This window comes from Loxodonta africana, chromosome 18 (assembly GCF_030014295.1).
Source record: "Loxodonta africana isolate mLoxAfr1 chromosome 18, mLoxAfr1.hap2, whole genome shotgun sequence".
In the NCBI taxonomy this organism is placed as follows: domain Eukaryota; kingdom Metazoa; phylum Chordata; class Mammalia; order Proboscidea; family Elephantidae; genus Loxodonta; species Loxodonta africana.
The window spans coordinates 38,454,717-38,524,470 of NC_087359.1; the positions used below are offsets into that span (position 1 = coordinate 38,454,717).

General features: G+C 41.4%; 1 protein-coding gene across 2 annotated transcripts; it reads left to right on the top strand.

The window, feature by feature from the left end:
- The first annotated feature begins 19,259 nt into the window (after window positions 1-19,259).
- CALCOCO2 (calcium binding and coiled-coil domain 2) lies at window positions 19,260-42,319 on the top strand. Of its 2 annotated transcripts, none has more exons than XM_010594358.3 (13): window positions 19,260-19,390; window positions 27,530-27,719; window positions 31,450-31,552; window positions 31,713-31,846; window positions 32,881-33,006; window positions 33,206-33,303; window positions 34,338-34,407; window positions 35,033-35,155; window positions 35,435-35,521; window positions 37,951-38,046; window positions 39,638-39,773; window positions 40,737-40,765; window positions 41,310-42,319. In XM_010594358.3, exons 1-13 carry the CDS (start codon window positions 19,281-19,283, stop codon window positions 41,487-41,489), a joined length of 1,482 nt encoding a protein of 493 aa, XP_010592660.2. In that variant the 5' UTR covers window positions 19,260-19,280; the 3' UTR covers window positions 41,490-42,319. The 2 variants fall into 2 exon arrangements, with proteins under 2 accessions (XP_010592660.2, XP_023409385.1); XM_023553617.2 differs by lacking the exon at window positions 19,260-19,390 and adding an exon at window positions 21,333-21,446.
- Window positions 42,320-69,754: the final 27,435 nt, after the last annotated feature.

Here is a 69,754-nt window from a genome sequence, read left to right on the forward strand (position 1 = left end):
GCATGCCCTTTGCCCGCTAAAGAGATGTTCCAGCCTGTGTCTCTTCAATCCAACAGAGTCCCCTGCCGCTATTCTGCAATGAAAAACTCCTCCGGCCATCTGCAGGCTACAAAGATACTTCTAACCCCTATAATACCTCACATAAGCTCTAATGCAAAATCGCTCCCTGGGATTCCACAGAGACAGCCTGTGCCATTGCCAGGTCCCAGGTGATATACATATCCCCTAAAAAAACCTTTTCAGTCCTTCCAACTTGGAGTATATTTCATTGGCTCGACTGCTCCAGGGCATGGACCCGAATCCGGTAGCAGGAGGAAAACGGTTTCTTATATCTAGAAAGTAGGACTTTAAAGCATTTCTTATTTTTGGAAAGAAAGACTTTAAAACATCAGCAATATTCTCACATAAAACCCATAGTATCTTTTCGTTTACTCAGTCTTGCGTAATTAATTTCTGTTCCAAGTGATTCTGGATCAACTGCAGTCTAAGAACCCATCAACTTTTGCATAAGAGTTCTGGAAATCTTGATTCTGTCTAGTCACAATCCTTTTCATGAGTCCAACATAGTTCTTCTTTTTTGTTGAGATATTCTGGTCAAATGCTTTCAGAAAACCAGCAAAGATGGCAAAACTTAATACGGCCATGATTAATTTATAAGCATAACTGTTAATAGTGAAAGACCTGATAGAAACTAATTACAAACATAAAGTAAAGGCCAAATAAAATCAGTTAAAAAAAAGTTAGGTAAAAGTATTTCTAAGTATAACTATTTATCATATTTTTTAAGAATAATTTTTATTGTGCTTTAAGTGAAAGTTTACAAATCAAGTCAGTCTCTCACATGTAAACTTATATACACCTTACTACATACTCCCACTTACTCTCCCCCTAATGAGTCAGCCTACTCCCTCCTTCCAGTCTTTCCTTTCGTGACCATTTTGCCAGTTTCTAACCCCCTCTACCTTCCCATCTCCTCTCTAGACAGGAGATGCCAACATAGTCTCAAGTGTCCACCTGATCCAAGAGGCTCACTCCTCATCAGCATCTCTCTCCAACCCATTGTCCAGTCCAATCCATGTCTGATGAGTTGGCTTCAGGAATGGCTCCTGTCCTGGGTCAAGAGAAGGTTTGGGGACCATGACCGCTGGGATTGTTCTAGTCTTAGTCAGACCATTAAGTCCGGTCTTTTTACAGTGGGTCTGCATCCCACTGTTCTCTTGCTCCCTCAGGGGTTCTCTGTTGTGCTCCCTGTCAGGGCAGTCATCGGTTGTGGCCAGGCACGATCTAGTTCTTCTGGTCTCAGGATGATGTAAGTCTCTAGTTCACGTGGCCCTTTCTGTCCCTTGGGCTCATAATTACCTTGTGAGCTTGGCGTTCTTCATTATCCTTTGATCCAGGTCGGTAGAGACTCACTGATGCACCTTAGATGGCCGCTTGCATTAACCGTATTTTTAAAACAGCTTCAGATATAATACATAATAATCTTGAGACATAATACCATATGTTGCGTTGTTGTTGTTAGGTGCCATTGAGTCGGTTCCGGCTCATAGCGACCCTAGGCACAACGGAACGAAACACTGCCCAGTCCTGCGCCATCCTTACAATCGTTGTTATTTATGCTTGAGCTCATTGTTGCAGCCACTGTGTCAATCCACCTCATTGAGGGTCTTCCTCTTTTCCACTGACCCTGTACTTTGCCAAGCATGATGTCCTTCTCCAGGGACTGATCCCTCCTGACAACAAGTCCAAAGTATGTAAGATGCAGTCTTGCCATCCTTGCTTCTAAGGAGCATTCTGGTTGTACTTTTTCTGAGACAGATTTGTTCGTTCTTTTGGCAGTCCATGGTATATTCAATATTCTTCACCAACACCACAATTCAAAGGCATCAACTCTTCTTCGATCTTCCTTATTCATTGTCCAGCTTTCACATGCGTATGATGCGATTGAAAATACCATGGCTTGGGTAAGGCACACCTTAGTCTTCAGGGTGACATCTTTCTCTTCAACACTTTGAAGAGGTCCTTTGCAGCAGATTTACCCAATGCAATGCGTCTTTTGATTTCTTGACTGCTGCTTCCATAGCTGTTGATCGTGGATCCAAATAAAATGAAATCCTTGACAACCTCAATCTTTTCTCCGTTTATCATGGTGTTGCTCATTGGTCCAGTTGTGAGGATTTTTGTTTTCTTTATGTTGAGGTGTAATCCATACTGAAGGCTGTGGACTTTGATCTTCATTAGTAAGTGCTTCAAGTCCTCTTCACTTTCAGCAAGCAAGGTTGTGTCATCTGCATAACGCAGGTTGTTAATGAGTCTTCCTCCAATCTTGAGGCCCCGTTCTTCTTCATATAGTCCAGCTTCTTGTATTATTTGTTCAGTATTATTTGTTCAGCATACAAATTAAATAGATATGGTGAAAGAATACAACCCTGACGCACACCTTTCCTGACTTTAAACCAATCAGTATCCCCTTGTTCTGTCTGAACAACTGCCTCTTGATCTATGTAAAGATTCCTCAAGAGCACGATTAAGTGTTCTGGAATTCCCGTTCTTTGCTATGTTATCCATAGTTTGTTATGATCCTTTACCTGTGTTTTATTGATTGTGCAAAGGCACTTGACCGTGTGGAAATGTCAAATGCCTTTGCATAATTAATAAAACACAGGTAAACATCCTTCCGGTATTCTCTGCTTTCAGCCAGGGTCCATCTGACATCAGCAATGATATCCCTGGTTCCATGTCCTCTTCTAAAACCAGCCTGAATTTCTGGCAGTTCCCTGTTGATATACCGCTGCAGCCGTTTTTGAATGATCTTCAGCAGAATTTTGCTTTTGTGTGATATTAATGATATTGTTCTATAATTTCCACATTCGGTTGGATCACCTTTCTTGGGAATAGACACAAATATGGATCTCTTCCAATCAGTTGGCCAGGAAGCTGTCTTCCATATTTCTTGGCATAGACGAGTGAGCACCTCCAGCGCTGCATCTGTTTGTTGAAACATCTCAACTGATATTTCATCAATTCCTGGAGCCTTGTTTTTTGCCGATGCCTTCAGAGCAGCTTGGACTTCTTCCTTCAGTACCATCGGTTCCTGATCATATGCCACCTCTTGAAATAGTTGAATATCGACTAATTCTTTTTGGTATAATGACTCTGTATTCCTTCCATCTTCTTTTGATGCTTCCTGCACCATTTAATATTTTCCCCATGGAATCCTTTACTATCGCAACTCGAGGCTTGAATTTTTTCTTCAGTTCCTTTCAGCTTGAGAAACGCCGAGCGTGTTCTTCCCTTTTGGTTTTCCATCTCCAGCGCTTTGCACGTGTCATTATAATAATTTATTTTGTCTTCTCAAGAGGCCCTTTGAAATCTTCTGTTCAGTTCTTTTACTTCATCAATTCTTCCTTTTGCTTTAGCTGCTCGACGCTCAAGAGCAAGCTTCAAAGTCTCCTCTGACATCCATCTTGGTCTTTTCTTTCTTTCCTGTCTTTTCAGTGACCTCTTGCTTTCTTCATGGATGATGTCCTTGATGTCATTCCACAACTCGTCTGGGTTTTGGTCACTAGTGTTCAATGCATCAAATCTGTTCTCGAGATGGTCTCTAAATTCAGGTGGGTTATACTCGAGGTTGTATTTTGTTTCTCGTGGACTTGCTCTGATTTTCTTCAGTTTCAGCTTGAACTTGCATATGAGCAATTGATGGTCTGTTCCACAGTTGGCCCCTGGCCTTGTTCTGACTGATGATATTGAGCTTTTCCGACGTCTCTTTCCACAGATGTAGTCAATTTGATTTCTGTGTGTTCCATCTGGTGAGGTCCATGTGTATAGTCGCCGTTTATGTTGGTGAAAGAAGGTATTTGCAATGAAGAAGCCTTTGGTCTTGCAAAATTCTATCATTCGATCTCCAGCATTGTTTCTATCACCAAGGCCATATTTTCCAACTACTGATCCTTCTTCTTGGTTTCCAATTTTCACATTCCGATCGCCAGTAATTATCAATGCATCTTGATTGCACGTTTGATCAATTTCAGACTGCAGCAGCTGATAAAAATCTTCTATTTCTTCATCTTTGGCCCTAGTGGTTGGTGTGTAAATTTGAATAATAGTTGTATTAACTGGTCTTCCTTGTAGGCGTATGGATATTATCCTATCACTGACAGCGTTGTACTTCAGGATAGATCTTAAAACGTTCTTTTTGAAGATGAATGCAACACCATTGCTCTTCAAGTTGTCATTCCCAGCATAGTAGACTATATGATTGTCTGATTCAAAATGGCCAATACCAGTCCATTTCAGCTCACTAATGCCTAGGATATCGATGCTTATGCATTCCATTTCGGTTTTGATGATTTCCTATTTTCCTAGATTCATACTTCGTACATTCCAGGTTCTGATTATTAATGGATGTTTGCAGCTGTTTCTTCTCATTTTGAGTCGTGCCACATCAGCATATGAAGCTCCAGAAAGCTTTACTCCACCCACGTCATTAAGGTCAACTCTACTTTGAGGAGGCAGCTCTTCCCCAGTCATCTTTTGAGTGCCTTCCACCCTGGGGGGCTCATCTTCCAGCACTATACCAGACAATGTTCTGCTGCTATTCATAAGGTTTTCACTGGCTAATGCTTTTCAGAAGTAGACTGCCGGGTCCTTCTTCCCAGTCTGTCTTAGTCTGGAAGCTCAGCTGAAACCCGTCCTTCTTGGGTGACCCTGCTGGTATCTGAATACTGGTGACATAGCTTCCAGCATCACAACAACACACAAGCCCCCACAGTATGACAAACTGACAGACACGTGGGGGATAATACCATATAGTCAGGGTTGTATTAAGAATATACCAAGAGAGGTCGGGGCCAAGGTGGCTGACTAGGTAGATGCTACCTCAGATCCCTCTTGCAACAAAGACTCGGAAAAACAAGTGAATCGATCACATACGTGACAATCTATGAACCCTGAACAACAAACACAGATTTAAAGAGTTGACCTGAGTGACAGAGACGGAGAACGAACAACTATGGGGAAGCAGCGACTGTTTTCGGAGCCTGGAGCCAGCGTCCCAGTCAGGTAACCTTGGCACCTGGCTTAGGACTGGGCGCAGGGGAGCTGAACATGACATCTGCGACGGCACAAACACGGGGCACAGCCCTAGCCCTCTGAACTGACCCCGGGAGGGGGCCCAGCTGATCCACGCGGGCAACACGGCCACGTGGCTGGTGGGAGGAGAAGTCCCCGGGAGGCAGTGACTGGTTTTGGAGCTGGGAGTGCAACGTCCCAGCAGGGGAACCTTGACGCTGGGCTTTGGACTGGCAGCGGAGGATCTGACCACGGCTTCAGCGGCGAAGACCCTCGGGGACAGTCTCCACACAGCCAGCACACGTAGGCGACACGCCCCTCGGGAATCTCAGATAAAATAGTCATCCCAAGCAAGATAAGCAACTTTGGCTATATTCCGGGGTGCTACTCTCTGCTGTTTTTCTGAACCCTCCCCTTCCCTTCCCAGGCGGCTTCATTAACATGGGAATTTCCTGAGCCAGAGGGAGAACGGCTCCGGCTCCGCAGCTTTGCTTTTCCCTTTTTTTTTTTGGTCTTTTCCTACCCCATTCTTCCGGCCTGAGAGAAGCAACCACAAAAAACTCAGGGACCAAAAATCCCTCCCTGATTGGACTAAAAACACAGAACCAGCTCCAGCCAAGCATATACGATCCAAATCTCGGGCTTTCATCCTTACAGGGAACAAGGTGGCTGTTATAACGCAAAGGCGGTTCTGATAGGGATCTGACTGCATTTTTTTTAGCGGATTTACTGGAAAAACAAGTTCCCCAGGTCTGATATCTCTGCTTATTCAACAGAGCCCTAACTGACCCACAACAGGGAACTGAGGGCTGAAGCTCCCCCCAGACCACCTAGCCTCTTGCCTTAGGGGTCTAAGGAGGGTGACACCTACCAATCAGTAGAGGTACTTGCATTGGGGGCCTAAGGTACAGCTGCAGAGCCCTCCCACCAAGGTGCTATAGGAATAGAGACACATCTACCTCACTGACTCTTGGGGGAAGCCTGTCAGAATCCTGCCCCCCTGGAGTGTGAACCCCAGCTGCTAATAGAATCTGGTGCGCACAACTATCACCACTACTTCTCGAGGTGGATAGGTGTTAGGGTGCAGCACACACTTGATGACCCAAAATCAGATTCTACTCAAGAATAGTGAACAGACTCAGGCATATATACCTGGCAACAGCCCAAACCAGCTGGTAATAGGTCATAAGTAAGTCAAGGGCTACAACAAACAAGACAGCATAATCTAGTAGCCCATTCACGTATATTGAAAAAAAACAAAACAAGATAAGACTCAGTGAGCAAATATAGAATAAATCACTACTATTTATATCTTAGTGATGGCTCGGAGACAACAGTCGATATCAAACCACATAAAGAAGCAGACCATGACAGCTTCTACAACCCCCCAAACAAAAGAATCAAAATCTTTCCCAAATGAAGATACAATCCTGGAATTATCAGATACAGAATATAAAAAACTAATTTACAGAATGCTTCAAGACATCAGGGATGACCTCAGAAATGAAATAAGGCAAACTGCAGAAAAAGCCAAGGAACACACTGATAAAACTGTTGAAGAACTCAAAAAGATTATTCAAGAACATAGTGGAAAAATTAATAAGTTGCAAGAATCCATAGAGAGACAGCATGCAGAAATCCAAAAGATTAACAATAAAATTACAGAATTAGACAACGCAATAGGAAGTCAGAGGAGCAGACTTGAGCAATTAGAATGCAGACTGGGAAATCTGGAGGACCAGGGAATTAACACCAACATAGCTGAAAAAAAATCAGATAAAAGAATTAAAAAAAATGAAGAAACCCTAAGAATCATGTGGGACTCTATCAAGAAGGATAACTTGCGGGTGATTGGAGTCCCAGAACAGGGAGGGAGGACAGAAAACACAGAGAAAATAGTTGAAGATGTGCTGACAGGAAACTTCCCTGACATCATGAGAGACGAAAGGATATCTATCCAAGATGCTCATCGAACCCCATTTAAGATTGATCCAAAAAGAAAATCACCAAGACATATTATCATCAAACTTGCCAAAACCAAAGATAAAGAGAAAATTTTAAAAGCAGCCAGGGATAAAAGAAAGGTCTCCTTCAAGGGAGAATCAATAAGTTCAGACTACTCAGCAGAAACCATGCAGGCAAGAAGGCAATGGGATGACATATATAGAGCAATGAAGGAGAAAAACTGCCAGCCAAGGATCATATATCCAGCAAAACTCTCTCTGAAATATGAAGGCGAAATTAAGAAATTTACAGATAAACACAAGCTTAGAGAATTTGCAAAAACCAAACCAAAGCTACAAGAAATACTAAAGGAAATTGTTTGGTCAGAAAACCAATAATATCAGATACCAGCACAACACAAGGTCACAGAACAGAACATCCTGATATCAACTGAAATAGGGAAATCACAAAAACAAATTAAGATTAATTAAAAAAAAAAAAAAGCTCAAAACAGGGAATCATTGAAGTCAATATGTAAAAGATCACAATAATCAAAAAGAGGGACTAAGTACAGGTGGCACAGAACTGCCATATGGAGAGGGATACAAGGCGATAAAGGACATTACAAGTTAGGTTTTTACTTAGAAAAATAGGGGTAAATATTAAAAAAAAAAAATATTAAGGTAACCACAAAGAGGTAAAACAACTCCATAACTCAAAATAAAAGCCAAGAAAAACGTAACGACTCAACAAACATAAAGTCAAATACTATGAAAATAAGGAACACACAATTTACAAAGAAAAAGTCTCAGCACAAAAAAGTAAGTGGAAAAATGACATTGTCAACAACACGCATAAAAAGGCATCAAAATGACAACACTAAACACTTACTTATCTATAATTACGCTGAATGTAAATGGACTAAATGCACCAATAAAGAGACAGTCTCGGACTGGATAAAGAAACACGATCCGTCTATATGCTGCCTACAAGAGACACACCTTAGACTTAGAGACACAAACAAACTAAAACTCAAAGGATGGAAAAAAATATATCAAGCAAACAATAAGCAAAAAAGAAGAGGAGTAGCAATATTAATTTCTGATAAAATAGACTTTAAACTTAAATCCACCACAAAGGATAAAGAAGGACACTCCATAATGATAGAAGGGACAATTGATCAGGAAGATATAACCATATTAAATATTTATGCACCCAATGACAAGGCTGCAAGATACATAAATCAAATTTTAACAGAACTGAAAAGTGAGATAGACACCTCCACAATTATAGTAGGAGATTTCAATACACCACTTTCGGAGAAGGACAGGACATCCAGTAAGAAGCTCAATAGAGACATGGAAGACCTGATTACAACAATCAACCAACTTGACGTCATTGACTTATACAGAACTCTCCACCCAACTGCTGCAAAGTATACTTTTTTTTCTAGCACACATAGAACATTCTCTAGAATAGACCACATATTAGGTCATAAAACAAACCTTTGCAGAATCCAAAACATCGAAATATTACAAAGCATCTTCTCAGACCACAAGGCAATAAAAGTAGAAATCAATAACAGAAAAACTAGAGAAAAGAAATCAAATACTTGGAAACTGAATAATACCCTCTTGAAAAAAGACTGGGTTATAGAAGACATTAAGGAGGGAATAAGGAAATTCATAGAATGCAACGAGAACGAAAATACTTCCTATCAAAACCTCTGGGACACAGCAAAAGCAGTGCTCAGAGGCCAATTTATATTGATAAATGCACACATACAAAAAGAAGAAAGAGCCAAAGTCAGAGAACTGTCCCTACAACTTGAACAAATAGAAAGTGAGCAACAAAAGAATCCATCAGGCACCAGAAGAAAACAAATAATAAAAATTAGAGCTGAACTAAATGAATTAGAGAACAGAAAAACAATTGAAAGAATTAACAAAGCCAAAAGCTGGTTCTTTGAAAAAAATTAACGAAATCGATAAACCATTGGCTAGACTGACTAAAGAAATACAGGAAAGGAAACAAATAACCCAAATAAGAAACGAGAAGGGCCACATCACAACAGACCCAACTGAAATTAAAAGAATCATATCAGATTATTATGAAAAATTGTACTCTAACAAATTTGAAAACCGAGAAGAAATGGATGAATTCCTAGAAAAACACTACCTACCTAAACTACCACAATCAGAAGTAGAACAACTAAATAGACCCATAATAAAAAAAGAGATTGAAACGGTAATCAAAAAACTCCCAACAAAAAAAAGCCCTGGCCCGGATGGCTATACTGCAGAGTTCTACCAAACTTTCAGAGAAGAGATAACACCACTACTACTAAAGGTATTTCAAAGCATAGAAAATTACGGAATACTACCCAACTCATTCTATGAAGCCACCATCTCCCTGATACCAAAACCAGGTAAAGACAACACAAAAAAAGAAAATTACAGACCTATATCCCTCATGAACATAGATACAAAAATCCTCAACAAAATTCTAGCCAATAGAATTCAACAACATATCAAAAAAATAATTCACCACGACCAAGTGGGATTTATTCCAGGTATGCAAGGCTGGTTTAATATTAGAAAAACCATTAATGTAATCCACCATATAAATAAAACAAAAGACAAAAACCACATGATCTTATCAATTGATGCAGAAAAGGCATTTGACAAAGTCCAACACTCATTTATGATAAAAACTCTCACCAAAATAGGAATTGAAGGAAAATTCCTCAACATAATAAAGGGCAGTCAACAGCCAACATCACTCTAAATGGAGAGAACCTGAAAGCATTTCCCTTGAGAACGGGAACCAGACAAGGATGCCCTTTATCACCGCTCTTATTCAACATTGTGCTAGAAGTCCTAGCCAGAGCAATTAGGCTAGACAAAGAAATAAAGAGCATCCGGATTGGCAAGGAGGAAGTAAAATTATCTCTATTTGCAGATGACATGATCTTATACACAGAAAACCCCAAGGAATCCTCCAGAAAACTACTGAAACTAATAGAAGAGTTTGGCAGAGTCTCAGGTTATAAGATAAACATACAAAAATCACTTGGATTCCTCTACACCAACAAAAGAAAATTGAAGAGGAAATAAGCAAATCAATACCATTCACAGTAGCCCCCAAGAAGATAAAATACTTAGGAATAAATCTTACCAAAGATGTAAAAGACCTATACAAAGAAAACTACAAAGCTCTACTACAAGAAATTAAAAAGGACATACTTAAGTGGAAAAGCATACCTTGCTCATGGATAGGAAGACTTAACATAGTAAAAATGTCTATTCTACCAAAAGCCATCTATACATACAATGCACTTCCGATCCAAATTCCAATGTCATTTTTTAAGGTGATAGAGAAACAAATCACCAACTTCATATGGAAGGGAAAGAAGCCTCGGATAAGCAAAGCATTACTGAAAAAGAAGAAGAAAGTGGGAGGTCTCACTCTACCTGATTTCAGAACCTATTATACAGCCACAGTAGTCAAAACAGCCTGGTACTGGTACAACAACAGACACATAGACCAGTGGAACAGAATTGAGAACCCAGATATAAATCCATCCACATATGAGCAGCTGATATTTGACAAAGGACCAGTGTCAGTTAATTGGGGAAAAGACAGTCTTTTTAACAAATGGTGCTGGCATAACTGGATATCCATTTGCAAAAAAATGAAACAGGACCCATACCTCACACCATGCACAAAAACTAACTCCAAGTGGATCAAAGACCTAAACATAAAGACTAAAACGATAAAGATCATGGAAGAAAAAATAGGGACAACCTTAGGAGCCTTAATACAAGGCATAAACAGAACACAAAACATTACCAAAAATGATGAAGAGAAACCAGATAACTGGGAGCTCCTAAAAATCAAAACACCTATGCTCATCTAAAAAAAAAAAAAAAAGACTTCACCAAAATAGTAAAAAGACCACCTACAGATTGGGAAAGAATTTTCAGCTATGACATCTCCGACCAGCGCCTGATCTCTAAAATCTATATGATTCTGTCAAAACTCAACCACACAAAAGACAAACAAGCCAATCAAGAAGTGGGCAAAGGATATGAACACACACTTCACTAAAGAAGATATTCAGGCAGCTAACAGATACATGAGAAAATGCTCTCAATCATTAGCCATTAGAGAAATGCAAATTAAAACTACGAGGAGATTCCATCTCACCCCAACAAGGCTGGCATTAATCCAAAAAACACAAAATAATAAATGTTGGAGAGGCTGCGGAGAGATTGGAACTCTTATACACTGCTGGTGGGAATGTAAAATGGTACAACCACTTTGGAAATCTATCTGGCGTTATCTTAAACAGTTAGAAATAGAACTACCATACAACCCAGAAATCCCACTCCTTGGAATATACCCTGGAGAAACAAGAGCCTTCACACAAACAGATATATGCACACCCATGTTTACTGCAGCTTTGTTTACAATAGCAAAAAGCTGGAAGCAACCAAGGTGTCCATCAACGGATGAATGGGTAAATAAATTGTGGTATATTCACACAATGGAATACTACGCATCGATAAAGAACAGTGACGAATCTGTGAAACATTTCATAACATGGAGGAACCTGGAAGGCATTATGCTGAGCGAAATTAGTCAGAGGCAAAAGGACAAATATTGTATAAGACCACTATTATAAGATCTTGAGAAATAGTATAAACTGAGAAGAACACATACTTTTGTGGTTACGAGGTGGGGAGGGAGGGAGGGAGGGAAAGGGTTTTTTACTGATTAATTAGTAGCTAAGAACTGCTTTAGGTGAAAGGAACGACAATAGTCAATACATGGAAGGTCAGCTCAACTGGACTGGACCAAAAGCAAAGAAGTTTCCAGGATAAACTGAATGCTTCAAAGGTCAGCAGAGCAATGGCGGGGGTTTGGGGACCATGGTTTTAGGGGACTTCTAAGTCAATTGGCAAAATAATTCTATTATGAAAACATTCTGCATCCCACTTTGAAATGGGGCATCTGGGGTCTTAAATGCTAACAAGTGGCCAACTAAGATGCATCAATTGGTCTCAACCCACCTGGAGCAAAGGAGAATGAAGAACACCAAGGTCACACGATAACTATGAGCCCAAGAGACAGAAAGGGCCACATGAACCAGAGACCTACATCATCCTGAGACCAGAAGAACTAGTTGGTGCCCGGCCACAATCGATGACCGCCCTGACAGGGAGCACAACAGAGAACCCCTGAGGGAGCAGGAGATCAGTGGGATGCAGACCCCAAATTCTCATAAAAAGACCATACATAAGGGTCTGACTGAGACTAGAGGAGTCCCGGCGGTCATGGTCCCCAAACCTTCTGTTGGCACAGGACAGGAACCATTCCAGAAGACAACTCATCAGACATGAATGGGACTGGACAGTGGGTAGGAGAGAGATGCTAATGAAGAGTGAGCTAATTATATCAGGTGGACACTTGAGACTGTGTTGGCATCTCCTGTCTGGAGCGGGGATGGGAGGATAGAGATAGTTGGAAGCTGGCAAAACTGTCACGAAAAGGAGAGACTGAAGGGCTGACTCATTAGGGGGAGAGCAAGTGGGAGTACAGAGTAAGGTGTATATAAACTTATATGGGACAGTCTGACTTGATTTGTAAACATTCACTTGAACCTCAATAAAAGTTAATAATAATAAAAAAGAATATATCAAGATCATCAAGTGTCTAAATACTTGAATAGTAATTAAATTAACTTCATAGGTAAATGATGTGAAGTCTCCTACCAAACCATTGGCTTTAATGATGCTAGATTCAAAATAAATAAATTTGTAATGAAGTTAGAAATAAATAATAATAAAATTATGACATAATATTATGTTTTTGCTGTCTAATATTAGGCAAAAACACAAGAGGAAGTACTTAACGTATAAAATTTAACCCAAAGAGAAAGAATCTGGCACTGGATTTTAACAATACGTTCCATGTAATTTATAACATGTTAAATAAACCTTTTTAGCACTTTTCCTTTATAAAAATTTTGTGGCTTCCCAACTTGTCAGGAGTTTATCATAAGTTACCAAGAAACAATAGTTATTTAACAAAAAAATTGAAAGTAAAAACCTTAGTTTTTTTTTTTTTTTTTTCCCCTAAAGCCATGTGGTTTGGTTTCTGACTCAGGAATCTTATTCTAATGACAGATCGAACTTTTCTCTTTGAAGTAGATTACACAAAAGAGAGATTAACTCTTTAACTCAGTAATCAAAGAAAATTTTGTTATTTTAACAGCGAGGAACAGAATTCTTTGTTTTATATGCTGTTTAATATTAAAGCCTTAAAATCTCATAAATTAAACCGTTAATCTTTAGTCAGACATATAAAACTTTTGACTATTATCAGTAAATTTATTTTTTCAATAAACCTCTTAAATGTTCTTTGTTGTATATCTCTTATAGTAAAAAAAAAAAAAAAAAGTACATCCCTTTAAATGGCAAAAATGAACTCATTAGCACACCCAAATACACACATATATATTTTTCTGGCTTTTTGAAGTTCTCTTACTTGTTTACAGTTGAAGATTGGGATTCACCCAATTTCTGATAACTATAGTAAAACTTTATAGTAAAACAGCAATTTTCCTTATCTTTTGTCTTAAAAGGGTCTCCACCTAGTTGGAAAAAGTCTTTTAAACACTTCCCTGGAGCTGTACGACCCTGGAGAGTAGGGACTGGGGGCTGAGAAGGCCTGATCTTGCCCTGCCCTGCCCTACCTACCTTTTAATTCTTGGTAGAAGACAAGATTAGGTCATTCTAACTCATTTACATATGTTTAAGTCAACCTAGATGTTTTTGAAAGGCAAAAGATAGCTAATTTCTTTCCCTTTTACTGTTCCGGAACTTTTACTTTTACTTTAAAACAAAATTATCCTTTTTTGTTGTTGTTGTTGGTATTTTGTACACTCTCACTTTTAATGTCCTTTTTCTTTACTCCAGCTGCACTGGTCTCTTTTTAAAGGGGTGTGGAGCCTTCTTGGCTTCTGTGGCCTTGGTCTCCCTTCTTTTCTTTGTTTTCTTGGCGGATGGCCTTTAGCCCGCAAGGCAGCAGTTAGGAAAACTGCCTGGCATTTTTCTCTGTAAATTTTTTTTTTTTCTTTTCCTTATCTCAGAGTAAACTTTGACAGGCCAATTCTATGAAAAAAAAATACTTCCTTCTTTTTCTGAAGCTTTTTCTTTAATTGATCATAAGAAAAGAATTGCCAGTGTTTAAGAATGCACCTTAGGGGTGAATCTCCTGGTATGTTCTCTTGATTTCTCATTCTGTCCAATTAACTGTTCCCAAGAACCTAGGTTTTTATTTTTATAGGTAGTTGATACCACCAGCACTTTTTTTTTTAGTCCAATGGGAATTTATCTGTCTCTCGCACTGCAGCCAAGAGTTTTCTCAGCTCCAGGAGAGAACTTCTTTTTAAAATCTTAACACTGCCGGAAGTGTTCTCTGTATTGTGATTCAAATCCCAGTCTAGACTGAAAATCTGTTCTCCCCTTACATCCCTTTTCTTCAGCGCAATCAATAAATTCTCAGGAGTCTCTATATGTTCTAGTTAAACCTGAATTTCTTTTCACCAATCAATTTTCATGAATCACACATAAATTACACATAAGATGAACAGACAGAGGGGAAGGAGACAATCTTGCAGTCTCAACCTCCCAGACAGCCAGCCAGGTTATGGAGGTGATCTTGGCAGCCTCAACCTAACAGACAGCCCCGGTCACACATAAGATTCACCCATAAGACAGAGAGTGCTTGGACCAGACAAGGCAGAAAAGAAAGGGGGAACAAGGATGATCTTAGTGAGGTCTAACACATTTTTAAGGAATGTCTGAATCTCCACTTCAATCCTCCAGATACCTCCTATCCCCAATACCAGACAGAGGGGCTTCAATCTCCCGATCTAAACAGAGATGTCTACATCCACGCCCCAGAACCAGGGTGCACCAACCAGAGACAGACAACATCCAGACACACAAAAATGATGGCCGCCACACACTCATACATCTGCCCAAACTCTAGAGTCACCAAGAGTCCCTCCTTGTGATCCTACTCAGAGGTATGGTCATCTAAGATGTCACTGGCCTTAGAAACCAAGGGCCTGGATCCAGATCCAGAAGCCAAGCTGGCCAGCCCTATCTGCCCCAGCCCTGAGTGCAATGGGAGAGAGGGTTGTGGACTCATCTCAGGATTCGGGTTAGGTCTTGCCTTCACCCACCTCTTTGGCACGGTTGGGGACCGGTGGCACTGCAGCAAGCCCAGGTTTGGGGACAGCTTCCAGGGACAAACAGAGTCCCCAGCTTCCACTTGGTAGGAGAACTGTTGATCAGGCCCAGGCCTCGCCATGGGGCCACCATGTCTTAAACTGCTAGAGATCCCCATACAGTCCACCGAATCGTTACCGCAAATTCTTGAGTTAGAGCTGCCTGCCACGAACACCCAATTCTTGAGACAGGGGTGAGGTGGGTGGCAAGAGCTTTATTACATATACTGGTATATCGAGACAGAGGGTAATGATCTCCTCCTAAAGCTGTGTGTCTTGATAAAATGCAGTCCAGCTGGAGTTTTACAGGGTAAAGGGGACATAGGTTTTAGGGACCTGTGGAATGTCCATTCCCTTTCTGTGTAGTTTAGGTGATCATGTCTCAAACATGTTGTTCTTTCCCTGCCGTTATCCCGTCAGCCCAGGGGGTGAGTGGTGCCATCCTGATGAGCATTGCCTGGTTTGACAGGCTTAGATAGATATCACTCGTTTTTCCACAGTCTTAGGGGAAACACTGGTTAATATTTAACTTTTAGAGGAGCTAACAGCAAAATCATACTTGGAGACAGAGACAGGCTAGGGAAAGGAAAAATGGCACAGGTTCTGTTCAAGATATGACTGAGCAGTCTGTTCCTACTGCTCCCTCCCTCCACCTCGTATTTCTCTCCCACACCTTTTTCTGCTTGCCGAGATTTTATTCAAATAAATCAAATGTCACCTCTTCTGTAAAGCTTTCCTTCTTTGCCTCCTGGAAGAAATAATTCTGTGCTCTCATCGTACCGTGTAAATTCCTCTTCTAAAGCCATATCATGTGGTATTATAACTGTATATGAGTTTGTCTTCCGTGAGGGATCAATGGACTCCTCAGGACAATCGCTCAATTCAGAATGCTAGCCGCTGGAATTGCTGGGCAAGTAACTTTATGTCTCTAAAACTCAACTTTCTCTTCTGTAAAATAGGGATAATAAGAGTGCTTTCCCTGTAAGGGTTAAAAAAAAAAAGGGTTAAATGAGATTAATTTAAGGCACTGTGTCTGGTGCGGAGTAAACCCCCCAGCCCCTTCTCGGTCTTTGCTTACCCCCATGCCTAGTACTGGGCCTGACACCTAGCAGTTTGAAGATAGGAGTGGAAGATTTTTCCCTAAAGTCCAGATATCAATTCTCATTTCTTCAATATTTAACTATAAAAGGTTACACTTTCAGCCTTCCCTTGACACTTCTATTGGAATTAAATCAGACTAATGCATTTTTTAAAATTCCATCCTGTTGATTTTGAACCCATTGCTGTCAAGTTGATTCCTACTCGTTGTTGTTAGGTGCTGTTGAGTTGGTTTCAACTCAAAGTGACACTATGGACAACAGAACGAAATACTGCCCGGTCCTGTGCAATCCTCACAACTATTCCTATGCTTGAACCCATTGCTGCAGCCACCGTTTCAGTCCATCTCATTGAGAGTCTTCCTCTTTATCGCTGACCCTCTACCAAGCATGGTGCCCTTCTTCAGGGAATGATCCCTCCTGATAACATGTCCAAAGCATGTGAGACGTAGTCTCGCCAGCCTTGCTTCTAATGAGCATTCTGGTTGTACTTCTTCCAAGACAGATCTGTTCATTCTTTTGGCAGTCCACGGTATATTCAATATTCTCTGCCAACACCACAATTCAAAGGAGTCAATTCTTCTTTGGTCTTCCTTATTAATCGTCCAACTTTTGCACGCATATGAGGCAATTGAAAACACCATGGCTTCGGTCAGGCACACCATAGTCCTCAAGGTGACATTTTTGCTTTTTAACACTTTAAAGAGATCCCTTGCAGCCTATCTGCCCAATGCAATGCATCTTTTGATTTCTTGACTGCTGCTTCTATGGGTGTTGATTATGGAACCAAGTAAAATGAAATCCTTGACAACCTCAATCTTTTCTCCATTTATCATGATGTTGCTTATTGGTCCAGTTGTGAGGATTTTTGTTTTCTTTATGTTGAGGAGTAATCCATACTGAAGGCTGTGGTCTTTGATCTTCATCTCTAAGTGCTTCAAGTCCTCTTCACTTCCAGCAAACAAGGTTGTGTCATCTGCATATCACATGTTGTTAATGAGTCTTCCTCCAATCCTGATGCCCTGTCCTTCACATAGTACAGCTTCTTGGATTATTTGTTCAGCATACAGATTGAATAGGTATGGTGAAAGGATACAACCCTGATGCACACCCTTCATGACTTTAAACCACTCAGTATCCTCTTGTTCTGTTCGAACGACTGCCTCTTGATTCATGTATATATCGCTCATGAGCACAATGAAGTGTTCCAGAATTTCCATTCTCGGCAATGTTATCCATAATTTGTTATGATCCACACAGTCGAATGACTTAGCATAGTCAATAAAACAGTTAAACATTTTTCTGGTATTCACTGCTTTCAACCAGGATCCATCTGACATCGGCAATGATATCCCTTGTTCCATGTCCTCTTCTGAATCCAGCTTGAATTTCTGGCAGTTCCCTGTTGATATACTTTTGAATGATCTTCAGCAAAATTTTGCTTGCATGTGATATTAATGATACTGCTCAATAATTTCTGCATTCAGTTGGGTCTCCTTTCTTGAGAATAGGCATAAATATGGATCTCTTCCAGATGGTTGACCAGGTAGCTGTCTTCCAAATTTCTTGGCATAGACAAGTGAGCACTTCCAGAGCTGCATCTGTTTGTTGAAACATCTCAATTGGTATTCTGTCAATTCTTGGAGCCTTGTTTTTCACCAATGTCTTCAGTGCAGCTTGGACTTCTTCCTTTGGTACCATCAGTTCCTGATCATATGTTACCCCCTGAAATGTTCGAACTTTGGTCAGTTCTTTTTGGCATAGTGACTCTGTGTATTCCTTCCATCTTCCTTTGATGCTTCCTGCATCATTTAAGATTTTCCCTGTGGAATCCTTCAGCATTGCAACTTGAGGGTTGAATTTTTTCTTCAGTTCTTTCAGCTTGAGAAATGCTGAGCATGTTCTTCCTTTTTGGTTTTCTATCCAGGTCTTTGGACTTGTCATCATAATACTTTACTTTGTCTTCTCAAGCCGCCCTTTGAAATCTTCTTTGCAGCTCTTTTACTTCATCATTTTTTCCTTTTGCTTTAGCTAGTCAACTTTCAAGAGCAAGTTTCAGAGTCTCTTCTGACATCCATTTTGGTGATTTCTTTCTTTCCTGTCTTTTTAATGACCTCTTGTTTTCTTCATGTATGATGTCCTTGATGTCATTCCACAACTCATCTGGTCTTCAATCATTAGTGTTCAATGCATCAAATCTATTCTTGAGATGGTCTCTAAATTCAGGTGGGATATACTCAAGGTCATACCTTGGCTCTTGTTGACTTGTTCTAATTTTCTTCAGTTTCAACTAGAGCTTGCAAAGCTGTCAAGTTAATTCCTACTCGTAGCAACCCTATAGGACAGAGAAGAACTGCTCCATAGGGTTTCCAAGGAGCGGCTGGTGGATTCAAACTGGCAACCTTTTGGATAGTAGTTGAATGCTTAACCACTACACCACCGGAGATCCTGTAGACCTTAGCTTCCCAAAATATCTCCAAAAAAACCAGTTGATTAGGCAAAACTGGTGGATTCCAACTGCCAACCTTTTGGTTAGCAGCCGAGCTCTTAACCACTGTGCCACCAGGGCTCCTTAGGAGCAAGCGAGAGATGATTAAATGCCAAAGAGACTCACTTATAAGGTGAAGTGTGATGTGGAGGCAGGAAAAAAATGGAGATGACCTCTCAGTCCCCTTCCAAGGTATAGATCTTTCTCATTCCGGACTGAAAGAAATAACAGTTAAAAAAAAAAAAAAAAAGAAAGAATAAACAGCTCGTTCTAGGAGATTAAACAGGCTTCTTGGTGTGAGATCGCTGTTTTCGACTGGGGAAAGCACTACAAGTCCCAGCAAGCAACGCGATGAGGGCGGGGCTCGGTGGCCGCTATGACGTTATGGGCGGGGCCAGACGGATCAGCTCTCGTTGGACTTTTAGCCCCGCCCCTGCCGCCTGCCGTGCCCCGCTGTTGTTGCGCCGCGGACGACTGCTACCCTCGGTGAGTCCCTGAAGTGGAAGGGGTCAGTTAGGCCATCGGGTTCCCCAAATTCAGACTTCCAGTCCTGAGAAAGCGCCATGGGTGGGTAGAGGTGGCTCGGGTTTCGTTTTCATCTCTCACACCTTTCTAGGGCAATAAGTGGGAGTGACTTCATGGAGCCCCTTCCGTGGCTGTCGAGAGTTAGGGGGCAGCCTTCTACCGAGGAAGGCAAGGCTCCAGTGCTTGTGGCCGGTGGGAGGCTCCTTGGGCAAAGAAGTAACTCCGACCGGGTTGAGGGTAGTGACAGCACGGCAGCCGCCCCGACGCGTCATGGCGTCATGCCCCTTCCCGATGGGGCGGAGGTCGTGATGGTCCCCATAATCCCTTTCCCTGATCTCATTGCTGTTTGCGTTGAGGCTTGAGGCGGGCCTGAGTCATCCCAGCTTCCCCTTTGGGCCTCAGTTTCCCCATCTACGAGTAGATTTGGTTCTTATAGCCCCTTTTCTTCAGATCAGACATTCTGTAAGTGAAGGAAATATTCTAGGCAGCCAAGAAGAAAAAAGGAGGTATAGTCACAGGGTTGTTTGGGGCCGATCTCCCATTGCCCCTCCGCATGGCCTCCTTTAGCCCAATTTAGTTTGAGGGCTAATGTCCCCACCCACATTATGATTTCAGCCCCTCCCAGGCACGTTAACTTTCTCTGCCTCTCAGATTCTTTGCTCCTGATCTAAGCCAACAAATGGCCATGGCTGGAGCTGAGTAGAGCAATATGGATGAGTCATTATAACTTATGTCCACTATTGCACAACCCATTTAAAGTAAAAGCTTTTTATGCAGTAGGCCTTTGCAGATTATGGAGGGCACATGATTACGGAATATCCAGATGGCTTACTTTCCCAGGTATTTTCAGGAGGGGCTTGAAATTCTACTTTTTGCAGGCATGACAGCACTGGAGAGTAAAGGACCCTGAAAAACATAGTCGGTAATCCTGAGTTACCTGGCACGAACAAGTTGTATTGTCTTCATGGTCAGATAATACATCTAGGGCTCTTTAAAAAAAATGTGGCTGTGCTTGTTGATATAATATCTTGCTTCCTTGTTTTCTCAGATGAAAAGAGAGTTAAAATGAACTCTCTGACTTAAGATCATTATAGCTGGAAAGGCCCTTAGACATTACCTAACCTGATCCACGTATTTTACCAACAAGGAAACTGAGGCCTAAAATCAGGCAGTATCACTTGACCAAGGTCTCAGCTAGTTAGTGGCATAGCTAAGACAGGCACATAGGTCCCTTGGCTCCTAAATCAGTCTTCTTTCCGCTATACTTCAAATACGGTCACTGCCCATAATACTTCAGGGGTTGGCAGAATCACCCCTTTCAAGGAAAAAGCGGATAATCTTAGCAAAATGGAGACTTACCACACAGCTTTGAGCTTTTCATAGTTTCTTCCACTTGTCTGAATCCGATGTTCCAGAACCATTTTTCTGTTCTCCACCTAGTACAGCTGGCACTGCTTGGTGTGGTATGTGGACTGAGAACCTGCTTAGAAGAAGTTAGGCAGCCAATCCAAACAGTTGTCAATTAATAATATTAAAAGCCTCATGGAAGTATAAAATTTTTCTAAGGTACTCTGAAAAATCTTAGGTAAGGAACTAGAATACATTTGGAAAGTTAGATTAGACCAAGTGCCTCAGTAATTTGAGATAAGTGATTGTGTGTCTTTGCTTTTGCTCCCTGTCTCAGAATCATCTACAAACCCATAGTATCCATTGCCAGTGTTCTTTAAGGGTGGTTATGTGTAAGCATCTCTTCCAGGGCCAGAGAGGAATGGGATTCAAATCAGTTTATCCATTTTGCTAATTGTTTAGAAAACAAAGCAAGCAGGATGAAGGGATTAGATTAAATGTGGGTTTTACTTTTACTTATTTTTGTTCTCCCTGTTCCCAGACAAGGAATTGATTTGCATTTCTCCTTGGCTGCGCAATCATTTGGTTTCCTTCTGTAAACTAAACCAGAGAAGCAACCTATAGTTTTCATTTCTCTTGAAACACTGGTATAAAAGACTAATTAAAAAAGGTAGGCCATTCTTTAAGGTCAAATTTTAGTTATTTCTAATAGTTATTTCTTATTTGTGGTTCAGTATTTGTTGTTAGGTGCCATTGAGTTGGTTCCAACTCATAGCAACCATATGTACAACAGAACGAAACACTGCCCAGTCCTGTGCCTTCCTCACAAAATCGTTGCTATATTTGAGTCCATTGCTGCAAGCACTGTGTCAGTCCATCTCTTGAGGGTCTTCCTGTTTTTCAGTGACCCTCTACCAAGCATGCTGTCCTTCTCTACGGACTGGTTCCTTCTGATAAAATGTCCAAAGTATGTGAGACGAAGTCTCACCATCCTTGCTTCCAAGGAGCACTCTGTCTGTATTTCGGAGACAGATTTGTTGTTCTTCTGGCCGTCCATGGTATATTCAGTATTCTTCACCAACACCATAAGTCAAAGGCATCAATTCTTCTTTGGTATTCCTTATTTATTGTCCAGCTTTCGCATGCATATGAGGCGATTGAAAATACCATGGCTCGGGTCAGGTGTCCCTTAATCTTCAAAGTGAACATGTCTCATTCACCATACATGAAGGCAAATCTTTAGAAAAATTGATGAGTTGATTTGGTTGAATGTTTTGCGTTGTTAGAATCTGAACCAGAAAGTTTTTCAACCTTTTTTTAATTTTCTGCTAAAAAGTCTATCAGTGTAGTTTTTGTGGATTAGCTAGGAGCAAGAGTAGACCTGGCTGTTGTTCCTTTTCTTGAAGAGGACATAGAGGATCTGTGCTCTCATAGAACAGTCCTGGGAGTAGAGTATTAGGCTCAAAAAGCTCATTAAATGAAAATGTGCCAGGCTTTCTTAGAAGCCAGGAGCCAGTCCTGGGGACTCATTTTAAAATACATTGCCTGTTATTGCCTGCTTCCTCTGAGGACCCTAATCCTTTTGGAAATTTAACTGAAAAGAAACACTATGTCTGAGACCAAGTAAAGTGCCTCTGACAGTTTTTGGAATCTCTGTGCATTATTTTCCCATGTCGATGGTTTTGTTTTTAAAAATCTGTTTTCCCAGATCACTTCTTATGTGGCCAGTCTTTGATTTTGGGGAGCATTGTTGTTGTTGTTAGGTGCCGTCGAGTCGGTTCCGACTCATAGCAACCCTATGCACAATAGAACGAGACACTGCCTGGTCCTGCGCCATCCTCACAAACCTTGCTATGCTTGAGCCCATTGTTGCAGCCACCGTGTCAGTCCATCTCGTTGACCCTCTACTTTACCAAGCATGATGTCCTTCTGCAGGGATTTGAGATTTTGGGGAGTAGAAGTAAGGAATTTGGTGGAATCCAAGCCCCCTGCTGTCAATTTCGACTCATAGTGATGGTATAGGACAGAGGGGAACTGCCCCATAGGGTTTCCAAGGCTATAATCTTTATGGAAGCAGACTGACACATCTTTCTCCTGCAGAGCAGCTGGCGGGCTTGAGCCACCAGCCTTTTGGTTAGCAGCCAAGTGCTTTAACCACTGCACCACCAGGGCTCCTCTTAGGTGGAATAACATTCCGTAATTCTAGGAGGCCTAATGCACCCCACTGCTTTTTCATGAATCAGTAGTTCTCTGGACTTCTAAATTTAACTTTTGCTCTTCTTATGTTTCTTCTTGCTTCTTTGCCTCTATGGTTATTTCCAGAATTCGAAATGGATTGTGCACAGTGTTTCTATAGTGGAAAGGGTGGCTAAAGGAGAGGGACGTTGATGGTCAGATCATTCCAGTTTTCCTCACACATATACACACACACACACAAACACACACTCACTTCTAGATTGCTTTGTCAGAAAGGTAATTTCCCAAAATGTTCTTCTGAGCCCATTTCTGCCAGAGAATTTTGATCACTGGGAGGAAGGAAAGGCTTTAACGATCACTTGACCATAAAAATCAGCTGATATCTATCTTACTTCCAGGAAAATGAATGGAGCGCCTCCTCACTGACTTAGCTCAGATTAGCACCTTTATGCTCTAGGTTTACCCCTGGCCCTTTCTGCTCTCATTTTTGATAAGGAGAGAAGGGAAACCACTGCTGTGCTCCACCTACCTACCTCCTTGACCCCTTCTCCAGTCTTGGCAGAGGAGAATTTTCACCATTATTTCAAGAATGGTCGAGTTAGGAATACCTGGAGTACCATTGGGTGCTGTAATCTCTGAAATAGGAAGCTTTATGAACCCTTTTGCATTTTGGATAATCAAGGTGACAAGGCTGTTGACCTTTCTAGAAAAATGGTTAGGTTTTTAGATAAATGAAAAGAGATAGCATTTTCCTTGGCTGTACACTCAGAACATAAGCTCTTTCATGTCATTTGTATGTATGTGCTGTCCCTTCTTCAAGCTGACTTCAGTTGGCTTGAGATTTGGGTTGTTTTTCTAGTAAGGGCAGAGAGGTTGTACAAAGCCACCCATACCCTTTTTTGATCTTGCCTTTCAGAGTAGCACCCATTTGCAAAACAGCTTGCCAGAGTTTGAGTATACAGAAGGTTGGTAATGGAGTGTGAATTTGATGGGTCCTTAAATCAAATCTGTGCTTTTTGCTTTCTTGATGCCATGCTGTATGAACCAGCCATGCCACCTGAACCAGCCGTACCAAGAGTTGGCACAGCACTTGGGGATTATCATCTTCTCGCCCTATTTTAGAAAAAAACAAAACAAAACTGAGGAATAGCAGCTTCTCCAAGGGTATCCAACAAATTGAGGGCATGGCTAGAAAAAGAACTCTTAGCCCCACCGTTGTTTACCTCCAAAGCCCCTTCCTTTTACATTTTGATGGTTGGCGTGCGTATATTATTTTTTCAACAAATAACTTGGTCAGTGATTACTGTGAGTGTGGTGTAAACCGTGGTGAACAAAGTAGCTGTGGTCCCTGCCCTTGCGGCTCATAGTCTTAAGTGGAGAAGAAAAATTATATAAGCCTTACGGAGGGAAAAGGAATTCCTGGGTGGTGCAAATGGTTAACCAAATGAAAGCTGAGTGCACACCACCTCGGGAGGAAAGTGTAGTGACCTACTTCTGAAAAGTCAGCCACTGAAAGCCCTGTGGCACACAGTTCTATTCTGACACACATGGGGTCACCATAAGTTGGAATCATCTCGATGGCAACTGATGGATGAAGGAAAAGAACAGAGAGTAAGGTATGGTACTTAGATTAACTGAGGGGCAGGCCCTGGAGTCACTCTTACCTGAAAGTTCTGTGTAATCCATAGTCAAAAGAATAAAGTCTTATTACAAGCTCACATAAATTGGTGCTCTAGGCTTGAGAGAGGGGACATACTGGCCTCAACATAACTGGAGACCAGTAGTAAAAATAGGAGTCAGTAAGCTGAGACCAGAGCCCTGGTGATGCAATGGTTAAGAGCTTGGCTGCTAACCAAAAGGTCAGCGGTTCAAACCTACCAGCCACTCTGCAGGAGAAAAATGTGGCGGTCTGCTTCCTTAAAGATTTAAAGCCTTGGAAACCCTATAGGGCAGTTCTATTCTGTCCTATGGAGCTATGAGTCAAAATCAACTGGATGGCAGTGGAGGGGTTTGAAGCTGAGAAACGTCCCTGCCTACCCTTCGGTCATCTAAGAGAAACCATTGCACAGGCAATGGCTTATCATAGGGAACGAGACTTGACCTGAATGGAATGTCACCTCCACACTCACACACATACTTAGAAAAACGGATTTGAGGTTTGAGGTTGAGGATGTGGCTAAGCCGTATCACTAAACAAAAGCCAATGCATTTCTTAGTTCTCTATCTCAATCCCAAGAATAGACAGTTCACTGCCCAAAGCTCCCCTGCCCTTCTGTGTGACAAGACTAACTTCTGGAGGAGCTGGAAGAGGTATGGCTGCTTACACTTCAAAATAAAACCAGGAAATAGGTAGGGTGGGGAGGGCTAGAAGAGCTAGTGTTTTTTGATTATTGAACTTTTTTTTTTTAATTGTGTGTATAGCAATCTTCCTTGTTTCAACAGCTGGATTTGTAAGGTATGTAGTATTTGCATATATGCAGCTGTTTCCTCATCCACTGTGCAGTGCTGCAGTATTTTTTAATTTTCCCTGTAAGGCCCTGCTTTGATTATCCTGGACCCACTAGGTGTTAAACCAGCAAAGGCATTTAGAAAACAATGCATGTTACTTGTTTGAGGGGCAATGCATGTTACTTGTTTGAGGGGCAGGAAATATCAGATCTCAACAATTGAAAAGACTTGGTTCTTTTCTATATTGTTCTTCCTCCAAAACACTTTCCCTTCGTTGGGGACTTTGAAAGATGAAACATAAGTTATTGTCCCTATTTTATAAACAGCGATCCGAACTTGCTTGTTGTCCTCCAAATGTGGGCTGCGTTTTTCTTTGCTTTTACTCAATGCTGTTTCCTTCACATGGAATGCCACCACGCCCAAACCCACTTGTCAAAATTCTAAGCCTTCTTTAAGGGCTTATCTGCATCTGCTTACTCCCTGAAGCTTTTCTTCATTCCCCTAACCAGTTTCCATCTCTCCCTCTTGAAGATCCCAGAGGCAGATGTTCTTCTCCCTCCATATTAGATTGGGAATCCTTTGAGGGCAAGGATTATGCTAAACCAAAACCAAACCAAACCCAGTGCCGTTGAGTCAATTCTGACTCATAGCGACCCTATAGGGCAGAGTAGAACTGCCCCATAGAGTTTCCAAGGAGTGCCTCGAAGATTCAAACTGCCGACCCTTTGGTTAGCAGCCATAGTGCTTAACCACTACGCCACCAGGGTTTCCAAGGACTAGGCTAGGAAAAGAAAAAAATACCCACAATAATAATCATTAAAAAATCCTGTTGCTGTCGAGTCGATTTCAACTCATAGAGACCCTATAGGACAGATTAGAACTGCCCCATAGAGTTTTCAAGGCTGTAATCTTTACTGAAGCAGACTGCCGCAGCTTTCTCCCAAAATCAAATGCATTACCATTGAATCGATTCTGACTCATGCGACCTTAAAGGACAGAGGAGAACTGCCCCATAGGGTTTCCAAGGACTGGCTGATGGATTCAAACTGCCAACCTTTTGGTTGGCAGCCAAGCTCTTAAATTCTGGCGGCATAGTGGTTAAGAGTTCGGCTGCTAACCAGAAGGTCAGCAGTTTGAATCCACCGGGCCCTCTTTGGGAACCCTATGAGGTAGCTCTGCTCTGTCCTTTAGGGTCACTATGAGTGGGAATTGACTCAATGGCAATGGGTAGTAATCACGAACATGTGTTAAACCCTTTCTCTGTGCTAGACTCTGTGCTAAGTACTTTGTCATTCAATACCCCTTTACTTTGTATGAAGTGCCTAGCACTGATTTAAGGGCTAGACACTTCATATTATTTCAGTTAATCCTTATCCACCCACAAAAAATGAAAAGATAAAAACGGATGAGGTAGGTATTATTATTAACCCCATTTTATAGATAAGGAAACAGACACAGCCAGGTGGATTAAGTAAATTGCCCAATGTCACACATTTAGTAGCTGGTGAAGTTGGGGTCTGAATTTTGCCACTTTGTTTTCAGAACCCATGCGTGTCACCACTGCATGTCAGTCTTCTCTTTCATCCTCATCTTTCTTCCCATTCCCATCCTCAGCTCCCAGAAGAGTACTTTATATATGGAAGAGCTGTTAATTATAGGAATTATGTATGGAATTGAATGCTGAAGCTGAAATCCAGAGAGCTTGGCTTTCTTAAAGTTACAGGACTTGTTGGGATTAAAAATCTAGGTTTTAAGATTCCTGGCTCAGGCCATTGTTCCCCAGGCTGCCTTAGTTAGTTAAGGCATTTAGAGAAAGGGAAGCAAACTAGCTATGAGCAGAGAATAAGGATAAGTGAGGGTGGTGGTATAGAAATGTCCATAGTGAAGAGGTCAGAGATATTCTCAGAAAAGTCTTACAGTAGAGGAAATTGTGAACTGCAAAATGGCTCAAAGTGAAACAGAAAGCAAGTTGTATGACCTAAGTATTTGTCAGACTTTTACTTTTCCTGACTTTACTTGAACGGAATGTTCTCTGGGTGAGTGCCCAGAAATCTCCAGGATTTCAAACAATCCTTTCTGTGCCTTACTTTATCTCATATCTTATAACAGGACCCACACCATGGAAGAGATAATAGAAGACCCCCCCACATCAGCTGTCTTGCTGGATCATTGTCATTTCGCTCAGGTCATCTTTAACAGTGTGGAGAAGTTCTACGTTCCTGGAGGGGACATCACATGCTATTACACCCTCACCCAGCATTTCATCCCTCGCCGAAAAGATTGGATTGGCATCTTTAGAGTAAGTGGTTAACTTACTACCAAGTGATCAGGAGCTGGAGGTGAATCTCATAAGCATGATTTATATTATGTCTGGTCAATTTTAAAATCCTCGATTAAGCTTCCTAACACCCCTTCATGTAACAATGCGTGCTGTTTCGCTCACATTTTAAATTCAGTCTCAAAATAAGGCTTACAAATTTTATGATCCCCAAAGTTTATAATGCATTCACCGACCGATTACAATTTTTAAAAATAATCCTGTTTTGAAATATCCATCTATAACTTGACTGGGAGGGATGGTCCCTTCTTGTGTAATTTCTGTGACTTTAAACAACACTTACTTAATACAGTGTTTAATTTGTTTTAATGTGAATATCACAAATCTGGAAAAGATGTTGAGAAGTTACCTGGTCCAATACCCCACATCCAAGAAATCTGTTCCTGAGTGTGTCTTGCTTCTCTGTAAAGATTTCTAACAAAGTTTATGAGCTCTCTCAATGACCTCTTCCAGTGTCTAATCACCCTGTCAGTTCAAGTACAGAACTGTTATATTTTAATAATCAACTTCCTCTCAACTACTTCTCCTTCTCTTATCCTCCCTCCTCCTATCTCATTGTCCGTGACACACACACGCACACACACACACATACACACTCCATAATGACAAATATTCCTGTTTGCAGAGACTGGAGATAAAGGTCAGATTTAAGTAATTTACACTGCTGAGTTGCAACGTCAGTGACCTTTGATTTGACACCCCAGTATGTCATACGCCTGTTTGCCAGTGCTGCTCATTCTGAAATCAGACACCATTCTTCACTGCACTGTGAAGGAGCTGTTCCTTACTCACATCTCTCATTAAATTCCTTTGCCTTAATCGTTTGAAATACCACGCTCCTTTGTGGAGCTATGGAAGCCGGAGGTGTGTTAGACTGGTGTTTGGAGGTAGGAGTAGTTGACAACTAGAGGGACACTGGCAGGTGTCATGACAGTTCTGAGTCTGTAGGATACTGAGTCATCAGACTGAAAGACGTTCTAACACAAAACCGACACAGCAGACTCGGAAGGAAAGAAGATGATAGTTGTTTTTTTTTTCCCTTCCCTATATATAGCAAAGCATCTTAGCACTGTCCAATAGAACTTTCTATGATGGAACTATACTTTCGCTGTACAATACATCTGCCTACTGAGTACTTAAATGTGCTAGTGTAAGTGAGTAACTGTATTTTAAATTTTATTTAATTTTAAATTAATGTGGATAGTGGGTACCATATTGGACAGTGCAGGTATAGATAATATAAAAACAAATTATTTAAAAATTACTTCCTAGACTTTGAAATTTAACTTTTTATTTCTTGCAACATGGTTATATTTCTGTTTTACTTAGACCAAGTGTTTGTATTCCCCAAGCACACAGCAATTGCCAGTCAAGACTTCACCATAAACCAAATGAAAATCTTGTGCTTTTTAAAAACAGATATGTTTAAAAACATTAAAAAATAAATAAATAAAGCATCTTTGTTTGGAATGCGTTTCAGATTGTCATACCCAGATAAAGAAATAACGGTTAATCCAAAGAAGGATCTCTAATGTTCATTGTCCATAAAACCATTAACTTCAACACCTACCCTGAAGCCTAAAAGTTTTAAGACGTTTTCAGACTACATAAGAGAGATTACTGGTGGCCCAGTGGTTAAGAGCTTGGCAGCTAACCAAGAGGTCAGCAGTTCGAATCCACCAGCCCCTCCGTGGAAACCCTACGGGGCAGTTCTACTCCGTCTTACAGGGCTGCTATGAGTCGGAGTCAACTCGACTGCAACAGGTGTGGTTTTGGTAAAAAGAAAACACACCTTTTTTTTTTTTTTTTTGAGACCATGATATGTGTGCCAGGCCCTTGGTGAGGTTTTGTGTGTGTATATGCATGTGTTTTCCAACCTTCACGGCACAGCAGCCCCATGAGATGGATAGTGTTATCTCTTGTTCACAGATGACTAAAAGGAATATACTCAAGAGAAATGGTAACTTGCCAAGGTCTCATAGTAAGTGGTGAAGCAGCATTTGAACTCAAGTGTGTTTGACTCCCAAACCTGGGCTTTTTCTCTTACATTGCGCTGAATTCCTTTGAATGAAAGAATTAAGAGTTGACTGTAAAGTTTTGTCCTTCGTATCTCACATTGTTCTTCCTGTGTAGCCTTAATCAGGTTCCTCAACTCCTTACCACCCTTAATGCTGATAGTTCCTGGCACACCTAGTGGGCACTTAGTAAATGTTTTTGAATGTATGCATATGCTGTATCTTCTCAATATAGAGAAAGCCACCACCAATCATAGAGCCTAAAGTGGGTGGGAGTCAGGTTTCTTTCCTTCAAATCAGTATGTAATCCTGTGCTCTGTGCTCTCCTTTACCAGGGCATTTAAATATTTTCAAGGTTTCAAAGAGGGGAAATATCACGCTACAGTGGCAGGCTGAGACTAGAAGAACCATTTTTGCCTTATGTCTGCTCTAGTGAAGAGCCAAGGCCAGAAATTGCAGGTGGCTAGAAGTTGTTTTTTTGTTCCGAGGCAGCAGTAATTCTGAGGCCTTCCCAAATGATATTTCGGTCACAGTGCATTAAGAAACTCCAGGTTGTGAATGAGGACTCCATAAAATTCCTGCTTCCTGGACCACTGCAGGCTGCAGTGGCTCAGAGATGCATACAGCAGTGGGGTGTGTATTCAATGAGACACTAAAACATGCCCTAGTATGTTCCGATGAGCTTTCAGTGTAGCCTTTTCAACTTTGCTCTGATTTCTTAATATATTAAAAATGGAATTTATTTTTAGTTCTTTTTCTTCCCACTGGGCTCAGGCAGGGTCAAAATATGGCAATAAATGTAATTTTGCTTCTCATTTGCCAAGTTCTCCCTTCAAGACACAATGGCTCCCTTTCCATTTCCTAGCGTGCTCTCATCTTCCAGATAAGATTTGAGCTTTCTTACATTTCGTGAGAAGATTTTCCACTTCGCCAGCTTTCCGCTCCAAGGCATGCTTTCCTTTGTCCTCGTGTCTTATGATTTACTGCATTCAGTACCTAGATGGGGCTTTTACGACCACCAGATTGTTGTTGCTATCTTTATTACCCAAAAGCCATCATATTAAGCATGCATCAAGAAAAACATGGAAGAAAGAAAACAATATTGACCTGGACTCTGTTATCTGGTGCCTCATTATCTAAGACTCCCTGCTTCCCCCTACCCCCTACACACACATACATTATTCAAAAGAATGCATTTTTTAAATGGAGTAGTATAGCCATGTTGGTATAGGTGACAAGGCTGATAGAGGACACACTAGTAGAGAGTACAGGCCAGAGTGCTTTCTGATATAGAAATTCCAAGAACACTCTTTGAAAGAAGATAGCAGGATCGAGGTTCACAATCCCAGAACCTTTTTCCCCCAATGACTCAGTTCTGTATCTGACTTGGAGATAGAATTTTTGGAGCATTTATACTGGGTATTGAGTAACTAGTCTTCATTTTCTTTTAAGTCTGGTATGCCAATTTTTAGTTGTACCAGCCATTTTACCATATGCTGTCATAAATCAAAAACAAGATTTGATCCGTGGTATGTGAATCTTGACGTAATGAACCCATTCTGTTGTATTTCCAACATGTACAAATAAAAAGTAAATGTGTTTTAAGCAGAGATAGCCCTGATAAGATTTCCCCGAGTCCTTTCAGGTGCTGAGCAAGAGTGTTCTTATCTTTGCAGGTGGGATGGAAGACAACCCGTGAGTATTACACCTTCATGTGGGTTACCTTGCCCGTTGACCTAAACAGCGAATCATCCAAACAGCAGGAAGTCCAATTCAAAGGTGAGAAAAATACTGGATCAGAGGTGTTGGAGACGGTCAGCAGAAAAGGCTAATTAATCCTCTTGACCTTGAGCTTTCTGAGACAGATAAAAAACTCCAGATTTTTAAAAATTTTCTGAATAAATCTTATTTTGGATTAAAAATCATGTTGTGTTTTCAGCTTATTACCTGCCCAAGGATGATGAGTATTACCAGTTCTGCTATGTGGATCAGGATGGTGTGGTCCGGGGAGCAAGTATCCCTTTCCAGTTCCGTCCGGAAAATGAAGACGACATCCTGGTTGTTACCACTCAGGTCTGTAAACATCTCACCTCAGTCCCTTTCTGCCATTAGGATTAGCAATTCCAGAATAGAGTAAAATTAGTAAGTCTTTTGAGTCAGATAGTGTTGGGAAAAATTTATGCAGTACCCACTCAAACCCACTCAGAAATGATTTCAGAACCTTAATAAGAATCATAACAGTAAATGATCTCTTCCTTCTCTAAAACATTTGACTCATTACCACTCACTTATCTTCTTAACTTTTCCAGTTACTTAATTTTTGTCATGGAAACCCTGGTGGCGTAGTGGTTAAGGGCTATGGCTGCTAACCAAAGGGTCGGCAGTTTGAATCCGCCAGGCGGTCCTTGGAAACTCTATGGGGCAGTTCTACTCTGTCCCATAAGGTCGCTATGAGTCGGAATCAACTCGACGGTACTGGGTTTGGTTTTGTTTTTTTTAATTTTTGTCATATGTACATATTGCCACCACAGTAAATTTAGCAGCTCCTTTTTATTTATTTATTTGTTTTGTCAGTTCCCTTGAGGATAGAAGTACCAAATATTCTTTGTATATTTCTCAGTTCTGACCCAGAGCCTGTCATGTATTAGATTCATTTACTTAGTCATTTAACAGGATACCTGCTTTTCATTCAGCACGATGGTAGGCACTGGGGATGCAATGAAAGATTAAAACACTGTCCCTGGCCTCACGGACCTAAGTGCAGTAGGAGAGACAAACAGTACTAAGTGTCTGCAAGAAGAATCGACATTGCCTCCTTCTTCTGTTATTTCCCCTTTTGATTTTTTATGGCCTTGATTTTTGCTTATCTGTCTTTTGTGGTAATGACAGCCTTAATGCTGTACTTATACACACACACCTATATTATACCCTTAATGACACTAAGGAGGTCCTTCCATTTAGGGTACACAGGTATCACTACAGTGAGTGGAAATCAGCCAGACCCCCTCCGGCCCTTCTCAGCCTATGGGAATTTTCTTTCAGAGGGACTTAAATATCCATTGAGCTGTAAAGGGTCAAATCTGAGTTTATGGAATGCACTTTCGTAGGGAGAGGTGGAGGAGATTGATCAGCGTAACCAGGAGCTTTGTAAAGAAAACCAGGAGCTGAAGGACAGCTGTGTCAACCTCCAGAAGCAGAACTCAGACATGCAGGCTGAGCTCCAGAAGATGCAGGTATGGCTGCTGGTTAAAGGAGAAGTTGAATGCCAGAGGTCAGAATTGAACAGGGCCTCTTGTCTAGCACTGTTTTCTATTTTTGCTTGCAATTTCACCCCCTTACACTAATAAGTACTTGTTGACTGCCTGAGATACTAAAAAAAGCTCTTAGAACTGATTTGTCCCGTTGATGACTTTTTAATCTGTTTCCTTTTAGGGACTACAGGAGGAGCTAGAAACCCTAAAGAGCATCAATAAGAAGTTGGAACAAAAAGTGAAAGAGCAGGAGGACTCTTGGGAGCTAGAGCTGCTTCAGTGAGTTAGTCTCATAATTCTCTTCCTGTTATGACCATTATAGGTGTGGCTCTTCCTTTGAATCATGAGCTATTTGATTCTAGATTAGAGAATTTAAATCAGAATGGGAAGGAGAAATGACCTGAATTCAACTATTAACTTTGTTGTTGTTGTTACGTGCAGTCCAGTCAGTTCCAACTCATAGCGACCCTATGTACACCAGAACGAAACACTACCCAGTCTTGTGCCATCCTCACAATCACTGCTGTGTTTGAGCCCATTGTTGCAGCCACTGTGTCAGTCCATCTCATTGATGGTCTTCTTCTTTTTCACTGACCTTCTCCTTTACCAAGCTTGATGTTCCTCTGTCCTGATAATGTGTTCAAAGTACGCGAGATGAAGTCTTGCCATCCTTGATTCTAAGGAGCATTCTGGCTGTACTTCCGAGACAGATTTGTTCATTCTTCTGGCAGTCCATGGTATATTCAGTATTCTTTGCCAGCACCGTAATTCAAAGGCATCAATTCTTTTTTGGTCTTCCTTATTCATTGTCCAGCTTTCGCATGCATATGAGGCAATTGAAAATACCCTGGCTTGGGTATTAACTTTAAGGATTAAATATTTGCAGTTGTTGGGGTCAAGGAGCCAATACAGGACTGTAGAAGAGACTAACCCACCCATTGACATCAAGTCGATTCCAGTTCATAGCAACCCTATAGGACAGAGTAGAACTTCCCCGTAGAATTTCCAGTCTTCACAGAAGCACACTGCCACATCTTTCTTCCAAGACCAAGCTGGTAGGTTCGAACTGCTGATCTTTTGGCTAGCAGCCAACCGCTTAACCACTGGGTCACCAGGGCTTCTATAGAAGTGACTAGTAGATTTTAAAATAATTCTGCAGGGTTAAAGCCAAGCAAGCCTTAAATCATTTAAGGCCAGGGGCAGCTGACCAGGAAAAACAACTATTGCTACTTCTTTGGATTCAGTGGCCAGGATATGTAACATCAGATCCTGGGATGAGCATTTGTTTCACATAATCATTTCCACCTCCACAGACTCAAAGAGCAAAACCAGAAGATGTCTTCAGAAAATGAAAAGATGGGAATCAGAATAGATCAGCTTCAGGTAGGTAATGCCACACCTCTGTCAAAGTATATTTTCTTAGCCTTGCCAACTGCCACCACTTCTTGGTGGCCCAGGAAGATGCATTTCATTGTGTCAAGTGCCTAATGGTATACCTTTCAAGGCATAGGACTGCAGTTTCAGGTTGTGTGTTTTCTGTTTTTGAACCAAACCCCCCGCCCCTTGCCTTTTTTTTTGAACAGTCATGGTCCTCAAGGAATTGATAATTTGTTCAACTTATATTTATTATGAGCTCTTAAGATGGATAACAGTCATCTATGCCAATGATTTTCAAACTTTTTTTAGCTACAAATCTTCCAGGCTAGTCTTACTTAAAAGGCTGGAATGTAAAGCAGAGTTAGCAGCAGAATTGCTCTGACATTTAGGAAGCTGTGCCTTAAAGACGGACTTGAAGGAGTGATTCAAAGAATTTTACTCAAGTCTTAGATATTTAGGGTATAAGATAATGGGGTTTCATGGAGCTGAAAAATGAAGGAGTTCTAAAAAGGATCTGGCAGTTGGGAGTTGCTGGGGAAGCACCTCTTTGTTACTGTTCATTAAAAAAGCATTGTTCCTGTTTAGTTTTCCTTCTCTTACATTGTGTTCATATTCACTATTTTCGCTTTAGGCCCAGCTGTTAATTCAAGAGAAAGAAATGGAGGAGCTTATTCAGGGAGATCAAGATAAGACCAAGCAACTGGAGCATCTGAAAAAGGAAAATGACCAGCTGTTTCTCAGTTTAACTGATCAGGTAGAATCATGGAAGAAAATAACGTTTTTAGGCATTTGCAAGAAAATATATCTATTATTGTTTCTTTATGTTTACTCGGATATCACTGGCTCTGGGAAGGGTCTCAGAGAAAGCCATCTGAAATGAGGTATCTCATGGTTTTTCTCAGAAACTGAAAGAGGGCTTGTCTCTCCCTCTACATCCTGCCTGCTCCATTAGCTCAGCAGGCCCTTCCTTGGCATGTATCCGGGTGGGGAGATGTTTGCCCAGCAATGAGATGGAAATCGGATTTTTTTGCAGAGGAAGCATCAGAAGAAGCTTGAGCAGACCATGAAGGAGATGAAGCAAAAGGAAACCACGGCAACAAAGAAACAACAGGAGTTAACGGCATGTTTGTCTTTGAATGCCTATGGGAAGGGGCATAAAGAAAGGGACGAATAGGGTCTGTTTTCAGGTGATGGAGAGGATAAGTAAGACAGATTAGAATAGCGTTTGCCTCTGGGTGTTTTGCTGGCTGCCCAAAAGGAGAGAGAATCTGCCATTTACAAAATGTTTTGGAGAAGTGGGCATTTCTAATGCATGATGATGAATTATAAAGAAATATTGAAAGCTAAACTTCATGACAGCTTATAGTAGATATAGAATCACCTTTATCCCCTCCTTATGGAGCTATTGTGAGGGCAGACAAATGACTGTTGAGCTCTACAACAGGAAAGTCTGACAGTAAATTCATAGCAAATTTTGTCATAATTAATAATAGCGATTATCATTATAGATTATAATAATATAGTAATGAAAGCCTAGTTGACTAATAATTTCTCATTGTTCGAAAAGAGGCCTCAGGTTAAGACAGATGCCTTGAAGTCTCATTTTCCGAATTGACGTAAGGCCATGAGAAATCCTGATGTCTGGAGGATAGCCAACTATTGAGATTGTCACTCATATGCATCATTCATTCATTTATTATTCAGTCAACTATTGAGAGCCTACTGTATGTATAGTTTTAGCGTAATAGTAAGGAGTAGAACAAAGTCAGCCAATTGGCAGCTCACAGGTTAAGTTCGGCCCGCAAAATTGAAGTAGTTACCAACATTTAAAAATGGGAATGTGTCCCTTTTAAAAAATCTTTATCTCCAGCTTCTTTTGGAAAGTCGGAGGATCTGGCAACATTGAACCCACATTCCCATGCAGCAACAACTTCTGGAGTTGATGAGCTGCTGTGCCCTTTAGACGGGTCATACGTTCTCCATTTTGCTGCCGTCTTCACTGTTCTGTTGCATCCATCTCCTTCACTCAATTACATTACATGCCTGGCCTTTATATACACATTTGATTTTGTGACCTCTGATACAGCAAAGGAATTATTGTTTTAAATAATATAGCCATTCAAAGGTTTGAACCTCCTTGTGGCTCGTGTGGGTTTCCTTAGAATATTTTTCAAGACCTGAGGCAATTCTTTATTCCTCATGTGTCTTCCAAAAGGCCTCTAACTATGAGGATTTTGTATCTTACACTTCAGGAACCTAGAAACAAGAAAACAGCAGTGGAAGAGCAGTTAGTACAAGAGGTGGAACACCTAAAGGCAAAGGTAGAGGCCGGGAAAGCCTGTTTCTTAGAGAAGTACAAAGAGTGTCAGCGACTCCACAAACAGATCAGGCAGCTCAGGGCTGCTGCACTGGTAGGTGACAGAGATAAGGGGCCCAGGAAAGCAAGGGGTGTGAAGGTTTGTGGCCCTTAGACCTACCCCAGAGGATCATACACCCTTCTTAGGAAGAGAACTTTATCTTTTAGCCAAAAAAAGGAGGGAAAGCATGTAAGGCCAGAAACTAGCTTGGGGACCTTCATTAGTTTCGGCCCCAGTTTAGCCATGGGTGTCAGGGAAGGTTTTTGTAACCATTGAAGAGGCTTCTGTGCAGACTCAGATAGCCCTTTCTTATTTCTGCCTTTTGAGGAAGTGAAGCAGGACCAGCAGAGCCAGCAGCAGCCAATGGGGATGGGGAGCAAGGAGCCTGCAGTCAGCACTGTCATCGGGTAGCCCCTTCTCGCATTACTACCCAAGGGTCGGCTAGAAGCGCACAGCAGTTTGGGCACCAGCGTTCAAATAAAAAATCTTGGAAAAAAACCACAAGCAGTAGGACTAGCTTAAGTGTTTTTGTGAGGTATGCGCATGTGTATACATGTAGGTAGGAGACGGGAAGCAGTGAAGCATGCATAGGACTTCTGGGGCCATAAAACTAGTCAAGCCAACCCATCAAACTGGGGAGCAGGACACCATCATACTGGGAAGTAGAAGACCCAGTCTGCGTTCCTTGTAGCCCTGGATAAATGCCTTTCTGGGCTCCTTTCTCCTCAGTGTAACTTGAATCCAGATCTCAATCTTCCCACTGTGGGAGAAGGTCACACCAACCTACCCTGAAGTGCTTCAGGCTTCCTTGAGTGAGGTGTTTATTCAAAACAATAATGGTTGTTTTCATGGTTGGGTGGGGTTAAACAAGGCTCCATTTATCTCTAATTCTGATAAACCAGTCTTAAGGTTTTCCCTAAACTTGCTTTTTCTCAATTTGGTCTTTTATACTCCCAGCCAAACTAAAAGAAACTGACATCTAGATGCCAGCTGAGGCATTTTGTTAAGCTACTTTTCTATAAGTCAGCGCCCCCTCTATAGTACCACTCTTCCCTGCCCCTTTCCCTCCCCACCCCACCTCAGTCCCACCCCCTTGGCGGGCCAGAAACCTCTACATTCTCCTTGTTTTTCCTCACCTTGGACCCAGATTGCAATATGTGATCCTAATCCTAGTTTTTTCTGTTGTTGACAGGACCAGAACTTTGACCTGACAAGAAGACTGAGTGAGAATGAGTTTATATGTAAAACTCTGCAGAAAGAAAAAGAGAAAACAGAGGGAGAAAATGATGTAAGTGTATGAACCTGCTGCTGTCGAATCTATCCGCACTCATAGCAGCCCTATAGCACAGAGTAGACTGCCCACTTGGGGTTTCTAAGGCCGTAATCTTCTACGGAAGCAGACTGCTACATCTTTCACCTGTGGAGCGGCTGTTGGGTTCGAACAGCTGAGAGCTTTGACCAGTGCGCCACCAGGGTGAAAGAGGATAGAAAGCGCCAAGGTCTTAAGGGGAAGGGGCAGAGTATCTCAGAAATATGAATAAAATAAAAAGTGAAATAAAAGGGCGCTTTTCTCGGACAGTGGGTAAAACTGTTGCTCCTAAACAAAGATTAAATTTAATCTTGTTTGCTCATCTACCACAAAACCCTCTCTGTTCTACATATGAAACTTGTTTGGTGTGGCTGTAGTCACCTTGAAAGGAGTAGTTTTTTGTTGTTATTGTAAAAATATAATGAAAGGAGCAGTCTTGATGAAAACTTAACTTCTACTTTTAGCTTGACATTTATCATACACGTGATCTTTGTGGGCATAATATCCTATGTCACTTTCATGCTAGCTGGGGACCCATTTCCTTAAGCACAACTTTTTCCTTTTTCTCTGCTGCCAAACCAGAAGTAGAAGGGGTGGTCTATACCAGTGCTGGACCCATGGTAAAAAAAAAAAAAAAAAAACTAATAAATGTTATGCATGCTTTCATTCATTCATCAGTTCATTCATTCATCCAACCAGTACTTTATTATCTGCTATTTGTTAAACACTGTTACTGATTGATTGATTGAGGACGATGGCAGCAAATAAAGTGGTTACATTTGAAATCATTCTCCTGCTCTTGCCCAGCATCAGAGATTAGGTGTTCATGCATTCTTGCAGCTACTAGATCTATCCCTCCAGAACTACCCTCTGCTATACCTCCAAGCAGTCATTTCTATTTTGATCATATGCCAACGTATTACAGTATTGCAGCAGGCCTTTGAGATCTGTTCTGGTCCTGTCATTCTCATTCTTTCAACCTAGATAAGTTTGTCTTGAGTTTGAAATCCCTGTTTTCCTGGGTCAGTCTGAGGGTGCATGGGAGTGGTGGTACAAGAAGAAAAAGATTTGATATTTGGAGACTTTGTTGAGAACTGTAGTAAAGCCCTCTTAAAATGTTAATGGGGCCGTTTACTCATTTTCTTTTTTTCTAAGAAGGGAAAATTATATTAGATGAATGTTCACATTATATACAAAATTGTTCTAGGAAGGAGATTGAAAGAAGCATTCTGCTCTCAATAATATACAACAGTTTCAGTTTTAGTATAGCTCCACCCTCATATGTGCAGGAAGCTTTTATACTCCCCTTACTTCAGCTGGTATGTATTCAGAGATTTTCTGTGTTAATCGAAATAAAATTCAGTAAACATATTTAAATTCAGATTTTAAGAACTCACATCTTTGAAATATTGAGGCTGCTACTTCCCCTTTTGAAGTATTATGTATCATTTATCCGGGTTTCTCCAGTGCCACATTGAGAACTACCTGTAATGAGCATCCCCAGCTGGTTCCTGGTGATCATTCTTTGTTGCTGCCTTTCAACATATCTCTATAAACGCTTTATCCTTAGCTTTTGAAGAGGGAGAACAGCAGATTGCTGAGTTACATGGGTCTAGATTTTGACTCTTCACCGTATCAAGTGCCCGCTTCAGCTCAAGGAGGTGCGCAACAAAATCCAGGACTTGTGTATGGAAACCCATATTGTGGTAAGACAGCTTTGCCATTCTTGCTAGAAGACCCCTGCCTGCATGCCTTTTCCCCACTAAATTTTTTTTTGAAGCTGAGATGCTAATTAAGACCAATTTCATTATTAAGACTTGCTGGGCAGAAACTGAGGACCCAATAGAAAGATTGCCAGGCTTGAAGTGTTAATTGAGAAATAAATCTGAATTCAGAAGACGCAAATCAGATTATTCGCCCAGAGGCAGCAGACACAAATTGAGTCCCACGGCTATATTCCAGATGTATAAATCAGAGAAACGTCTTTATGTAGAAGATATACACATACAAAGCTGAGGAAGCTAATTAAGCTTTGGAAATGGAAGCACTAGGGGCAGGTTATTCCACCCAGGAACTGGCAGTTATGGCAGCCACCCCAACGGCCTGACTAGGGGAGCAGGAGTGTGCTCCAGAGAGACTCGTAGTTTGGAGGACAGGAAATGGGGTTGAAAAACACTCTTGCCACTCATTTGGGGTGAGATGTGCTTGCCAAACAGAGAGCTTTTCTCTCTTGTCTCCAAAAGCGATGTGAGACCTTATTTGGTTTTTTGGATAGTTTAAGGCAGTAATTTTACCTTAAGAATCACAACCAAATCTTTGCAGAATACAAGTAAATTTTTTTCTTTAAAATTTCATTTGAAAAATGTGTGTTTGCATGGATGTAGTCTTAAAATCTATTCTCAGACTATTTCCTTGTATTGTTCTTATTAAAACCTTATTTTTCCACCTCTGAAAATATGTTTTTTTATTATTATTGTGTAACGTGTACATGGCTATTGAAAATGCCATTTCATTATTTTTTCTTTTCTTTCCTCTTTATCATTGACCCTCGTCCCCTCTATCAGAAATAGATGGTATATACAGAGGCAGTGGGGATAAACAGCTGGATTGTTAGAGAATCTAAGGATGATATATTTTTCATTGAATGAAACCTTTTTTATTTCCCTCAGGTATCCAGGAAAGTTCTTACCCCAGCGTGGTAAGTATTTGACTCATGAGATTGACCACATCAAATCCTAGAGAAAATTTCACTTCCTGCTCTAGGTCATGGGAGAACCATAGGGAGGAGGAGACTGGTTCATTTTGATAACTCCAGAGGTCAGCCGAATCAGTTTTTTCGGTGCCCAAAGCTGAGCCAGCCTGTCGAGGTGGGCAGAAGAAAGCACAGTTCATCCATCAGCATTCTGTGCAGGATCTCCGACTGTTACGTTAAGTTTGGTAGCATGACTGGGGGAGAGGTATGAACTAGGCATCTAGTCAGAAAACGTATGTCCAGTACCCCTTCCAGGCTAGAAGCCATTTTGACTGCTTCAGCAATATCAGACCCTTTCAATCCTGGGGTTAGAGAATGCTCCAGTGAGTATCTTCATATGTGAATTCATACATTCCTCCACTAATTTTTGAGCACCTACCATGTGCCAATCAGTATGCTAGGTGCTGAAGATACAGTAGAAAACAAGATAGGTCTGGTCTCTGCCATATAGAGCTTACAGCTTTGCTGATCTCTTTGCTTTTTCTCCCAGGCCTCCATCAAAAAATGCCCCACCTGCAACGTGTACTTTACTGATGGTATGAATCAGGAGGAACACACCTTCGAGCAGCATGGGCAGGTCCTTTGTTTGGATTGTCCAGTTTGTGACAAAAGCTTTCCGCTAGACCAGAAGCAGATCTTTGAAGACCATGTACTCTGCCACTCTCTATAAGTGCCTCTTGGATCTATACTGTAGATAGATTCTATAGAGCAGAACCTATCACTTCTATGAGTTGTGACTCAAGATCCTGTCTAACCTGAAATCATTAGGGCTTTATTCAGCCTTGCTGTCCCTAGAGGTGGAGTCATATTGCTTATCTGAAGGATAGTGTTAAAGGCTGTTATTCTGCCCTTGTATGTTGCTACCTGTTAAGTGAAATAGCTCTAGCTATGTCAGCCTCTCATCTATGGTGCCCATTCTTTGAGGGTCTCCAGCACAAGAAGCCTGGGATGGTACTGACCTGGCTGTTCACAACAGGCCGGACATGAATACTAAGTGATTAAGTTCTCCAACTTGTCCCACTGCTATTCAAGGTTAAGCCTTGAGCGTATTTGTACTCAGTCCTCAGTTCTAATCCTGGGGTTCATCTGGCCTCTTTTATCCAACTGACTGCATTAGACTAGCCAAAAATTGTACGGTAGAGAACTTGGACATCCAATTTGGCTACCAAACTTTTCTCATCCTGATTTCTCAGCTCCCAGCAGAAACATCATATTCCTGAACCATGATGAACAGGAAATGTTATTTCAGTCACAGAAAGCCTTCTTTCTCTCTGGATAGCCGATTGGCATTTTCTACTCTGATCTTTCCTATGCACATAACTTTTGGTATTATAAGTCCTTTCTTATGGTTAGTAAGAGTTGGAAACTGTATGGGTTTGACACTTTTTCTGAGCAGGTGAATTTAAATATGGATGAGCCAATAATGAGGCAAACATTGTTAATCACTTAAATACAAAAAATAAACTAGTCCTTTATTTTAGGGACTTTGGTAATTTTAAATAACCTTGAACTTATGGTCTTTTCTTTTTAAGCACATGAGAAAAGTGCGATCAAAAGGATTGTGGGAATCAATGATTTCTCTTCACCCGTCTTAACTGTTCAATACGAGTATGCTGGCAGTTATCTCAAGGTGGGGCAGGGGTGATAAAGAATTAATTTGAGAAATCTGGAGCCCTGATTGCTTGCTCTGACCATCCATGCTTTGGAAGGGCAGTGTGGATTTTGGCACCCTTTGTGAACTAAGTTGAGTGCCCTCATCCAAGATTGCCTAATTGAACTATAAGAAAGAATTTTCTCTTCCTTCCCTACCCCCCTGCACAGGGACTGAACAAATGGAAGTGACTGCCAGACATTCAGCCAGCTAGTCACTGAAGAGACTTGTACAAAAGCTTTTGAATCACACAAAACATGATGTCATGAATAAGGTTGAGTCAAGTATAGCTCTGCATTCCTTCTGAGGTTTTCCCTGATGTGACTGGAGTTATGCCCTAGCCTAATTGTATTATCCCAGCCACAGCTCCTTGCCTTTATTTCTTTCTTTATAAAATGAAGGTGAAACTGTGTTACTACTCCTGTATCACCATGTCAGTAAGATATCTCTTGGATTCATAAGCCTTTTGCCCTCTTAAGAATCAGATGTGACATGCCGACAAACTAGAATAGAAATATAAATGGAAGGTGGTGATACAGGAGTTTTTTCTGGCAGATCCTCTTCCACCAGTGAATTTCTGTTGCTCCTCGCGCGGTCAGTGAAGAATCACAGCTTCATTTATTCTGTACTAGTCAGCTCTTAATTATGCATGTCATAGAGAAGAGCGGTGCTGCACGCAATCCAAATCCATGAATCCCATCTTCTGGTGAACTAATCACCCCTTCTGCCCTTGCCACCCTGATGACCACCAGCTTACCGTGGTTATCAACAGCCGCAGGAACCGATTAAAAAAAAAAGAAAAAGTTGTGTTAATAACTCTTTTTGCTGGGTATAAAACAAAGCATCTTTAGCCATTGTTCATTATCCCCAGCTGCTCTTACTAAGGCTTCGAAGGGGGAAATAAGACTCCAGGCAGCTACTAGTAGTAAGGAAACAATCATTATTAGGTAATAATCCACTGTCTATCCCAACTTCTTCTATGTCTCTTGCACCCACATCTTTTATAGTTGTAAAATACCTGTAAAAAATAGCAGGAAGTTATGGGAATCTTTTGCTTATTATAGCAACAAGGTTTTTCTTTCCTAATTCTTTTTTTTTTTTTTAATATTAAAATGTTTTTGTATTACTTGGGGGGGCAGTGGAAAAAGTCATGTTGACTGGCAAAAAAAAGCTAACCTAAAATCAGAAAAGAGAGTTGACAAGATATTCAGTAAATCAGGGCCCCTAAGAACACCTATAGCTTCAGGCCTTTTCCCTGGTATTGCTAAAAATAGGGATGAACTGTGACTGCCTTTCTCCTGTGAATTGAGTGATTTTCTAAAGTGGCAATGGATTGCACTGAGCTAAGCATACTCTACCTGGTCTCCCAGCAACAAATGCTGATGAGATGATAGGCCAGGGCTAAAAGATGTAGTCTATTACCTATGAAAAAAGCAAAATGGACTCTACGTAGAGATCAAACCGAGAGATACTCACCTACTCCACTGAGTTAACCAACAATAGGCCATAAGGTCAGGGAAAATAACCTACCCCAGTGCTCTCCTACTCGATTTCATATAAACATTAATGTCTTTACATTCACATAGTGCTTTAAAGTTTAGAATGTGCTTTATATATTCCACGTATACCTCTAGTAACTCCCTGAAACAGACAAGGCAGCTACTAATTCCCATTTTTATAGATGAGTAAATTGAAACATAGAGACATAACTTGCTAAAAGTGAAAATAACCCAAATGTCCATCAGCTGATAAATGGATAAATAAAATATGTTATATCCTTACAGTGAAGTATTAGACAATAAAAAGGAATGAATTACTGGTATGTTGCAACATGGGTGAAGCTTGAAAACATGTGAAGTGAAAGAAACCAGTCACAAAAGACCACATATTGTATGAAATGTCCAGAATAGGGCAATCTAGAAACAAAATTAGTGGGTGTGTAAGGCTGGGAGGTTGGGAGGAATTGAGTGATTGCTAATAAGTTTGGTGCTTCTTTTTGGGGTGATGAAATGTTCTAAAATGGTAGTGGTGTTCGCACAACTCTGAATATATTAAAAATAATTGAATAGGATACTTTAAATGAGTGAATTGTGTGCTATGTGAATTATATCTCAAGCTGTTACATTAAAAAAAAAAAAAAAAAGCTTGTTAAGGCCATGCATTGGCTCAAGTACAAATCCAGAGCAAGTTCAACACTGTTGAACTTGGCTAGAGTGCTTATTTCCGTACAATCCATTGCCATAACAGTATTGGGTTGCCTCCCTATCTTGGGCTGGAGGCAGCACAATGGAGTCAAAATTAACAGGGTCAAGGCAATTAATGGTAGCCCACCATTTGGCCAGCAGCATTAGTGGTCTCTGGGAATATCTATTCTGTAGAGATGGATGTACCCAATAAAGTTGGGGGAAAGAGTCACCAGCCCACAATTCCCAGGTAATCACATTAAGAGATCTAGCCTCTTCTGCCTGATGTGATTACTTTCTCCCTGTAGAAAGAAAGAATATGACACTCCAGGGGACTAAGTTTATTGTTTACTTGGTCAATCAACATTTATTAAGCACCCGCAGTGTGCAGGCCTGGATTAAAAAAATAAATAGAAAACAAGTTCTTCCCCTGAGAGATGTACAAAATTAATGGAAACATTCTGTCTGCCCTCAGGGAATTCCCAAACTGCTAAAAGAGAGTCCTAGGTTTCAGGGCTCTCCCAGTCTGAAGGTGAAAGGAGATAACCACCCACAAAGGCAATTTAAGGATATTTAATGAAGATAAAGGGAGTCATTTTGCAAAGTGAGGGATTTAGGGGTTATGGACTGTAGTGTTAATTAAGGTGTGATTAAAGTCCAAGTTAATGATGACCTTCCAATAAGAGTGTGCTTTGGAAGAGGTAGAGGGACAGATTGGCAAAGAACAGAGACTGTATCCTGAGGATCTCTGCAAAGGAAGAATGCGAAGAAGAGGGTCCAGAATGCAAAGGATTTCTAATCAAAAGTACTAGGATATAAAAAGAAATCAGTCTCTGTCCTAAAGACTACAATCTGGTTGAGTGAAAAAGCTTATTAAGACTTGGGTCACATCTAACAAGCTCACTTGAGGGGGAAAAGGGACAAGGGTGGTGAGAAAGGATAGTAGTTTTACACATATAGGAGTGTCACAGAATTCCAGGCTTCAAGACTCCCAGCACTGAGTCTAGAGCTCTGGGTAACGCTGACACCCTCACCATCCCTCATCCTGCTTCTCTCTGCCTCTGATCCAACGTTTATCCTTCACTGTAGGCTGACTTTCTCTGCCTCCTGGACCACGCGATGTAAAATGGCTGCTGCCAATAGCTCTGGGTTTTTAAGCTACATTTGTCTAGCTAGGGTGAATCAGTGCTCGCTAGGCGGTGGGTTATATTGTATGAACATAGTTATTCTTACTGTAGTTGTGAGGATAGGGTCAGAGTGTATGGGGAGAGGAAGATAACAGACAGGAACATAACCTCTATGAGTGTGCAACAAATAATTACAATATGTGACAAACACTGGGGATGGCAGGGTGAGATTTGAGTGTGATATTGAAACACGAGTGGCCCTGAGGTAGAGAAAATTGGGAAAGACACTGTGGAGGGCACAGGATGCAGTACTACCCAGCCACAAAAAAGGAGCGACCTATTGCTGCATGCAGTAACTTGGCTGCTTCTCCAACGAATTACACTGAATTTAAAAAGCATTAAAAAGTTATATATTATATATTCTATTTATATAACATTTTTGAAATTTCAAAATTACAGAAATGGAGGACAGATTAGTGATTGCCAGAGCGGATAGGGGAGGAAAGTGAGTGTTATAAAAGGGCTACAAAAAGGATCTGGTATTTTCACTGTGGCGGTGGATACACAAACCTATACATGTGATGAAAGTGTATAGAACCAAGTCTACACACGTTAGTGAGTACAAGTAAAACTGGGGAAATCTGAATTAAGATTGGTGGATTCTTTCAATGTCAATGTCTTGTCTCTATGAGACCAGTAAGTATGGTCTTGTTTATGAGTTTGAATTTTGTTCTACATTTCTCTACCACTCTGTCCATGACCTACTACTGTGATCCAAGTCAGAGCGGTCGGTGGTGGTAGCCGGGCATCATCTAGTTCTTCTGGTCTCAGGCTAGTGGAGGCTGTGGTTCATGTGGTCCATTAGCCCTTTTACTAATTATTTCTTTGAGTCTTTGGTTTTCTTCAGTCTTCTTTGCTGTGGACAGGAAGAGACCAATTGTTGTATCTTAGATGGCCACTTGCAATCTTTTAAGACCCCAGCCACTACTCACCAAGGTAGAATGTAGAACATTGTCTATATGGATTATGATATGCCAGTTGACCTAGATGTCCCTTGAGACTATGGTCCCTAGCCCTGAAGCCCAGTATCTCAGTGCTGGGAGGTGTGTGGTTATGGCTAAGTTTTCATGACTGTGTCCCATATGTGCACTATTGCATAACGAGTGTATTTGCAGCATGTACACACACACATACACACGTGGGTGTGCCTCCAACTGCCCTCTGCCCCATTGATCTTACATATCTACCTGTGTATCCACTTGGACATTATTGTTTGTTATTACTGGTGTTGCAGAATTGTCTGTGTATTAGTATTTACTGTTGTTGCCCTTTGCGTACCTTTCAGTGTCTTCCTTAACCTTGATTATGCTGTGCTGACTTCCCCCATATTATGTATTAGCTCCCCCTTTACCGAAGTTGGTACATGTCTACTATCTGGTTAGTGCCCCCCTCCCCATCCCTGATAACCGTAAACAAATGTTTCTGTCTGTGTGAAAACCTTTTCCTGACTTTTTATAATAGTGGTCTCATACAATATTTGTCCTTTTGCGATGGACTTAATTTCATTCAGCACAATACCCTCCAGGTTCATCCGTGTTGTGAGATGTTTCGTGGATTCATCATTATTCTTTAACATTGTGTAAGTAATCCATTGTGTGTATGTACCACAGTTTGTTTATCCATTCATCCATTGATGGGCACTTAGGCTATTTCCATCTTTTTGCTATTGTAAATAATGCTGCAAACATAGGTTTGCTATGTCTATTCATGGCATGGCTCTTATTTCTCTAGGATATACACCTCGGAGTAGGATTGCTGGATCATAAGGTAGGTATTTCTGTTTCTAGCAGTTTGTGGAAGTGCCATACTGTTTTCCAAGAGCTTATTTATTTATTTATTTATTTATTAAAGCATTTAATGATTTGTGTGTGTATTTGTGTGTGTGCGCCTTCCCTGATTTCTAACATAAGCATCCTATCTCAATCCTTTCTGAGAATCTGTCCCCAGTTAGGGAGACTGAGTTCTGGACGTTGGCGAGGCTCCTCTCGGTGAGCACATGGGAGTGTGGAGTGTGACCTCCGGACCCGGACCTGGGGCTCTTTCTGGCACCTCCTCCCACGGAAGCTGCTGCACCGGTTTGGCCTGTGCAAACACTAGGCACTTTTCACTGGGTCAATATTTTACATCCGTAGTCAGGGTCTAATCCATCCTTAACATCTGCTCCCTGAGATAGTGTTCTCTGCCCTACCACCTTCAATTCCTGGTAGTTTCTGCCTCAAAAAGAGGATGTCTCCAACCTTCCCAGGGCAGATCTTAGTGGTTCTTGGTGCTTATCCATTTCTCCTTTACAAGCCCTCTAACCTTTGTCTGGGCCAACAATCTCCCTCAAATTGTAGCGGGGCAGGAGCCCCTACCATTTTGAAGTTTTCCCTGGTTACCAACCAAGCAGGGTCCTGGACACACAGGTGCCTGGTAAATTCTTGTCTCTTAATGGAATTTAGTGATTCCTGCCTAGTCTTCAGCCAGCAAAATCTAGTCCCTGCCATTCTCTTCTGTGCTTTTATAATTAAATGGTCAATCCCCCAGCATCTGCTCAGGGGCCGCCTACTCTGTGGCCCAGAACACGTTCTGATCCAGTGTCCTGCTTGCCACCCAGTGCTTCCTGACTGCTGCTTCCTGCTGTTAGCCTGTGAGAGCCCTGGGGATACACATGCATTTGAATAACATCTGAAAATAGACCGGGGAAGAGAAAACCAATGCAAAAATGTGAGAAAGTATACTGCAAAGAATAACTGGAAATGATTATTTCCAATATTTGTACTCTTCCTCCCCACCATTAGCTGGAAAATGCAATCAGCCAGTTGCATTTCTTTTGATGTATGCCTGTCTTGTTCCTCTCATCAGCTCTCCAAGACCAGCTCCCCTCAGTGCAAGTCTCTGGTCCCAGGATCATCATTTATTTTGATATTATTTAAGCCCAGCATATACTCAGTACTTAACTCTAAATAAGTGCTGTTACTATCCCCTTTTATAGATGAGGGAGCCAAGGCTTTGTGAGGATAAGTATTTGATGAAGGTCACATAGCTACAGGAAGCCAGGCTGGACCAGGGTTTAGCTTTTAATGCTGCGCTTTTGGGGAAACAGCAAACCCAGCTGTGGGGGAATGGGAGGGGTCAGCATGGCGCCTGAGGCTGACTTCCACCCAGCCATTCCGTTCTCTCTGCAATAAAGTTCATAGTCCAGGAAATTCCCTGCAAATAGCACTGACTCTTAAACTTGCCTGAAGATAAGAATTACTTGGCCAGAGCCTCCCTCACCACTTGCCATCCTTCTCAGTGATGCTTTGCTGGTAACCAGGCCTTCCAGCTTAGTCTCAGGACCAGTATCCCTTGAGCCCATTCTGACTCATGGCAACCCCCTGTGTGTCAGAGTAGAACTGTGCTCCATAGAGTTTTCAATGGCTGTTTTTTTAGGAAGTAGATCACCAGGCCTTTCTTCCAAAGCACCTCTGGGTGGACTAAAACCTCCAACCTTTTTGTTAGCAGCCTAGTGCATTAACCATTCACACCTCCTGAAGAGGCCCATGCTAGCCCATCCCCCATCACTAGGGCCCCACCCCTGCTGCCTCTTCCAACCCATCCTCTCCCTTCCTTCTTTTCAGGAGCTTTTTCAGTTCACCTACCACTCAGCCAAAGAAAAGCAGCTTTTAATGTTGGGCAATGTAAGAGTGTGAAGCCCTAGAGAGATTTGGGTAGGGGTCTAGGAGGTACATTTAAAACAGAAATTTACTCAGATCCAGGAAACCAGTATAAATGGGGGCCTTGGAAATGCAGGTGCTCCATTTCCTGGTTATAAACCAAAGGCAAGGCCCAACAGAGGATCTCAAAGGGCACTGATCATAAACCGTCCTGATTCAGGAAGCTGAACAGACCTGCCCATCACCAGGTCATCTGGTCCAGGCTCCTGTCTCCAGAAGTTACCGCCCCTGAAATGAAAACCTCTCTGGGGAAGAAGTCGGAGGAGCGTTTACAATTGGCCCCAGGGCTTCACATCTTTTGTTACTGAGAAATTCTTTCAGTAGCCAAGGGCAATCCCTGTTACTACCTCCTGAACAATAGAATTGTTTTTGTTGTTGTTCCCTCTCTGCTGTTTAATAATAAAAAATAATACTTCCTTTTAATTTGGGTAAAATAATAGGTTCTGAGTGCTTGTATTATAAGCATTGTCTTGAGCACTTTAGGAGTATTTGGTCATTTTAATCCCTATTATAAGCCATTAATAATTAATATACCCACAGAAACCCAGTGCATATGAATAATAATTAAAGGTATCAATAATGTACTGATTTTATATATGGGACACTGAGACTTAGAGAGGTTGAGTAAATTACCCCAAGGCATAAAGTAACAGAGTTGCCCTTTGAATTCAGGCAGCCTAACTTCAGAGTCCGTGCACTTAATTGCTAATGCCTATGTCTCCATATAGTCTTCCTTTCTCTAAATTGAATATTTCCACTTCCATAAGCCTGCCCTCGTTATTCCCATTATCTTGACTTTCATTATCCCTCTGAGTCAGGAAACCTAGAACTGGTCACAAAGACCTTGAATAGACTTGCATTAGCAATCAGAGCCATGGAAGGTTTCCCCTCTATCACTTAAGATGCAGACCAGCCATTCCCCCTGTACAACTCAGGTCCTTCTCAACAAGGTGTTTCCCAACCCTGAAGATCAGTGCTAGCCATTCAGGAGAGATCTGGCAGACGAGTGGTCACAAGGGAAAAGAAACCCCTATTTGCAATGCAGCTATATTTGGTAATTAAAAACCACCTTGACAAAATGCTTTTTAAGGAAAAGATGTTTGGGGAGATATTATGTTGTCAGTTGTTTTGATAGGAATTCAGCAGAGAAAAACACTGAACTGTCTCCTGTGGTTGGGTTTGCCTTTATATCCATCTCCCTCACCTCACATGTCACTGCACCCCTCCCTCCCATTTTCTACACCACTACTTCTGTCACTAGCCCTGAGTTCTGACAGCTCCATTCCTTTTCCCTTCATAGAGCAGACAGGCCAGTAGAGCATGATCGTAAAGAGCCTACACTCTGAAACCAGACTGCCTAGTGGCAACCTTACTTTACCTAACTTCTCTTAGCCTCGGTTTCCCCATTTGTAAAATGGCAATGATAATTATAGACCCTACTCCAGCTAGATATCTGAGTTAAAACGTATAAAGCATTTAGAAAGTGTCTGGCACGTTTATCGTATGCACTCAATAAATTTTCCACTCTGCCACTTAATTGTTGTTAGGTGCCTTCCAGTCCGTTCTGACTCATAATGACCCTATGTACAGGAGAAGGTAACACTGCCTGGTCCTGCGCCAACCTCACAATTTTTTCGATGTTTGAGCCCACTGTTGCAGCCACTGTGTCAATCCATCTCATTGAGGATCTTCCTCTTTTTCGCTGACCCTCTCCTTTACCAATCATGATGCCCTTCTCCAGGGACTGGTGCTTCCTGATTACATGTCCAAAGTAAGTGAGATGAAGTCTCGCCATCCTTGCTTCTAAGGAGCATTCTGGCTGTACTTCTTCCAAGATAGATTTGTTCATTCTTTGGGCAGTCCATGGTATATTCAATATTCTTCGCCAACACCATAGTTTGAAGGTGCCAATTCTTTGGTCTTCTTTATTCTTTGCCCACCTTTCACATGCATATGAGGCAATTGAAAATACCACAAAAATACCATGGCTGTATTACTTACGGTGCAGGTTAGGTCTCAAAATGACATCATTGCTTTTTAACACTTTAAAGAAGTCTTTTGCAGCAGATTCGCCTAATGCAATACATCATTTGATTTCTTGACTGCTGCTTCCTTGGGCGTTGATTGTGGATCCAAGTAAAAGGAAACCCTGGACAACTTCAGTATTTTCCCTGTTTATCATGATGTTGCTCGATACCACTGAGATGTTTCAACAAATATGCAGCACTGGAAGCGCTCACTCATCTATGCCAGGAAATTTGGAAGACAGCTACCTGGCCAGCCAACTGGAAGAGATCCATATTTGTGCCCATTCCAAAGAAAGGTGATTCAACAGAATGCAGAAATTATCAAACAATATCATTAATATCACATGCAAGTAAGATTTTGTTGAAGATAATTAAAAAACAGTTGCACCAGTACATCGCCAGGGAACTGCTAGATATCCAAACCGGATTCAGAAGAGGACATGGATGGAAGGGTATCATTGCTGATGTCAGATGGATCTCAGCTGAAAGCGGAGAATACCAGATGGATGTTTCAGCCCTGAAATTGAGCAGGCCACTTTGAAAGAGGGTGTGATGGAGTGATTAAGAGCATTGCAGTCATACAGCCTTGCCCCTGAGTTCTGTCTTTCAACAACCTTACTTAACCTCTCTGAACCTCAGTTTCCCTGTCTGAAAAATGAGCTTAATAGCACCTATCGCTCATCAAGGTTATAGAGACAATATATGTAAAGGGCTTAGCAGTGTCTGGCTTAAGTAAGTAGTCAGTACAGGGCCCTTGTTATTGTTGTTATTATTAACTCCCTGAACTTCAGTCCTTTCATGTGTAAATGAAGACAAATACCCCTAGAATTCTATAAGGGCTTAAAAGAGATGCCATCTAGTTTCCCTTCTCTTCCCTCCAGTTCTTTTAGGATGCTCTACCTACTGCCTGTGAGACACTGACTCACATGTGAGGGCTCACTAGAAATGCTACCTGTCCCCAGAAGCCTTCCTGGACCCATCCACAGCCCTCCTGCCCCAATGCTTTAGAGCACCTGACTGCTTTTTACTTGAATTCAAAGCTAGTTCTGTTCTTGTCTCATGTCCATTCCACTCCCTAAGCCAGGAGTCCCAGGGGACAGAGCCTCTTCCTATTCATTCTCTCCTCAGTGAATTTCTTAATTTAATTACTTACGTAAATGAAATACCATTCCTCCCCATGGTACCTTGAGATCAAGAAAGATGGTGGTAGAGACTACATCAGCCTGAGACCAGAAGAACTAGATGGTGCCCGGCTACAACTGATGACTCCCTGACAGGGAACACAACAGAGAACCCCTGAGGGAGCAGGAGAACAGTGGGATGCAGACCTCAAATTCTTATAAAAAGACCAGACTTAATGGTCTGACACTAGAAGGACCCCAGAGATCATGGTCCCCAGACCTTCTGTTAGCCCAAGACTGGAACCATTCCCAAAGCCAACTCTTCAGACAGGGGTTAGACTGGACTATAGGACAGAAAATGATACTGGTGAGGAGTGAGCTTCTTGGATCAAGCAGACACATGAGACTATGTGAGCAGCTCCTGTCTGGAGGGGAGATGAGAATGCAGAGGGGGACAGAAGCTGGCCGAATGGACACAAAAATAGAGGGTAGAGAGAAGGAGTGTTTTGTTTCATTAGGCAGAGAGCAACTAGGAGCATATAGCAAGGTGTACATAGATTTTTGTATGAGTGACTTTATTTGTAAACTTTTACTTAAAGCACAATAAAAATTAAAAAAAATTTTTTTTTAAAAGAAAGAAAGGTAGTAGTTGGGGACAGCCTGTGCTACTCACTGAATGTTATCTTTGCTTAGCTTCAGGGCCTCAGCAGGACGAAGGGGGACTGGACCTGTAGCCTTCTGACCCAGCATGCCTGATTTAACCAGCAGGATCCTGAGCCTCTGGCGGGGAGTCTGGGGTTCATTTAACCCTCCATTCCTCTTACTCCCTCCTAGAGCCTTTTCAAGAGCATCAAGTGCCCTTGGCACTTTAGGAGTGCCCACGTCATATAAAAATTAAAAAATGCACTTGCACGATATATCATTTATACATAACTACATACAAGCAGAATTGAATTGAAGTTGATTGTCTGATATGTTTTGTTTTGTAGCCATTTACTTAAATGTTTATGAGTTTCCATTTGGCAGTTTTCTTTTTTTGTTTTGAAACCAGTAACTTTTTCCCCAGGTTTCCTTCATGTCTAAGGGACGAGTCAGCAGGCCTTCAGTGCCTAAGTTAGCTTGGTTAGATTGCCAGGTTCCATAGCTTGTCAGCTCCAGGGCCTTACCCAAACTGCGCCCACACTATCCACCTGTCTAGTCCATCTATCCATCTTTTCATGTCTATCTCTCTATCCTGCCTGAAGAAGAAAAGAGGTAACTGAGCTGAGAGGGGTGTGGACAAGCCAAGCGTGGTGTGAGATTGCCCTCTAGAGATTGCTCCAGGAAAGTGCAAGTGGGGAGCTCCGCCTTCTTTCAGGCTGGGATCAGCCCCACCACCACTTACTCACATTTATTGAATGCCTACGGTATTATCAGGCACCACATAGGTGCCTTGAGAACGAAGGGTAAATACAAAGAAGAGTAAAACACACTCTTGTCTTCCAGGAGGTCACCATTTTGTAGAGGCAGCGGCAGACACGTAAACACATAGTTTCGTACAATGACTATCATACTAGATGTGTGTACCAAGTTCTAAAAGAGCACAAAGGGAAAGGGAATATGCCTGGAGCCACAGGGGAAGGCATCACAGGGAGGCGACACTTAAAGCTGGGCCTTGAAGGATGAGTTAAGTGTTTTCCAGGCAATGCTGGAAAGGAAAGTCATTCTGACCAGGTGGAACAGCATAAGCAAAGGCAATGCCCTGTGAAAGTGCTTTCTTGTTGGGGCCCAGTGAGATGTACGGTGTAGCTGGAGTGTCCATAGTACAGAAGAATGGAAAGGCCATCTAGACAGGCAGGTAGGGCCAGATGGTGAAGAAATTCCTACTCAAAAAAAGAGAGACCTGATGTTCTGGCTAGAAACCTGTGCTAAACAAGAGGGAGGCTTGACCTAGCCACTCAGAGAGTCCCAGTGTGAGGGGAAATCAGGAATACCCAGGACCATGAATCAGATTCTGAGACCAGCAGCTGTATCTCAAATTGGATTCAAATGAAGACAGTAGTGCTGAGCAGGTGGGGGATGGGAGGAAGCAAAGGGGCAGAGGGGAGGTTGGGAGAGTTTCCAGGGCACTTCTGTCTTCTGTACTCTCCTGTTTCTGTGATCATTTCCTGCTCAGCCCTCTCATTTCCTGTCTGGGCTGGAATCCCGGTTCCACCACTACTAGCTTGGACACCTCGAGCTAGTCACAATGATTGAGAGCCAGTTTTCTCATCCTTAAAAGGGAAATATAATAATAGTACCCACATATTAGGGTTGTTTGAGGATTAAATGAGATGAAAGTATTGAAAGAACATACTTAGCACAGTGCCTGGCATATAGTAGAAGTTCAATAAATGTTAGTAAATTCCCCAGGATTCCATTCTTGACTTCCTTGTCTTCTGTCAACTCCTACTCCTTAAATTATCTTATCTATTTCTTATAGTTTTAGCTCTCATCTATAGTCTAATGCCTCCTACATCTCTCTCATCTGAGATCCAGACCCACACACACAGCACCCATCTTCAGGAACCTAAATCCAACACCTGAAAAGAAATATCCCCTCTGCCCCCAACCAATCTTATCCTATGTTGTCTCTGACTTGACTGATGACACCATACAGCCACCCAGGAAACCAGAAGACTACACTAGACTCTATCTTCTCCCAGCCCCACAATCAGTCACTTCCACTTCCCAAGCATCCTAGAATCTGCTCCTTCTCTCCATTCTCACTACCACTGGGTTAATTAAGGAAAAGCATTCTTTATCTTTCCTGTATCTCTCTCTTAGAAGCCCTCTAATCAACTTTCCTTCATATATCATTAGCCAAACTTGGGACCCATGTAGGGTGACCAACCATCCTGGTTTGCCCGGGACTGAAGAGTTTTCTGGAACATGGAACTTTCAGTGCTAAAACCAGGACAAAAACACAGTTGCCATTGAGTCGATTCCTACTCATAGTGGCCCTATAGGACAGAGTAGAACTGCCCCATAGGGTTTCCAAGGAGCACCTGGTAGATTTGAACTGCCAATCCTTCGGTTAGCAGCCATAGCTCTTAACCACTATGCTACCAAGGTTTCCAAAACCAGGACAGTCCCAGGCAAACCAGGACAGTTAGTCATCCTAGTCCCATGCTGTAGTGAATGTGGATGGTGCCCTGCTCATAACTGTTGCCAATTTGAAAGAAATTGAGCCACTTAGCTGGAGAAGTTACAACACCACCATCACCACTGTCCCTTCTTAGGGACAGCCTGTAGCTAGTAATTAACAGACAGGAGGTACAAAATGCTGGTCCCTTGTTGCAAAGTGAGAGCAGCTCTGTGATACAAATCATACTCCAGAGCTCCCCATGGACTCAGTCTGAAGCTAATCTCAAAATGAGACCATGTCCTTACTTACCTTTCCTCTGCTTCCCTTATTTCCCTTCTCCTGAGAGCACTCAGCCCACTAATCACTTGCACAAGAATCCCTGGTACACACTGATTAAGATTAGAGTTGCACAGCTGATTACTGTAATTGCTGTCAATAAGTTGTAGACCTGTAAAAAGTTGATTTGGGAAAAGTAGTGTGATAGATATATTTACAACAATGACAAAAAGGAAAAGAGTAGCTGCTTAGGCTGCTTATAAACAACCAAAAACCTCTGGAATTTGGTTCTTTGTCTTGGAGGTTTTGGGTCATGGTTTCATGGAGCATCCCAGTTAATTGGCTGAATAACATGTTTAGTGCTTCTGTTCTACCTCCTAGTTTGATACATAGTGCCTGGGGTCTTAAAAGCTTGCAAGTGACCATCTAAGTCACAATAATTGGTCTCTGTTTGCCTGGAGCAACAGAAAAGAAGGAGAGACAGGAATAGAAAGAGGATGTGAAATGTGTGGCTAATTACTTCCGTGAACAACTGCCTCCTTTGCCATGAGATCAGAAGAACTGGATGATGCCCGGTTACCATTACTGAACATTTTGATCAAAGATCCTATAAAAGAATTCTGATCGAAAGGGGGAAAATGCAGAACAGAATTCCAAATTCTAATGGATTCCAGACTTCCTAGAGCCATGAAAGCTGGATGAACCCCTGAAACTATTGCCCTATGATAATCTTTAAACCTTAAAACAAAAATATTCCCTTAAGTCTTCTTAAAATCAAACAACAGTTTAGCTTAACTACTAAAAAAAAAAAAGTCTGGCTTGAGCATTATGTTCTTTTAAGAACTACCTATACGAGATCAAGGAAACCCTGGTGGCGTAGTGGTTAAGCGCTACGGCTGCTAACCAAAGGGTCGGCAGTTCAAATCCGCCAGGCACTCCTTGGAAACTCTATGGGGCAGTTCTACTCTATCCTGTAGGGTCACTATGAGTCGGAATTGACTCGATGGCACTGGGTTTTTGGTTTATATGAGATCAAATTGACAACAGCAACTTGAAAGTTTAGATAGGAACCTTAGGGGGCAATGAATTCATGTGAATGGGAGAGAAACAACTCAGAAAAGGAGGGTGAGAATGGCTGCACAACTCAAAGAATGTAATCAATGGTACTTATAGAAAGGGTGGAATTGGTGCATGTTTTGTTGAGTACATTCCCAACAACAACAATGGAAAAAAAAAAAAAAGAATCCCTAGCACAACCCAACCTAAAACACTTGGCCGTTACTAATTCAATGGCAAGGTAAACGGAATTGCCATTATCCACTCAAGGATGGCACCTTGGAGTTGGAGCAAAGTCAGCTTCTGCTGACACATCTGACAGTGTGGAGGAGGAACACCTGGCCCAAACCAGTGGTTAATTAAAAAGCAAGAAGAGGAAGAAATGGTTATTAGTAAGGCAATCAAAGCAACAGAAGTGCTCTGGCAAGTAACATTCTTGGAGAAATAACTCTGGCATATCTAGGCTACTCAATGTGTAATGAGCAAGGTTTGGGGTTTTATGAATGTTGAGTCCCAGCTTTTGCTCCCTGTGAAGCCAACCAGTATTTTAGCAATAAATCCCAATTTTTTTTAAGTTTTGAACAATATGCTCATTACTTCTTTATTTTTTTAATATTTTATTGTGTTTTTGGTGAAAATTTACATAGTAAATTAGGTTCTCATTTAAGAATTTCTATACATATTGTTTGAATCGGACAATCACATAGTCTACTATGCTGGGAACGACAACTTGAAGAGGAATGGTGTCGCATTCATTGTCAAAAAGAACATTTCAAGATCTATCCTGGGGTACAATGCTGTCAGTGATAGGATAATATCCATACGTCTACAAGGAAGACCTGTTAATATGACTATTATTCAAATTTACACACCAACTACTAAGGTCAAAGATGAAGAAATTGAAGACTTTTATCAGCTTCTGCAGTCTGAAATTGATTGAACATGTAATCAAGACACATTGATAGTTACTGGTGATTGGAATGCAAAAGCTGGAAACAAAGAAGGATTGGTAGTTGGAGAACATGGCCTTGATGATAGAAACGATGCTGGAGATTGAATGATAGAATTTGCAAGACCAACGACTTCTTCACTGCAAATACCTTTTCCACCAACATGAACGGTGACTATACACACAGACCTCACCAGGCGGAATACACAGGAATCAAATAGGCCACATCTGTGGAAAGAGATGATGGAAAAGGTCAATATCATCAGTCAGAACAAGGCCAGGGACCGACCGTAGAACAGACCATCAATTGCTCATATACAGGTTCAAGAGGAAACTAAGGAAAATCAGAGCAAGTCCACGAGAACCAAAATATGACCTTGAATATATCCCACCTGAATTTAGAGACCATCTCAAGAATAGATCTGATGCATTGAACACTAATGACCGAAGACCAGACGAGTTGTAGAATGACATCAAGGACATCATCCATGAAGAAGGCAAGAGGTCATTGAAAAGACAGGAAAGAAAGAAAAGACCAAGATGGATATCAGAGGATAGTCTGAAATTTGCTCTCAAACACTGAGCAGTTAAAGCAAAAGGAAGAAATGATGAAGTAAAAGAACTGAATGGAAGATTTCAAAGGGCAGCTCAAGAAGACAAAGTATTATAATAACATGTGCAAAGAGCTGGAGATAGAAAACTAAAAGGGAAGAACACGCTTGGTGTTTCTCAAGCTGAAAGGAACTGAAGAAAAAATTCAAGCCTCGAGTTGCAATAGTAAAGGATTCCATGGGGAAAATATTAAATGATGCACAAAGCATCAAAAGAAGAGGGAAGGAATACAGAGTCATTATATCAAAAAGAATTAGTCGACGTTCAACCATTTCAAGAGGTAGCATATGATCAGGAACCGATGGTACTGAGGGAAGAAGTTCAAGCTGCACTGAAGGCATTGGCGAAAAACAAGTCTCCAGGAATTGATAGAATACCAACTGAGATGTTTCAACAAACGGTTGCAGCACTGGAAGTGCTCACTCATCTATGCCAAGAAATTTGGAAGACAGTTACCTGGCCAACCGACTGGAAGAGATCCATATTTATGCCTATTCCCAAGAAAGGTGATCCAACTGAATGAGAAAAATATCAAACAATATCATTAATATCACATGCAAGCAAAATGTTGCTGAAGATCATTCAAAAGTGGCTATACCTCGCCTACACTCAAGAATTAAGTTAGATCATTGATTAGAATACTGTAAGATCTTAGCCATTGAAAGAAGGTATTGATTCACTCACTCATTTAACAGATATTCATTGAGTACCCACTCTATGCCTGGTACTATTCTAGGCACAGTGAACAAAACAGACAAAGAACCTTGCATTCAAGGAAATTAAATTACAGGATGGAGAAAGATAATAAATAATGAACATAACATGTAAATTAGTAATAATTAGCAAATTATTTACGTAATAAATTAGTACGTTAGAAGGTACTAAGTACTATGGAGGGAAAAAAAGAGCAGGATAAGAAGTCTGGGTAGAATGGGGAAGTGGTGGCTTCAGTTTTAAATAAGGAGCTTAGGGTAGGCTCCATTGAAAACATGAGATCTGAGCATGAAAGAAACAAGGGAGTGAGCCAGGTATATATAAAGGGAAAGAGAAAGAACATGCCTGGTGTGTTCAAGCAACAGCCAAAAGGCCAGTGGCGAAGAGGCAACGAGACCAAGTCACATAAGGCTGAAGGACTATGGCTTTTACTCTGAGAGAAATGAGAAGTCATTGCAGGATTTTGTGCAGGGAAGTGACATAGTGTACTTACAGCTTAGAAGAACCACTCTGGCTGTTAGGTTGAGCATAGACAATAAGCACGTAAAAGAGAAAGTGGTAGGAGATCTGTGCAGTAATATAGGTGAGAAAATGAAGGGGGCTCGGGCTACAGTGGTAGCACTGGAGGTGTGAAGTGGTCAGATTCTGAACATATGTTGAAGGTAGAACCAGTAGTTTCCTAAGCATGAGAAACCAGCTTTGCTAAAAAAAACCCAAACCACCGGTCTCTCCAAAGTATCTCTCACTGAGCCCCTTCTGAGGGACAAATGTGAAATTGCCTCCCCTTTTAAAGGATTCCACCATAGCTGAGGAATGCAGCAAAGGTACAGGGCTGACATTTCAAGGCAGATTAAAGAAGAAAGGGTCCCATCAGACACCCCAACCCCCATGATTCAACGTCCATACCCTGAGGCTAAGGCACTTAATTGGAGAGGAACTGGTATGAATGAGCAGAGCCAGTAGGCATGCCCCACTCTGAATCTTTACCAGGCATGGGAATGATCAGTTTTATCAAAGAAAGACCATGTTCCTGGTTTGGGCTTTTTAGCACAGATCCCTCACAAACGTCATGGTCAGGCTGATAAGGTTTTATGGGGCTTGCAGCATAAAATATAATGCTAGCAAACAGAGGTCTGAAATTTTCTTAAACAAATGTTGCAGGGAAACTAGGTCCCCAACCTGTATTTACAAAGGATACCAGCAATAGTAGGAAGTGGATCACTCAGCTTGCACAAGTCCCAGCAGGAGATCCTACCCATTGCTCTTCTTTGGAGCACTCCTGAAAGATGCTTGTTACACAAGGGCAGTTCTCAGTGCCACTTAGACCCTAGTGGCTTTGTTAACAAAGAAACTCATTCCACGGCCCAAGAAATGATTTACACAACGATGCCCCCTATGAGATTTGCTGGCTGTACTGGCTTGAACAGCACCTAAAAACAACAATTGTCTACCTGTACAGTCCTATCTGGCAAGATACAGCACAGCCCCTGGACCAATGGGCAAACATGGTGCTTTCCTAGTGGCTCCCCACTAAACCCTTTTCTTGATGGTATCTATTGTGATCGCCCTTTTTTTTCCTCTTCCACTATTGTGTGAAGTGTATATGAGTAGTAATTAATGGTAGATACTGGTAATCGGAATGAAAATTTGGAAATTGTTATGGTCAGTAATACATAGGGAAAAGTACTTTATACGTAAGCATGAATATATGTGAACATGAATATTTTGTGTTAAGAAAACCTCACTGAATCAATAAAATTAGAAGAACACGTCTTGGTCAGCAAAATTCTGGGAGATGAGAAGTTTTTAAATCATAAGAGAGAAAGGAAGGAATTGGGCTAGAACTTGGAAGAACTTTGTGCAGAGACAATGACTGAGAGCCTTCGACTGAAGGTCTAAGTTGTGGGCAAAATGGAATGCAATAAACCTAGGTGTTTGTCATGGATTGAATTGTGTGTCCCAAAAAATACGTGTCAACTTGGTTAGGCCCTTATTCCCAGTACTGAGTGGTTGTCCTCCATTTTGTGATTGTAATTTTATGTTAAAGAGGATTAGGGTGGGATTGTAATGCCTTTACTAAGGTCACATCCCCGATCCAATGTAAAGGGAGTTTCCCTGGGGTGTAGCCTACACCAACTTTTTTTTCTTTTTTTAGTAATTTTTATTGTGCTTTAAGTGAAAGTTTACAAATCAAGTCAGTCTCTCACACAAAAATCCATATACACCTTGCTTCACACTGCCAATTACTCTCCCCCTGAGACATCTCGCTCTCTCCCTCCACTCTCTCTTTTTGTGTCCATTTCGCCAGCTTCTAACCCCTTCCACCCTCTCATCTCCCCTCCAGGCAGGAGATGCCAACATAGTCTCAAGTGTCCACCTGATCCAAGAAGCTCACTCCTCACCAGCATCCCTCTCCAACCCATTGTCCAGCCCAATCCATGTCTGAAGAGTTGGCTTTGGGAATGGTTCCTGTCCTGGGCCAACAGAAGGTCTGGGGGCTATGACCACCGGGGTCCTTCTAGTCTCAGTCAGACCATTAAGTCTGGTCTTATGAGAATTTGGGATCTGCATCCCACTGCTCTCCTGCTCCCTCAGGTACCAACTTTTATCTTACAAGAGATAGAACCGAAAGGAAAGGGAAGCGAGCAGAGAAAGGGGACCTCATACAACCAAGAAAGAAGCACGAGGAGCAGAGCGCGTCCTTTTGACCCCGGTTCCTGCATGGTGAAGCTCCTAGTCCAGGGGAAGATTGATGACAAGGACCTTCCTCCAGAGCCAACAGAGAGAGAAAGCCTTCCCCAGGAGCTGACACCCTGAATTTGGACCTGTAGCCTATCAGACTTTGAGAGAATAAATTTCTCTTTATTAAAGCCATTCACTTGTGATATTTCTGTTATAACAGCACTAGATGACTAAGACAGTGCTCCAAAGGGTCTGTCACTGCACCTGCATAAATGAACCAAATGTCCATGAATCTGTACTGCCTCCTTGAACCATCTGAGATCTTTGCTGCAGGGAAGGAAGCCCAAACGAGCACAAGGTGGGGGCAGTTGGTAGTTATATTTATTATTTAGTTCATAGATGACAGGATTATATCAAGTCACACCTAGATAAGAATGAGCCTGAACAAGAAGACTAGACATCACTAGGAGATTATGTGCTTGGGGAAAAGCTGCCTCATGATATTGCCTCTGAATGATTTTTCCTTTGGGAAGAAGATGTGTTGTAGTTGTACTTGAAATGGTTGATGCATGCTAGGTGGGTTCATCTTAGGTTGTATTGGAAGAAGGATGTGTGTATGTGTGTGTGTATGTGTGTACTGAACAACCATGGAATGCAGTGGAGACCTTTTTGGAGTGTCTGTCTGGCTATGAGTGTTTATGCTGTCTTCACTAGATAGCAAAAACCAAAACTAAACCCACTGGCATAGAGTCGATTCCAACTCATAATGACCTTATAGGACAGAGTAGAACTGCCCCGTAGAGTTTCCAAGGAGCGCCTGGCAGATTCCAACTGCCAACCTCTTAGTTAACAGCCGTGGCACTTAACCACTACGCTGCCAGGGTTTCCTCTTCACTAGATACTGCCCCCTAATCCTTGGTATGGATTCCAGTAGTCATACTAGGAAGTTTATTTTTTTTAGTGTCCAAATTCATAGTTTTCATTTCTTATTAAATTACATTGTGGTCAGAAAATGTGGTCTGTGTGATATTGATTCTTTTGTATTTATTGAAGCTTGTTTTGTTGCTTAGTGAGTGGTCAATTTTTATAAATGCTCCATATGTCCTTGAAGAGAATGTATACTCTTTAATTGCTGGGTACAGGGTTCTATGTAAGTCCAGTAGATGGATGTATTAACTGTGTTGTTCAAATCTTCTATATGTTTGTCAATTTTTGGTCTGCTTGATCTGTCAATTACCGACATGTTTTAAATCTCCCACCATGGGGGTGAATTTCTTAATTTCTCCTTGTAATTCTGCCAATTTTCATTTGATGTACAATGTCTTAGGCTGGTTTCTGTAGAGAAGCAAAACCAGTCAAGTGTATAAATATATAGGGAGAGATTTATATCAAGGCAGCAGCTCATGTGATTGTAGGGGTTGGAACGTCCCAAGCCCTTGGATCAGGATAGAGGTCTTTCCCAATTCATGGAGCCTTAGAAGCTGGTGAACTCAAGATAAACAGGTCAGAGAGCAGGGCTTCTGTTCACAGGCTGTGACGGTTGAGGAATCCCCGAGGTCAGCAGGCAAGACAGCAAGATTTCTCCTGAGTCACGGAGCTGGCAAACCCAAGATAGGTAGGTTGGGGAGCAGGACTCTTGCTCACAGGCAGTGAAGATCGGCAGATCCCAAGATGGACAGGTAAACTGTTAGCTCAAGTCCCAAGAACCAGACGTAAGACCAGAGACAGCCGCTTGATCCAGAACAAGCCAACAACCTTTGCAAGGCCAGCAGAAAGGAAGTAGGTGGTGGAGGGCAGAGAGATGAAGGCTGAGGGGATGGAGAACCACCACAGGCCCCACCCACCCAGAGTACCACTGAGCAGATTCCATCATGCGGGTAATCACATATCAGATTTCGACAGGAAAGTGATCACAACATTATACAACTGCCAAAACACTAAGAATCGTGGCCCAGCCAAGTTGACACACACTTGTAACAATTGCATGCATGTTTCAGATGCATAAAGTTTAGAATTATTATATTCCTTTCATGAATTGGACCTTTTATTAATGTATATATGACCGTCTTTTCTGTAGCAATGACTTTTGCCTTAGAGGATACTGTGCCTGATATTAATACAGATATCTCAGATTTCTTTTGGTTAGTATTTTCCTGGTATTTCTCATAAATAGCACATGGCTTGAACTATTTCAGCCAACAGTCCAAGCTCCTATTGAAGGCCAGCTCCTCTTGCCCACTGCTCCAGTAATCCTCCCTTCTCCCTCCTATACCATCAATTTTTCCATCTTTGTTTGTTCATTCCCATAAGCATAAACTCATGTTGCTATTTTTTTCCCATCTTAAAGCAAAATTCTCATCCAAAGACTTCATTAAAAGAGTAAAAAGATTACCTACAGACTGGGAAAAAGTTTTTAGCTATGACATTTCTGATTAGCATCTGATTTCTAAATTCTACATGATACTGCAGAAATTCAACTACAAAAAGACAAATAACCCAAATAAAAAATGGGCAAAAGATATGAACAGGCACTTCACTAAAGATGACATTCGGGTAGCTAACAGATACATGAGGAAACGCTCATGATTATTAGCCATTAGAGAAATGCAAATCAAAACTAAAATGAGATTCCATCTAACTCCAACAATACTGGCATCAATCCAAAAAACACAAACTAATAAATGTTTGAGAGGTTGTGGAAAGACTGGAACATTTACACACTGCTGGTGGGAATGAAAAATGGTACAACCACCTTGGAAATCGATATGGCGTTTCCTTAAAAAGTTAGAAATAGAACTACCATATGATCCAACAATCCCACTCCTTGAAATATATCCTAGAGAAATAAGAACCTTCGCACGAACAGATATATGCACACCCATGTTTATTGCAGCACTGTTTACAATAGCAAAAACATGGAAGCAACCAAGTTGCCCATCCACGGATGAATGGATAAGTAAATTATGGTATATTCACACAATGGAATACTACGTATCAATAAAGAGCAGTGATGAATCGTGAAACATTTCATAACATGGAGGAACCTGGAAGGCATTATGCTGAGTGAAATTAGCCAGCTGCAAAAGGACAAATATTGTATAAGACCACTATTATATTATTATAAGAACTCGAGAAATAGTTTAAACAGACAAGAAAATATTCTTTGATGTTTACAAGAGAGGGGAGGGAGGGAGGGAGAGAGGTATTCACTAATTAGATAGTAGGTAAGAACTACTTTAGGTGAAGGAAAAGACAACACACAATACAGGAGAGGTCAACACAACTGGGCTAAACCAAAAGCAAAGAAGTTTCCTGAATAAACTGAATGCTTCAAAGGCCAGGATAGCAGGGGCGGGGGTTTGGGGACCATGGTTTCAGGGGACATCTAAATCAATTGGCATAATAAAATCTATCAAGAAAACATTCTGCATCCCACTTTGGAGAGTGACTTCTGGGGTCTTAAACGCTAGCAAGTAGCCATCTAAGATGCAACAACTAGTCTCAACCCACCTGGACCAAAGGAGAATGAAGAACACCAAGGATACAAAGTAATTATGAGCCCAGCAGACAGAAAAGGCCACATAAACCAGAGATTACATCAGGCTGAGACCAGAAGAACTAGATGGTGCCCAGCTACAACCGATGACTGCCCTGACGGGAAATGCATCAGAGAACCCCTGAGGGAGCATGAGAGCAGTGGGATGCAGATCCCAAATTCTCATAAAAAGACCAGACTTAGTGGTCTGACTGAGACTAGAAGGATCCCGGTGTCATGGCCCCCAGACCTTTTGTTGGCCCAAGATAGGAACCATTTCCAAAGCTAACTCTTCAGACAGGGATTGGACTGGACAATGGGATAGAAAAAGGTGGTGGTAAAGAATGAGCTTCTTGGACCAAGTAGACGCTTGAGACTATGTCGGCATCTCATATCTGGAGGGGAGATGAGAGCACAGAGGGGGTCAGAAGCTGGCAGAATGGACATGAAAAGAGAGAGTACAGGGAAGGAGTGTGCTGTTTCATTAGGCGGAGAGCAATTAGGAGTATATAGCAAGGTGTATATGAATCTTTGTATGAGAGACTGACTTGATTTGTAAACTTTCACTTAAAGCACAATAAAAATTAAAAAGAAAAAAAAGCTAGAAATAGGACTACCATATGATCCAGCAATCCCACTCCTTGGAATACATTCTAGAGAAATAAGAGCCTTTACACAAAGAGATACGTGCACACCCATGTTCGTTGCAGCATTGTTTACAATAGCAAAAAGATGGAAGCAACCAAGGTGCCCCTCAATGGATGAATGGATAAATAAATTATGGTATATTCACACAATGGAATACTACGCATCAATAAAGAACAATGATGAATCTGTGAAAGATTTCATGACATGGAGGAACCTGGAAAGCATTATGCTGAGTGAAATTAGTCAGTTGCAAAAGGACAAATATTGTTTGAGACCACTGTTATAAGAACTCGAGAAATAGTTGAAATAGAGAACAAAATATTTCTTTGATGGGTACGAGAGTGGGGAGGGAGAGGGGTATTCACTAATTAGATAGCAGACAAGAACTGCTTTAGGTGAAGGGAAAGACAACACACAATATAGGAGAGGTCAGCACAACTGGACTAAACCAAAAGCAAAGAAGTTTCCGGAATAAACCGAATGCTTTGAAGGGCATCAAAGCGGGGGCAGGAGTTTGGGGACCATGGTTTCAGGGGACATGTAAGTCAACTGGCATAATAAAATCTATTAAGAAAACATTCTGCATCTCACTTTGGAGAGTGGCTTCTGGGGTCTTAAACGCTAGCAAGAGTCCATCTAAGATGCATCAATTGGTCTCAGCCTACCTGGAGGAAAGGACAATGAAGAACACCAAAGACACAAGGTAATTATGAGCCCAAGAGACAGAAAGGGCAGCATAAACCAGAGACTACATCAGCCCGAAACCAGAAGAACTAGATGGTGCCCAGCTACAACCGATGACTGCCCTGACAGGGAACACAACAGAGAATCCCTGATGGAGCAGGATAGCAGTGGGATGCAGACCTCAGATTTTCATAAAAAGACCAGACTTATGGTCTGACTGAGATGGGAGGGACTCTGGAGGGACCTTCTGTTAGCCCAAGACTGGAACCATTCCCAAAGCCAACTCTTCAGACAGTGATTGGACTGGACAATGGGATAGAAAATGATACTGGTGAGGAGTGGGCTTCTTGGATCAAGTAGACACATGAGACTATGTGGGCAGCTCCTGTCTGAAGGGGAAATGGGAGGGCAGAAGGGGTCAGAAGCTGGCTGAATGGACACGAAAATAGAGAGTGGAGAGAAGGAGTGTGCAGTCTCATCACGGGGAGAACAACTAGGAGTATATCGCAAGGTGCATATAAATTTTTGTATGAGAGACTGACTTGATTTGTATACTTTCACTTAAAACACGATAAAAATTAAAGAGAGAAATTCACTTGACCCACTTCCTCCTTTAGCTACTGCTTCATTTCTCTGTTCCACTTTACAGCAAAACTCCTCAAAAGAATGATATTCACTGTCTAATTTCTCTCCTCCCATTTTTATTCTCTTACTTTTCCCATTCTCAGTTTTTCATTCACTATTTTATGTTATGTTTTAAAATAATCTTTTATTATTTCAGAAGCAAAACACGAGCATTGTAGAAAATTAGAAAATATAGGTAAGCAAAAAGAATGAAATGAAAACATCATATTCTCACCATGTAGAAAGAACCAATGTTAATAACTTAGTATTCCAGTAATAACTGGATCTTTTATACATATGTAGTTTTTAATGTATTGGGCTTTTAAAAATCAACATGAGATCCTATCATACGATTTAATAACCTCTTTTTATCAATTAATCATCCCTTTTTTTTTTTACCTTTCCATATCTGGATTTTTTCATCTCATGTGATACCTAAGACATATTCAAAATTTTCCAGTTATCCCCAAAATGTCCTTTACTAGTATCTAGTGATATCCATATTAGTATCTATGGTCATACATTGCGTCTCCTCTTCTAGCACAATCCCCTTTTTTTATGGCACTAGCTGTTGTAGGGACTAGCCCAAATGTTCTACCTTCTGGATTTGGCTGGTTGTTCTCTTATGGTATTGTTTAGCTTGTTCCCCTATCCCCTGAATTTTCTATAAGCTAAAAGTTAGATCTAAAGGCTTAATGGATTCAAGTTAAATAAGTGTGGGCATATATATGATAGCTGAAAAAAAAAAAAAAACTCATCGCCATTGAGTCAATTCCAACTCATGGCAACCCTGTATGTTACAGAGTAGAACTACTCGGTAAGATGTTCTTTGCTGTAATCTTTACAGAAGCAAATCACCGAGTCTTTTTTTCTGCAGTGCTGTGGTACCTTTAGGTTAATAGTTGAGTGCAAACCATTCTGCCATCCAGAGACCTAGATATATAATAAACCCAGAAAAACTCAAACTTGTTGCCATCAAGTTGATTTCAACTCATAGTGACCCTGTAGGACAGAGTAGAACTGCCCCATAGAGTTTCCAAGGAGTGGGTGGTGGATTTGAACTGTCGATTTTTTTGGTTAGCAGCCGAGCTCCAGATATTTGTATGACACATGACGTTAAATACTTCATATCACATCTCATCATAAGACATGATACGTAGCAGCACACCAATTCTGACGGTGCTATTGCCCACTGGGTTAGGGTGAGGACAGGCTAATCCCTCCATTGTAAATTATATCTCCCCCTTGTGACTAGAAAATAATCTGTATGGTAGTACTTTGGCACTATATGAATGCCTAGTTCCCCATCTGATCATTCTTGTGATGGTTTTAAACCAATTAATAATCCTTGCCTGAATCAATCATTTCATAAAGTTTGCAAAATGATGATGCTCTAAGTCTAGATTACTCTGTAAAGTTTTACTTTATCAACTGAATCTGTTTGATCATTCCTAAAACACTGTTCCTACTAGAAAGGCAAGATAAATGCTTAATTATTTTCTTTTAATTGCCAGTTTTGAAAGTAAGTGCTAGTAAAAATAAACACATAAAATGATCAGAAATGACTGTGTTCTTAAACATACTCCAATCAGCTTCCACCCTCACCGACCCACTGAGACTTCTCTTGTCAAGTTTGCCAGTGATCTACAGGTTGCTATATCCAGAAGTCAAGTCTGATTCTCACCTGACTTGATCTATCAGCAGCATTTGAGACAGTTGATCACTTCCCTCTCCTTGAAACATGTTCTTCATTTGGCTTTCAAGACACCACCTTGCCTAATTATCCTCCTATTTCATAGCCATTCTTTCTCAGACTCCTTTGCTGGTCCTCATTTCCCTGACCTCTTTTAATATTGAGGGGCTATAAGGCTTCCTTCTTGGGCTTCTCTATCTACATTCATTCTTTCTTTTAAACATGTGTAATGGATAAAATTTTTCCCCCCAAAAAACATGTGGAAGTCCCATATATATTAAATATATGAAGTCTCTTCTATATTCAAATTCTTACTTGTCATTGTCACTTGAAAGCCTAAGAGTCACCTCAAATAGTCGCTTAACAAGGAAAAATTTAAATCCTAATTTCCACCTCTCCCCCAAAAAAACCCTGTTCCAATCACATTTGTGAATGTGTACCAGTCACATTATTCCAGCTTCTCAGGCTAAAAACCTTGCAGTCTTCTTT

Bases quoted from the DNA above. Each gene is read 5' to 3' on its own strand.
- CALCOCO2 (XM_010594358.3), top strand. From the start codon at position 19,281: ATGACGTTATGGGCGGGGCCAGACGGATCAGCTCTCGTTGGACTTTTA. The intron at 27,720-31,449 runs GTAAGTGGTTAA...TTATCTTTGCAG, and splicing joins ATTGGATTGGCATCTTTAGA to GTGGGATGGAAGACAACCCG. The intron at 39,774-40,736 runs GTAAGACAGCTT...TATTTCCCTCAG, and splicing joins GTATGGAAACCCATATTGTG to GTATCCAGGAAAGTTCTTAC.